This window comes from Oxyura jamaicensis, chromosome 9, assembly GCF_011077185.1.
Source record: "Oxyura jamaicensis isolate SHBP4307 breed ruddy duck chromosome 9, BPBGC_Ojam_1.0, whole genome shotgun sequence".
NCBI lineage: Eukaryota > Metazoa > Chordata > Aves > Anseriformes > Anatidae > Oxyura > Oxyura jamaicensis.
In genome coordinates, this window is record NC_048901.1 from 10890402 (window position 1) to 10956325 (window position 65924).

At 55.3% G+C, this 65924-nt stretch overlaps 7 protein-coding genes across 16 annotated transcripts in view; 3 read left to right on the plus strand and 4 right to left on the minus strand.

The window, feature by feature from the left end:
- Window positions 1-2611: 2611 nt before the first annotated feature.
- Window positions 2612-11022, minus strand: CRYGS (crystallin gamma S). Of its 2 annotated transcripts, XM_035335237.1 has the most exons (3): window positions 10567-11022; window positions 4655-4897; window positions 2619-3089 (listed from the first exon to the last, which is right to left on the minus strand). In XM_035335237.1, exons 1-3 carry the CDS (start codon window positions 10585-10587, stop codon window positions 2817-2819), a joined length of 537 nt encoding a protein of 178 aa, XP_035191128.1. In that variant the 5' UTR covers window positions 10588-11022; the 3' UTR covers window positions 2619-2816. The 2 variants fall into 2 exon arrangements, with proteins under 2 accessions (XP_035191127.1, XP_035191128.1); XM_035335236.1 differs by lacking the exon at window positions 10567-11022 and having other exon boundaries at window positions 2612-3089; window positions 4655-6452.
- Window positions 11023-14729: 3707 nt separating this feature from the next.
- On the minus strand, window positions 14730-42961 carry TBCCD1 (TBCC domain containing 1). 6 transcript variants are annotated; one of them, XM_035334639.1, is made up of 9 exons: window positions 42956-42961; window positions 24850-24857; window positions 22620-22780; window positions 21542-21601; window positions 20825-21191; window positions 19688-19874; window positions 19058-19555; window positions 15833-15996; window positions 14730-15256 (listed from the first exon to the last, which is right to left on the minus strand). In XM_035334639.1, exons 1-8 carry the CDS (start codon window positions 42958-42960, stop codon window positions 15867-15869), a joined length of 1416 nt encoding a protein of 471 aa, XP_035190530.1. In that variant the 5' UTR covers window position 42961; the 3' UTR covers window positions 14730-15256; window positions 15833-15866. The 6 variants fall into 6 exon arrangements, 4 of the variants coding, with proteins under 4 accessions (XP_035190530.1, XP_035190527.1, XP_035190528.1 ...); XR_004753234.1 differs by lacking the exons at window positions 24850-24857; window positions 42956-42961 and adding an exon at window positions 22858-23418 and having other exon boundaries at window positions 19102-19555; window positions 22620-22769; XM_035334636.1 differs by lacking the exons at window positions 24850-24857; window positions 42956-42961 and adding an exon at window positions 22858-23418 and having other exon boundaries at window positions 22620-22769.
- DNAJB11 (DnaJ heat shock protein family (Hsp40) member B11) lies at window positions 23344-35525 on the plus strand. Its single transcript, XM_035334641.1, has 10 exons — window positions 23344-23478; window positions 23589-23745; window positions 25978-26075; window positions 26903-27035; window positions 27929-28071; window positions 28624-28706; window positions 29333-29390; window positions 29954-30065; window positions 30457-30616; window positions 34603-35525. The coding sequence occupies exons 1-10, from the start codon at window positions 23402-23404 to the stop codon at window positions 34665-34667; spliced, it is 1086 nt and encodes a 361-aa protein (XP_035190532.1). The 5' UTR covers window positions 23344-23401; the 3' UTR covers window positions 34668-35525.
- PROCR (protein C receptor) lies at window positions 41088-42609 on the minus strand. Its single transcript, XM_035334642.1, has 4 exons — window positions 42473-42609; window positions 42125-42364; window positions 41736-42002; window positions 41088-41618 (listed from the first exon to the last, which is right to left on the minus strand). The coding sequence occupies exons 1-4, from the start codon at window positions 42525-42527 to the stop codon at window positions 41506-41508; spliced, it is 675 nt and encodes a 224-aa protein (XP_035190533.1). The 5' UTR covers window positions 42528-42609; the 3' UTR covers window positions 41088-41505.
- A 217-nt stretch (window positions 42962-43178) lies between the features above and the next one.
- PFKL (phosphofructokinase, liver type) lies at window positions 43179-49129 on the plus strand. 2 transcript variants are annotated; one of them, XM_035334260.1, is made up of 22 exons: window positions 43179-43343; window positions 43972-44045; window positions 44147-44224; window positions 44325-44514; window positions 44614-44779; window positions 44884-44928; window positions 45016-45124; window positions 45254-45349; window positions 45430-45522; window positions 45879-46004; window positions 46160-46224; window positions 46325-46388; window positions 46500-46646; window positions 46738-46808; window positions 46896-46983; window positions 47161-47313; window positions 47399-47563; window positions 47717-47778; window positions 47867-47978; window positions 48058-48157; window positions 48250-48355; window positions 48453-48600. In XM_035334260.1, exons 1-22 carry the CDS (start codon window positions 43259-43261, stop codon window positions 48598-48600), a joined length of 2343 nt encoding a protein of 780 aa, XP_035190151.1. In that variant the 5' UTR covers window positions 43179-43258. The 2 variants fall into 2 exon arrangements, with proteins under 2 accessions (XP_035190151.1, XP_035190150.1); XM_035334259.1 differs by lacking the exon at window positions 43179-43343 and having other exon boundaries at window positions 43954-44045; window positions 48453-49129.
- Window positions 49130-51003: 1874 nt separating this feature from the next.
- On the minus strand, window positions 51004-56440 carry CFAP410 (cilia and flagella associated protein 410). Its single transcript, XM_035334265.1, has 7 exons — window positions 56305-56440; window positions 56020-56038; window positions 55525-55571; window positions 54546-54775; window positions 53759-53930; window positions 53191-53284; window positions 51004-52076 (listed from the first exon to the last, which is right to left on the minus strand). The coding sequence occupies exons 1-7, from the start codon at window positions 56379-56381 to the stop codon at window positions 51951-51953; spliced, it is 765 nt and encodes a 254-aa protein (XP_035190156.1). The 5' UTR covers window positions 56382-56440; the 3' UTR covers window positions 51004-51950.
- Window positions 56441-59637: 3197 nt separating this feature from the next.
- TRA2B (transformer 2 beta homolog) overlaps window positions 59638-65924 on the plus strand; it is a 21029-nt gene continuing 14742 nt past the window's right edge. The window contains exon 1 of one of the 3 annotated variants that reach the window (XM_035334261.1): window positions 59638-59777. In XM_035334261.1, coding sequence (XP_035190152.1) covers window positions 59742-59777 — 36 coding nt within the window. In that variant the 5' untranslated portion in view covers window positions 59638-59741. The remainder of the gene's footprint in view (window positions 59778-65924) is intronic. The other 2 variants (XM_035334262.1, XM_035334264.1) reach the window with 2 other exon arrangements.

Below are 65924 nucleotides of genomic sequence, written 5' to 3' on the forward strand. Positions count from 1 at the left end.
TGTCCACACATCACATCCCCGTGCATGGCTCCGTTTGCACATCGCCTCCACTTGTACGTTGCTCCCCTTTGCACCTGGCTCTGCTTGCACATCGTCCTGCTTGCACGTTATTTTGCTTGCACGTCACCCCACTTGCGCATCGCTCTGTACATCATCCTGCTTGCACATTACTTCGCCTGCTTGCATGTCACAGGCTTGAAAACTGTTCCTCTTGCACATCACTTGCAGAGTCTTGGCTCTTCCATTTGCTTCTATTGCCCTCTGCTGGGGACTGCCAAAGGGACGGCTGATCCCTCGGGCACTGCCTTCACCTCTCTGTCTCCCTCTCAATTTCAGGGGAGCCCCAAGCTGGGGTGCCAGAGCGGTGGGGACACAGCCTCATGCAAGGCTCGGAGCAGCTTGGCTCTGCTGCTGCATCTACTTGTGCACGGCTTGGAAGCTGTCCATGCCCAGAGCTGTTCCCGTTGTCGGTGGAGGAAAGGTTTCTCATTGAGTTTGTAGATGTCCGGAGGATAAAGAGCATCACCAACTCCTCCAGGGGATGGAGGGCATGTAGGAGTCTAGTAGGTCATGGTGGGACCTCCAACTAAACCGTGCTGTGCCCCCAAGTTTATACCGTTAATGCCCAGCAGCAATTCTGGGGGGCAAAGCAGAGTCCAAGCATCCCACCGGGGCCACACCACGATCTCCCTGAGATTGCAGAAACCCCAAGGTGCATCACTCGGTCATGGAAATAACCCTGCCTCCCCAGTCAGCTTGGCAAGGGAACAAATGGGCAGCACTGGGAGGAACATTCTGCCTTTCCAACCATGTCATTGCTGTCCTCTGGCAGAAACGGGGAAAAGAGCAGGACAGACGGGCAGAGGAGGGGACAGGTGCCCACCCCACAGCTCCTGCTTCAAGTCCTCACACACCCGCTGGATTACAGATGATGGAGGAGAGGTACACCTTACAGCAATTAATTCCCAAAGTGTAATTAACATCTGGGCCAGCTCTGCGTGATCCCCAGCTGCTAATGAAGCATGGCACCGCTTTAATTCCTGCAATGCTGCACCATCTTCTTATTAAATCCAGGAGTAGGCTCCAGCACATTTCCCTTCAAGGGAAAAGGGGGAAAGAAATAGAGCAGGATTTGTCTCAATGCAATATGATAGATTAGAGTTTTCCGGATAAAGAAATTGGGGGGGGGTGGAAATTTCACATTTTGTACATGCACGCCCGCATATTCTCTTTCGCAATGACCTCCTTATGCCCCATCCATCAGCCTGGGGTTGGCTTATTCTAACTAGCAGAGTCTTTTCTCGTGTAGAACAGGCCCATCAGACACAATCTGCATGCCAATTACTGGAGCAGACCCCCTGATACCGAAAAATGGAAATTAGCTGTCAAGCAATGGCATCAGCAGGCTGGGTTGGATTGCCTGCGCTCCCCACTGCTCATATGCATACGAGCTCGGCTGTGCCGTGGCAAGGGAGCCCCCGACGGAAAAAGTAATCTACAATAATAATAAAATAAAATAAAAACCACACAACTAGCATATTTTATTGTTATTTGCCTTGGTTGCCAGCACTAGGGGCACAATGCAAAATTCACTGGAGGGCAAAAGCCAGCCGGAGGACGGGGAGGGGGAAGAGCTGGGATAATTGCATTCTGGCAGTGGGCACCTCGAGCGATGGACGGGAAGGACACGGGGAGGAAACGTGACCATAAGGGCAAAGAAGAGCCTGGTCTGACGCCCCACGCTGGAGGTGCCCCAGCACCCAAAGGCACCCGCAGCAGTGCAGGACAAATCCCACCACAGGGCACAGGGGTGGGGAAGAACCACGTGCGGGCAGAGTCCCCAAAGTCAGTGGGAGATGGGTGGAAAGGCAGCAGCCGGCACACACCTGCCTGCAGGAGTCCTCTCTGCAGAAATGGGGACGGCAACAGGCCTTCGCAGGGGGCTGCGCTCCCGGGGGGGGCACGGTGCCTGCGGCTTGACAAGCACCGCTTAACCTGCCTCCCCCTCCGTAATAACCTCATACATCAGCCGGGGGCAGACGGCTGGGGGGGCTCTGCTTCTGCCACCATCATTATCCCAGGGTCCCTCTGCTCCACCTGCAGACGGACTGGGGGTCCCCGGGAGGAGAGGGCCCCATGCAGCCAGCATCACTTATCCTGCATGGGCATGCATCCAGCCTGACATCTAGCGGCACTGGGCAAAACAGGGCCTTCCAAACTGGGCTGACTGGGAGCTCTGGCGAGCCTGACAGCCCCCTCGGCTGCACGTCTCAGGAGCCTGGGGACCAGCTCTGTGCCTTCCCCTACTGCTCTTTGGGGCCACCCAGCAGCAATCTCGTATCTCAGGGTAGTTTTGAGAGGTGCTCCCTATCTCGGTCCACATCCAGCCTCTTTTTCCTTTTCTAACTGCCCTGCTTTTTGTGGCTGTCCCCTCATCTCACACCTCCAGGGAGCATCCTGACACTCAGGGCTGCCAGGGCCCCCACAGAGGCTGTGGCTGCCACCCTCCTGCTCTGTCTCCACTGCCTCCCACCCTGGTCCCAGTGCCCTATGCACCACGAGAGGGACACGCTCCTCAAGACACAGGACAGCCACTGCCACCCGACCCAGGAGCAGAGGGATGGAGGGGATGGGGCCAGCGCAGAGGAGGAGGACAGCGGAGATGGAGGCTGTGCCTGGAGGAGGCTCAGCTCCACATCATCTCCACCAGGGCAGGGACAACTGGGAGGCAGGCTCACACGCAGGGAAGAAGCAGGACAGGCTGGACTGAGAGACTCAACTTCTTTATTGGGGTGCGGGGGACAGCTCCTCTCTGCTCACTCGGCGATGCTGCGGAAGGACTGGACGGCGGGGCTCACGGCTCCCCACTCCACGGGCTGGCGGTACTCCCCCTTGGGCAGCAGGTACTGCCTGCCCCGGTAGTTGGGGTGCTCGTAGAAAACCCAGACACCCTCCAGCACCCGGCAGGCGTGGACCTCACGGATGCGGCACTCGTCCATGATGGAAGGGCAGTCTTCGGTGGCTTCGAACATCTGCCCGCCAAAATCTCCCTTCTCAAACACCTGGATGTGACCCCGGCCTCCGCTCGGCTGCAAGAAAAGGGGAGAAAATTGCTGGGTGGTTGCTGAGGCACCGACGTATTCTCTGAGGGATGGGAGAGGAGCCGAGGCACAGCTTGGCTCCGATCAGGTACCAACCACCCCCAGCACACCAGAATGGCGCAGAACGGCTCCATCAGCCCCCCAAAGCACAGCACAGGGTAATGCCCAACCATGCATCCCATGCAAAGAGGGCTCTGAGCCCAAGCTGAGCAATTTCAGCTCAAATTCCTACCACAGCCCCGCTTCAGGACGGGTGTAGGGAGGACAAACAAGTGCCGGGCTCTGTCCCAGACAAGCCACCTGCGCAAACCCTTTAAGCCGCTCGGTGAGAGCCGAGTGGAGTGATGCACCGCCTCCGCTCCCCGCTCCTCCAGGCAATGAGGAGTTTAATGAGCTGGTGACCCCAGCTGGGTTGTATTACAGCAGAACGCAGCGCGGGTATTTTCCACTGTGATTTCAAGTGCTGCGTTGCCTGAAGGCACTGCGGCGGTTTTAATCTGCAGCTGCCTGGACACCGTCTTCCCCCCCCTCCCCTCCCGTCCGTCCCGGTTACCGGCCCCAGCCGAGCTCTGCGGGGTCTCGCAGATCCGTGACACTGCTCCAGGTCCTCTGACCCTACACCTGCGAGCGGCTGGTCCCCGTGCACGGCTGGGGAGGCCAGGCACCGGTGGACGTGCTGCATTTCATGCTGGCAGAGGGAGCTGCACTGCTGTTACACCTCCCATGTGCTCCTGCTCCATCCCTAGCACCAGACCGGAGCTCAGAGCTGGCTGGAAACCCTCCCTGCCCTGTGCCAAGGGACTTACACCCAGCTCAAACCCACAACAGCAAAAGTGGTGTTAGACCTCCAGACAAAAGCAAGGCCCCCTTGCTCCACGCAACGCCAAACCATGGCAGTGCTGATCACGTCGGTGATGCCCAGATCCCCACCAGAGTCTGCTCCACCGCTGGCAGACACAGCAGCACCAGCACTGGCGTCTCAGCCTCACACACCCACACTCCCATCCTGGCTGGTTTTAAGGCTGCTCCTCCAGGGGCTGCTCCCCCTGCATGCCCTGCAGGGACTCAGCACCACTCGGATTCAGTCCCCTGGGTCAGGAGGGAGCCGTGGCTTGCCAGAGGCAACAAGGTGCCCCTCGTCCCCAGGTGGTCCTGCAAAATCCACACCCCACTGCTCCCTGCCCTGTGCCTGCTGTCGGAGCCAGATCAGATGGCAGCAAGGCAGGGGGAGGCAAGAGGCAGACCTCAGAGGGACCCAGCCGGACAGCAAAGTCCCTGGAGGAAGACGCAGATAAAACTGCACTGCTGTTCCTATGGAAACCCCCCTGCAGAGCGGTCAGAGGGAGCTGCTTTCCGCCACTGCGCTTGGGAGCGGAGGAGATCTGCCTTCCCCGCTCCCCAAACTCTGTGCTGTCCCCAGAGCAGGGCTGTGGGAGCGAGCCCCCTCCCGCTGTCCTCTCCCCGGGCTCGCCAGGAGGACAGGGGCCACCTGCCAACGCGCCCAAGTGGCAGGCACAGAACCACAGCGGCCCGTCGGGCAGCACCACACTTACAATCTGGACAGCTCTGCAGGAACCGAGGCGGTCGTTCAGACCCATCCAGTGGTGGTAGTCGGGATACTCGCCCTGCGTCAGCACGTACATGTTCCCCGAGAAGTCGGGCCTCTCGTAGGCCACCCAGGTGCCTCCTTCCACACGGATGGAGTTGCAGCGGCTCAGGTAGGTGTGGAAGTCGGGGCAGTCGCTGTCGCACTCGTAGTGACGGCCCAGGAAATTCTTGTCTTCGTAGAAGGTGATCTGAAACACAAGGAATGGAGGGAAATGGGGTGGTTCCTCATCCTGCTGTGCAGGGGGAGGCACGAGCAGCCCGTGTGCAGGCACACCGGTGCAAGCAGCCATGAGCAGCGTCGGCATTGCTGCTGGAAGCATCGCTCCAAAGCTCACAGTCATACTCAGAGGTGGTCTGTATCCCCTCCTGCCTCTAACGTGAAGAGGAATAGGAAAAAGACAAACAATTTAGTCTCCAAACTTCACTCTTCCAGGGAAAAGTCAACCTTCCCAAGTCATTTTCCAGAGTCTGTATCCTATAAAATCACAGACTGGTTTTGGGTTGGAACACACCTTAAAAATCATCTTCCACCAGACCCAGTTCTAGCAACATCATGGTTTGAAATATTTTCAAACAGAGCCTTCAGGATGTCCGTAAGTCATCCAGCCCACCCACAGAGCAGGATCAGCTGCATCCAAACAGCCCCGGCAGCAGATCCACCAGTCTGGCCCCAACACCTCCAACCACCACCCTTCTCCAACTCCTCGCCCTCCCCAGCACCTAGCTCTGTCCCAGTCCAACCCCTGGTAAAGCCCCTGTTCTCTTTGCAGCAAGCGCTGTTCAGATGTTCCCCTCCCACCTTCCCTAGATCAATAGCAACTAAATTACGGCCAAGGGAGCCATAAGTAGTCAATGGACCATACCAGCCGGTTGGCTTATCGAGCGTTTGTAGTTAGACCTCTGTGACAAGGGAGTGGTGAGGTCTCTTCCCTCCTGGGCTGTGTTTTCAAGCCCTGCAATCATTCTCCTTGCCCCCCACCTGACCTGGTCCACAGTTTGCTTTTGAGAAAGTCAATGCCAACAACTGGACATCACTTGAGCTTTACCAATAAAAAAAATAAAAAATAAAAAATAAAAGTGCTTCAAGTATGTGGGTAGCTCAGTTTGTATCAATGATATCAATGATTGTGTTTGCAGTTGGCTTGTTCTGCTTTGGTGCTTTGCTGTTGTCACAAGTCTGGTATGGCCAACAAATTCCCGATTCATCATCGTGCTTCTTTCAAAAGATCTGCACTACAGCCGAGCAGCTGATGGCACAGCACTTTGCTTGGGGGTGCTTTTTCCCCTTGCTTCATCACAACCTGTTCCAACCTGATCTTGAGAGGTGGTGAGCAGATCCCATCCCTCTTGCCCAATGTGTCACCGACCCAGCCAGGCCTGGAGAAGTGATGTCCATGGACTTCAGAGGTCCTTCGATCGCCAAGTCCTGGAGCAGCCCTTTGTGCAGTCCTCATTTTCCGTCTTTCCAGATGACAATTACTTGTGAGCTGCTCTTTGGAATAAAGGTTCCCAAACCACAACGTCTATTTTTGACTATATCACTTGTTTGTTTATGGTACAGTGAAGTCAGACCATGCCAAAAGCATGCCTACTATGAAGTGCTGTCAAATGTCTCCTAGAGAAAATTACATTGGTTTGACATGAATCAGTCTCTTACTCCAGTGTCTTCTAGAGCCTTGCACTGAACCAACTGATGTGCAGGTCAATTGATCCAACACAGCACAAACTCAGACAGCATTTGACCTTTCCCAGCCTCCTTAGTACAGCATCAGCCCCATATGTGCTGCCCGGGTTATTTGGTAGCATCGGAGATGGCCTCAGCCAATTCCCCCAGCTGCTCCAAAAATAATTATTCTGCCCCCCTGTGATTTAAACACCTAATACACAGGGCTCCAAAATCCATTTTCCCCTGCATGCCAGCCTGACTTCTCACCCTCTGTCCTCAGAGACCTAGCTAAGACTGAGGCAGAGCAGACACTCCAGCAGTCTCAGTATCCCCTGTTCATTGCTTTTCCAGTCATTAAAAACCACTGGGTGGCTGATTCCTTAGTTTTTCCATAGCTGGAGTATTGAGATACACAATCACCTTTTGCTCCTAGCCAGGTGTACTTCACCCACAGTACTTTGCCTTCTTGTATTGATCTAACATCACTGCTGTTAAAAATGCTGTTCGCCGTCGCAGCCTCAGCCTTGGAGCTAGACCCAGATCTAGGACAACTTGCTCACTATGTTTTTGGTGTTTTTTTGTATTTACTTTATGAAAAAAAAAAAAAAAAAAAAAAAAAAAAAAGCCACTGTTTTCCTAGAGGTGGTTGGTTGGTCAGTGTGTCCCTTCACAGAATCACAGAATCACAAAATAGTCTAGGTTGGAAGAGACCTCCAAGATCACCGAGTCCAACCTTTGACCTAACACTAACAAGTCCTCCACTAAACCATATCCCTAAGCTCTACATCTAAACGTCTTTTAAAGACCTCCAGGGATGGTGACTCAATAACTTCCCTGGGCAGCCTATTCCAGTGACTAACAACCCTTTCAGTAAAGAAGTTCTTCATAATATCCAACCTAAACCTCCCCTGGCGCAACTTTAGCCCATTCCCCCTTGTCCTGTCACCAGGCACGTGGGAGAACAGACCAACCCCCACCTCGCTACAGCCTCCTTTCAGGTACCCGTAGAGTGCAATAAGGTCACCCCTGAGCCTCCTCTTCTCCAGGCTAAACAGTCCCAGCTCCCTCAGCTGCTCCTCATCAGACTTGTTCTCCAGACCCTTCACCAGCTTTGTTGCCCTTCTCTGGAGTCGCTCAAGCACCTCCATGTCCTTCTTGTAGCGAGGGGCCCAAAGCTGAACGCAGTACTCGAGGTGCGGCCTCACCAGAGCCGAGTACAGGGGGACAATCACTTCCCTGGACCTGCTGGCCACGCTGTTTCTTATGCAAGCCAGGATGCTGCTGGCCTTCTTGGCCACCTGAGCACACTGCTGGCTCATATTCAGCTGACTGTCAACCACTACTCCCAGGTCCTTCTCTGCCAGGCAGCTTTCTAACCACACATCTCCCAGCCTGTAGCTCTGCTTGGGGTTATTACGCCCCAGGTGCAGGACCCGGCACTTGGCCTTGTTGAACTTCATACCGTTGGCCTCGGCCCATCGGTCCAGCCTATCCAGATCCTCCTGCAGAGCCTTCCTACCCTTGAGCAGATTGACACACGCACCTAACTTGGTGTCGTCTGCAAACTGAGGGTGCACTCGATCCCCTCGTCCAGATCATCGATGAAGATGTTAAAGAGGACCGGCCCCAGTACCGAGCCCTGGGGGACTCCACTAGTGACCGGCCTCCAACTGGATTTGACTCCATTCACCACAACTCTCTGGGCCCGGCCATCCAGCCAGCTCTTCACCCAATGAAGTGTACGCCAGTCCAAGCGATGAGCAGCCAGTTTCCTGAGGAGAATGCTGTGGGGAACGGTGTCAAATGCCTTACTGAAGTCAAGGTAGACCACGTCCACAGCCTTTCCCTCATCCACTAAGCGTGTCACCTTGTCATAGAAGGAGATCAGGTTCGTCAAGCAGGACCTGCCCTTCATAAACCCATGCTGACTGGGCCTGATCGCCTGCTTGCCCTGCAACTGCCGCATGATGATACCCAAGATAATCTGCTTCATGAGCTTCCCTGGCACTGATGTTAAACTAACAGGCCTATAGTTCCCCGGGTCTACCCTCCAGCCCTTCTTGTAGATGGGTGTCATGTTTGCTAGCCGCCAGTCAGCTGGGACCTCCCCCGATAGCCAGGACTGCCGATAAATGATGGAAAGCGGCTTGGCCAGCTCCTCCACCAGTTCCCTCAGTACCCTCGGGTGAATCCCATCCGGCCCCATCGACTTGCGTGCATCCAAATGCTGTAGCAGGTCGCCAACCATTTCCTCGTGGATTGTGGGGGCGACATTCTGCTCCTCATCCTCATCCTTCAGCCCAACCCTAGTCTGAGGAGAGGATTTATGTCCTTGGTATTGTGCCCTGTCACAGCAACAACACTTTGTCTGCTGAATTGGTTAAGCTGGCCCTCTATTTCTAACAGAGAAGGAGAGCTCATTTGATGTTCCTTCCCCCCCTCAAGGAACACAAGGGAATTTCCATTTGGCAATGCTACCCACTGCTCCTTGGGAGATCTTCTCCCTGGACTTACAAAGCCACAAAGCCAAAAACTAATCTGAGAACGCATCAAGGAGCAGTGACCAACTAGAAGTGTGGTTTGTTGGTTTATTCTTCGACCACTTACGGAAAGATGTAAGGAGAGGGCTCCAGCCCACCCATTTCCCCACCATCACCCTTTGCACATCCCCTCAGCTCATTCCAGACCCTCAGACCCGGCACCCCTCAGCTTTCCTCCAGGGCTGTGGGCACAAGCAGAGCAGACCGATGGTTCTCACCAGCAGGATAACGACAGGTGAATTACAGATTTCAATTCCAGGTCAGTCAGTTCGCTTCAGTCGCACCTTACTGGGATGCAAATTACCACCGTCGAGCTGCCCTGCTTGCAGCACCGTCCTGTTAGCCGCTCGCTGCCCAAACATTGCTCTGGGGCAGATAACAGATTTGCCACGGCAGATCTTCCATACACAACTGCAAAACTCTCACTCCCTCAGCCACCTCATAGTAGTTATCACTTCTATTCCCAACAGCAGTTCTGTTAGAGGGAAACCTGTGAACAATACCCGTAAGCAATACCTGGCAGCACCCACTGCGTGCTACAAAGGCAGCATGGGGACGGTGATCCCTTTCTAGGGCAGACCACTTGCTTACGTTGTGGGAAATAGCACTTAATTCTTGCCTTTTTCTTCTCTCCCTGGAACGTGCTACATGAGAGCACGGCACAGAGAACAGATGAGATTTGGGCTCATTCGCTGACTTAACTCGTCCCAGCCATTTTGCTACACCACAGCACATAATCAGCCAGGGCAAAGCTCCCAAACAGAGGACAGGGCTTCCAGCAGGGACAGTACACATTTAAGTATCTTCATGAGGATGGCAGGCAGTTGCATTCTGCAGCACCTTCATGTACGGGGGTACATAAAGCCTGCACAGCTGCAGCCCCCAGGCTGGGAGGCAGGGGCACACCACGCTCAGTTTCTAAAGACTGCTCGGAAACAGCTCAATCACTTCGAACCAGACAAAAGGAGCAGGGAAGCAGAGAGCGAGCCCAGACCTTCCGCAGCACAGACCAGTGCCTGCAAAACCACTCTGCCTCCGAGCTCTCTGCCCGCTGGGCCCTACAGCCTCCGCAGGCTAAGAGGGACGTAACCCAACAAAGGAATACAAGGGGACAACGTTCAGCTGTCCACAGGCTCTTAGCAGTTGTTCAACACTTCCCAGCAGAAGCAGCCCACAAGCCCCAAGTTCTCGCCCTTACCCCTGCCCCAATCCCAAGCCTACAGCAAGGTCTGCGTGAACAGCCAGCAGGGCTTTGCCACCTCCACATCGAAGATCCCAGCATCCGAGCTGGAGCCCCACCTAACGCACGCCGCCCCAGCTGAAGGTGAGCTTTGTGACCTACCTCAGTTTAAGTCATCCCTCCTGGTCCCACCAGATCACAAATGGTTCTCCTCCCTCTGGGAATGCTATTGCCTGCGGTGCTACGGCCGTGATTCAGGCATCGGTCTGTCCCTTTGCTCCACCACGGAAGGAGGATGCAGCAGCAGCTGCTGGGACTCAGCTCATCCCAGGAAAGCTTTCCACGAGACCTTGTTCTGCAAATGTACCTCATCGCGCTCACCGCTGGCACCGCAGCCTCTGCTGCCAATTTACAGGGCATCAAACCTCGGTGCATTTGAAAATGTCATGTGTAGGTTGCAAATAAACTTACCTTGGTTCCAGCTCTGGACATTTTCTGTTCCAGCCAAACTTTCCGGTGCTGGAGGCACGTCAGGACCTCTTACAAACAGCCAGGATGCGAGGCACCCTTTTTATAGTGGGCTTGTTTTAAACCAGCCAGCCGCTTTGTCATGAGAATAGGATCCAAAAATTGAGTCAGTGATTCTGAGGCTATAGCCGGTTTCCAGAAAAATAAACGGGATTATGGAATAAAGGAAGGCTTCGCCGTCCTCCCTTTGTTACCATCTGCTGAGTCAGAACACCAAAACTCTGCCAAACGCACTCAAAGCACACAGCCCCCTGCCAAGCCCTGGAGGATGGGGTAGGGGGGAGGGCATTTTGGCTGCTCTCCCTTTTAAGCGTGTTAAACAAGAAGGCATCCTAGTCAGCTCTAAAAAGGCCCATCCCCGTTTGCAAGGAAGAATCACAAATATTTATTAGAGAACGTTCCCATTGTGCGAAAAATCTCAATTTTCTTCAGACAGGATCTTCTGTGAAGCTATTTTATTCGCGATTGCAATGGCGGGCGTCCTGTCAACCAGGAGCGCATTTTGGTAAACAAAGCATAACCTTTTATTCCCTACTACCCGACACCTGAGCACCTCCCATGTCCTCACTGGCTGAGTACTACAGGTTCACAAGCTACTCGTCGCTCCTCTATGCCATATACGTACATTTTTTCTTTTTTTCAACCCTTTAATTTCTCCTTTCGTATGTTTTGAGAACTTGTGATCGTTGTTTTACTGTTCTCACACTGCTCATCCTCTTTTTCTCAAGCTTCAGCCTTATTTTGGAACAGTGAGGCCTTCTGCTGTCCACTTACCTACTTAGCATTTTTCCTTACTATGACTACACAACTACCTTGGAATACAGAAAAGTAATTCTCTACTGCAAAAACACAACTTTGTTTCTCACAATTCCCCCCTCTTCTTTTCTTACTCCTAGTGTTGTTTTTGCACCTCTTCACATACCGCACTCTTGAGTTTTTCCAGCATTAAGGTGCAATATTCTTCTTCGGATGTCACGGGGGTTAAAGATGTACAATGCCATTACAATACCAACAAATAGTTGTTTGAGCCAATTCTATTCAGGTAACCATGAAGTTAGTTTCTCCCAAATGTTTCTAAATCCCCAGGAACTGTCATAATTTATTAATTAATAAAATATTAATAAAATATTAACAATAGATAATAGATTATAGATAATATTAATATATAATAGATAAGAAAGAGCAGTCAGGCACCGGAACGGGTTGCCCAGGGAGGTGGTGGAGTCACCGTCCCTGGGGGTATTCAAGGAAAGGTTGGACGTGGTGCTTGGGGACATGGGTTATTGGGTGACATTGGTGGTAGGGGGGTGGTTGGACCAGGTGATCCTGGAGGTGTTTTCCGACCTTAATGTTTCTGTGATTCTATGCTACACTGATGAGCTGGAAAACGTCATGTGGAACGCGGGAGGTGCAGGGCAGTCCCTGTGGTCAAGGGGCTGCCTTTTTCTCAGGCAAGCCAAATGGCCTGGGGGAGCCAGCCCCAGAAAAGGGGCCCTCAGCCCCCCCAACCCTCCTCCTTCCCCCACGTGACAAGGAAACGTGTCACAGGCAGAGAGAGAGCACCAGCAGCACCAGATACAGCAGTGCTCGAGAGACATCTGGTGCACAGCCCACAGTTACGTATAAGCAGTATCACTGGCACCGCAGGCATGAACATCAAGCCGACAGTGGCATGGGACCTCAGGGTGGAACAGGTCGACCCCCTGGTGCAGCACCCTGGCCAGAAAACATGCCGAATTGAAGGCATCCTGTTTGGGCAGTCCTGGGTAAAGACTGGCTCACCCTCCAGCCCATGGAGCTCCAACACCATGGAGCTGGATCCACCAGAAGATGCGGAGGAGGCAATGGAAGTGGATCCACTGCAGCCAGAACAGCTCGGGAACTACCCCGGCACGTCTTCACTCTGTGCCATGAGGAAGCACAAACTGCAGCACAGGAGTGCCCAGCCAGCTCCCTACTTGTTGCTCAGGCCCCATCCCAAGCATTAGCTTGGAGCCCCCAAATCTCACGGACATCCCACAGGCTCGCCTGCAAGATGTCCTGGCAATAAACAGCTCTTGCCAGTTCTCAGGGGTTGTGTGAGTGCTTCTTTCCCATCCCCGCCCTCGTGCGACAGGTGGCATCTCCTGCACAGACCCCCCGGAAGAGCACAAGAGAGGACACAGCTCCCTTCGGGCTGCCAGAGGAGTCCCCGAGACCACCGCGCACCTTTAACACTTGTGAAAATAGACTGAGGGGTGAAAATAGTAGTGTGTGAGCAATTATAGGTGGCTAATTTCTTATATTAGGAGTGAGTTTCTGTATCTGAGAATATAAGATCATCCACATATTGTAATAGTAACACCTCCTCTGGAGGTTGGAATTACTCCAAAATTTGTTCTAGAACTTGCCCAAATGAACTGGTGGCCCTGTAAACCCCTGAGATAAAATTGTCCATCTGCATTGCTGCTTCCACCCCATTTCAGAGTCTTTCCACTCAGAGGCAAATAAATCTTTGCTCTCAGGGTCTGAGAGCACCCCACTGTTATTCCAGCCTAACAATTTACTATGTGAATGCCCAATTTCATTATCAAATCCTTTCCCAACAAGTTAGTCCCTGCCTCGGGTGCATACAATAATTGCCCAGTGATCATTCTATCCCTAGTCTCAGCTTGGTGTCCCCAAAAAGTGGCATTGTTATCCCAGTCCCTTCTACCCCCATCACATTTAGGGTTTCATTAGTTAATTTAAGCCCTGATACTTTACAGGCCTGTAATGACCTAGCTGCCCCAGTGCATTGGGTTCACATGGCAAGGTTCTGGTAGCGGAGGGGCTGCAGAGGTAGCCCCTGTGAGAAGAATCCAGCAGCTGCCCCGTTAGATAAGGGCCAGTTTCAGCTGGCTCCAAAGGAGCCCACCGCTGCCCAGAGCCAAGCCATGAGCAATGCAGTTTAAATCTCTCTGAGAGCACATCCAAGAAAAGGAAAAGAAATGCTGCACAACAGCAGCTGGGAGAGTGAGGAGTGAGAAACCTTCCTGCAGACACCAAGGTCAGTGCAGAGGAGGGGGAGTGCAGTGCAGAGGTGCTCCAGGTGCTGGAGCCAAAGCCCCCCCGCAGCCCACAGAGAGGCCCCTGGTGGGGAAGGCAGACCCCCGGAGCCCGTGGTGTACCGTGGTGGAGCAGATCTCTACGCTGCAGCCTATGGAGAGGAGCCCACTCAGGAGCAGGAGATTGGGGGGGGTGGACCCAGGGGGTCCCAAGCCAGACCAACTCGCTCCTGACGAATAGATCCCACAGCACAGACCCACACCTGGAGCAGCTCCCAGAGAGCCCGTTTTTCATTGCCTGTGGAGAAACCCACACAGGACCAGCCCAGGAAGGTTGGCACCCCACAACAGAGCAGTGGGGGAGAGCAACCGTGAAGAAGCAGTGGAAATGAAGCAGCAAGGCTTGACTGCAGCCCCCACTCCTGGCACCCCATGCCACTCAGAGCATGGAAGAGGTGGAAGGGAGTGGATGGGGGAAGGTGCCCCCAGCTTGTTTCTCTGTTTCTCACCGCTCCAGCCCATCAATAGGTAATAAATTTTTTTAATCTTCCTATGCTGGCTGTTTTGCCTGTAACGATAATCAAAGAGTGATCCCCACTGAGGTACGCTTTTTCATTTACCAGGGAACTAGCTTTCTGAGAAGCCCTGACTCCCCTATCCTGAATTTATAACAGCAATCTCTTCTTCTTCCACTCCGGATACTCCTATTTGAAGTGGCCGGCCTGATCACACTTACATCTTCTCAAAGCCTGTCCCTGCTAGGATTTAGGCTGTAACACAGGTGCAAAACACTTATTTAGGTGCTCAACTATGAGCACATCTCCCTAGACAGGGTCCGCTAGCACAAAATGAGCACGGGACCCATTCAAGTTGATACTCTGTGCAAGAAATAAAGGCAGGAAACTGTGTTTCTATCAAAACGCTGCACTAAGACAACCTTCAAAGCCTTCAGCTCCTTTGCTGCTAAGAATTTGGTACTTTTCTCTCAGCTGACTGGTTCACCTTTCAAAGCCACGAAGATGCTGTGTCCCTCTAAAACCAGCTGTATAGGTAAAACTTGTTCCCTAGAGCATGTGCCAGGCTTTTCTGAGAACTCTATTTTATTGACACTTGTCAAAACAAAGCAAACGTACAAGAAAGGTAATTCCACAAAAATCACATTCCTTAAGTGTCATCTTCGTATTTAAAAAAATCTATAGAATTTCATTCATAAAAAATATCAAAACATTTGCTTTTCACATTTATAAAACCTGTTCAGCTGGCTTGTATCGTAAGGACGCGTGGGACGGCCAGGGCCCTACGTCCAGCGCCACACCAGGAGAGGCTCCTTTGGTGGATGCCTGCACACCGCAGGTGCTACCTGACACCAGCTGCCCCGCGACAAGGGGCAGGCACGCTTGCTCATCCTCCAGCAGCACGCACTTTCTCAGTTACCCACAGAATAGTTACAGCACATTCCTGGGAAAGTGGCAGCAACTGAAATCCTAAACCAGAGAGATGTCCAAATCCACACCGAGGCTGGGCATCAGATCCATGTGTTCAGCCAGGACAGCCGCAGAGTCATGATGAGAACTGCCTTCAGGGTATCGCTTTCTCTTCCCACAACTCTGTAACAAAGTACAGGAGCAAATTTTATGCCCAACACCAGCAAAGAGAAAGCAACATGAAGACTAGGGGGGGAAGACAGGAAAAAAAAGGTGGTTATGGTTTGAAATATGCAATAGCAGAAGAACAGGATAGGGGCCTGCCTCTGGCTTCTAAACCGCTTCTGCTTGGGAAGAAAAAGAGACTGCAAAATAATTGAAGTCTCGTCCAATTCTCTTAAACAAAAAGTGAGACAGGTGAGTACAGACATTAATACACAGCTTCTTTAAAAAGGCAGCTGTTCAAATAAGTTTTTACTTCAGATTATGTACAATAAGCCCATTTGTCTGCAAAGACACACACGGATGACCCCAGCAAATCAAACACCACCTGTGGAGAACAAGGGAGGTGCTGAGTACACACAGAACAGGCTCAAACTAAGAAGAGGTTTTGACTGAAAACTAAAACCAAATGCACAGCTCCTGGGAGAATCTCCACCAAGCAGCTTCCAGCTTCTTCCTCCTCTGCCTAGGCTGTAAACACACAAATACGGGACAAGTCTAGATACAGAAGAATCAAGAGAGAAGCCCTGTACTCACCCTTCCTTTCCTTTTGTTGCACAGGAACACGATGCTATCCTGCTGCCTGCTTGGAGCCCACAGCAGGAGGGACGAGGCTATCCAGCTGCTGACGGTTCCCTGTCTGAATCAGCCATTCATAGAACTTGCTTTCCACCAGCATCTGGAACTGCTTCCTCTGATCCCTGCAACCAAAAGACGACAATCAGCAAGGAAGCATGCAAAAGTCATACTTTTTTATAGTACTATTCTTCTAAACCTCACCTTCTCTACCGAAACATATCAGCTAAGAGCTGGGCTTGGTTCAAGAACTGCCTGTTCCAAGAAGGGAAGGTTTTTACCACGTGAATGTAACTAAAATTAACCCCAAAGGTAGAACTCAGCAGAGTCACATAAGTGACTCAAACTTTCCACTCCTTTAGCAGCCACCCTGCTCCATAAGGCTTCCTCTGCTTTAATCTTAGAGCACAGATTAAAAACCGTCTGAAAAGGTAGAAAAAGATCAGTAATGAGTGTTCAAGCAATGGCGACAGAAAATTTTGTCCTGACAGCATCTGGAAAAGAGAGAATGGAGATGGGGAAAAAACGTACGTGTAAGTACCACTCCTCAAATAATTCCCTTAATTAGTAAATAACTTTTTTTTTGGCAAGACCAACAGTAACAGGGTATATCACCTCTATCACTCTCTCTCTGGCAGTGATCAAATGTCCAAGAGCAGCACAGTCTCATGGCAGTACTCCCCAGAACTCTCCAGAACTCCCCAGCCATCTGGGATCACTTCAGCTCCTGACTTTCTTATGCCAAAGGTGGCGTTAGTGTTGAACAGCTCCTGACAGACCTCTTTTTCTATGAGCTTACACAATACATTTCTGAACCTAAGTAAAACATGAACATCTTCAATATCCTTTGGAGATTTTGTGTGGTTTTGCTTTGACTCGTTCCTAATTTGTTTTGATGCTCCTATCCTGTACTGGGAAAAGCAGCAAAGCATCCCTATTCATTTCTGTGCCACTCAGCTTCAGAGGGGCCCAGTTTACCCGCACCCTTTTTTCAATTTAAAGGCTCTTCTTTGTACTGTCACTTCCATTGGAGACATTCACTGACAAATTCCCCAGAAAGCAGGCTTCTAGGCTGGAAACTAACCTAAATTCCTCCCCAGTGAACGTGAACACAAAGGCAGTCACTCCTTTCTTCTCTCATGGTTTTATCTTCTCCAAGTGTTTATTATACACCTCGATCTGCTGCCCACCCTGAAAGACTTTGTCTGATGTGCTCGGAAAACAAGCAAGCAGGATTTTACGCTTTTGCAAGCCGTTCCTCAGGCTCTCTTACTGGTCCTGTCTTATGGGGTTTTTACCTTTAGCCTGGCAGGATTTACATTCCTTTTTTTTTTTTTTAGACCACTTTCCTCATTCAGACAACTTCAAGTTTCTGAAAGATGGCTTTTGCTGATAACAGTTTGTTTCACCTCCCTGTTCAAGCACCAGCAGCTTTTTTTCTTTCTGCACACCTGATAACCCACTTGCTCCAAAATGTCTGTCTCCTTGTCTCCCTGCCTGCAGGGGACAGACACACATTACACCGTCAACTGCCCAGCTTCTTTTCAGCAACCTTCTAAACCTGGCCCCATTTTTCCCCTCTTATGAAATAAAACAATAAAACAATCCAGTACCAAGCTCCCACCTCCTGTGAGTGCCGTAGAGGACACTAAAACTACGTGCATCATCCGTATTATCTAACATTTCTTCAGCTGTAAGATTTTGATGGGCAAAATACCTCTGTAAAACCCTGGGGGAAGAGAAACAGTGCTGGGAGGGCAACTGCTGCAGAGACAAGAAGCACCTCAGATGAGGCTGATAAACACAAGGATGACTCCAGCACAACAGTCGAGGTTCAGATTTTCCTCTCTGCTGCTCTTCAAGATTCAAGAGCTTAAAGTTGTGAAGATTTTTATACCTTTGTCACCGCTGCTGGGTCACTTCTGCTCAACCATCCTCCATTTGTAGCAAAACCCCACCCAAGAATCCCTTCTCCCCCCCATTCTGGAGCTCTTGAAAACTGCAGGCTCCTGAGCTCTCTCAATCACACAAAGGGACAGGGAAAGCTGAGCGAGCTGCTCCAGAACAATGAATGATCAAACAGACTTGAATTCCTCAGCTTGGTATGAAAGACATTGTTGACTGTTTGACCCAACAGGAGGTTTTCATATTCTCTGTGTCCCACAGACCAAATCGCTCTGAGATCCCTGCTTCTCAGCACCCAGTTACAAGCCCATTGCAACTCATCAGCTGAGCACAGAATAGGAAGCAAATATTTACAGTGCAAGCACAGCTTAGGGATCAAAAGTTGTTTTCATCTCTTCAGGTCTTTAAAATTGACTATCTGCACTTCTGCCCCCGTTCTCTGTTTGTCCTGAAGCCAAGTCCTTCGGGCTGCTGCATCAAAATGGTTCACAGAAGATAAAAGCAGCAAAACTGGAGGTGACAGCTTTTTACACCTGCCCCATCTGTCTGGCTGCTCAGGAAAGCACTTAAAGGAAGGAAGGTGAACTCTTTCAGACCTCCCCAACAGGTGCAGAGAAAGCAAACGGATGTGTATCAGTACACAAGATGGGCTAGGCTGGGCCTAGTTAGAACAGTAAAAGCTGGGCAGAGGATTTTAAAGAGAACTTTAAAAGCTACTGTCCGTGAGGTGATCTACGGTAATGGTCCACATGCATATTGTTAGCTCACCTCAACAACAGGTGGGACAGTAATTTAAAGCTTCAATCTCAATGTAAAGGTTGGGGCTAAGAATGATCACCAATCAGCTGCAGACCAATAATTTGTGGAGCTGTTGTTCAGGGTGCGTGCCCAGATCTCACCCACGTCAGCATGCGGCACTGGAAGCAGAACAGAGACAGCAAAGAGACAGTACCCAGCATGAGGCAAGCTGTAAACTCGTGCCACCAGGGCAGATCCCTTGCCTCGGCCCTCAGCAGCATCTAGGCATGCTTCCCCTTGAGCTTCGCAAGCGAGGAAAATGCAATCAGGAGAAAGCACCTCCCGCAGAGTTAACTGGACACATTATTCCCCTCGCTATAATACCGAAGATCAGGATCTCAAGATTGCTAAGTACTCGTATTTAGGGCTGGCATGCAAAACATAGCTCACACAAACCGAGCCATTACTAAAGCATTATTGCAGAACCACACCAAACGAAACTTGTTTGTATGACCCACACACCCGTCGGGACGCGGCACTCACTTGCTCAGGCACGCCTCCTTCACCATTTTCTGCCAGATCTGTACCTTCTGCTCCCGCTGACTCAGTGCCTTCTGATAGGCATGGGGAAGCCCCCCCGGAGTCTCCGTGGTGTCTCCTTCCATCTCAAAGGGAATCACGAAGGTGTAGAAGTCTGAGGGCGGCAGGAGGCGGAAGACGCTCGTGTCGCTGCTCTCCTTGCCCAGCAGCATGGGGCTGTCCCAGTAGTTGGGCAGAGTGGCCAGGCCCACCTGAGCCATGTGGTCTTCCAGCATGGGATAGTGCGTGTGGAACGGGGCGAGGCTGACCGCTTGGTTACCCGCGAGGATAAGGGGCTGGGTGGGCGTCAGAACGTGGAAAGTACAGCCGGTGGTGGAAGAAAGGGACAAGCTATAGCAAACCGCGATGACCTTGACGTTGTCACAGCTGTGGACGTGAACGGACACCTCTACAGGGCCAAGCACGAAAGTGCTGTTCCGGCACTTCTCGATGGTCACAGAGCTGCAAAAGAGCAACAGAACGAAGACACAGTGAGCAGGAAGGACTACACACAGAACTTTCTCGCTACTTAATCCATCGAACAAGAGCTTAGCACTTGAACAAACGCTGGGCCTCAAGGGAACAAGAACTCACCGAAGAGGAGAGAGGAGATAAATGAAGGACTCGTTGCAGCGATGAATTCTTACGTGAGCCCCCACCAAGGTGTCCGAGCTCTTGGCCAGCGTCTGTTTGTACACCTGGCTCATTATCACCATGGGGAATACCTCTGGCACCACACGAGTGTTGCAGGCAATCTTTGCTCTCCTGGTTGTTCCCTCAACTGCAAAATAAAGTTAACCGACACATTTCAAACGAAGAAAAACAAAGAGGCTATACATGCCTCCTACAGAGACACAGACACGATGGTTCACTATCCATGTCACCTGGCAATCCCTCACCAAAGTAATCAGCCCAAAACATGACAGTAGCACAGTGACACCATGTCACCACGCAGTCAAACCACCCACAGGTGCCTACTGGGCAGGACACAGCAGTCAGAAGCTCCAGGGCACACTGAAAGGGCAAAAAACCTTCAAAACTATTCAGTGCAACCAAAGCCTCCCATAAGCCAGGGCATGGGCATTTCCTTTTCCAGTTCCCAGACACAAATCTGAGCTTGGCAGGAAGGTCTTTAGGGCAAGTGTTCAGCGTTGTGTTGAAAGTATGGACAGTGCACTTTAAGACATACTAAACCAACAAAATGCTCCCTCTACAGCACAATCCTTGAGCAACCTCACTGTTGTTCCTAACGCACTGCCACTCTTGCTATTGTGCAGTCAAATGGAAAATATATATATATCTTCTTTTTTTCTTCCTAAGGGGGAAGATGCCTTGGCTCCCCGCAACGCCCTTGTGGGTGAAGGGCTGGAATTCAAGGCATGAAAAAGCACAGTCAGTTCTCGGCTTTGCCACAAACACATCACGTTATCTATTTTCTGTGTTTGGCTGCACTTGAATAACGAAGGTAGCAATCCTGACCTTCTTCAGGGGGGGCCTTTGAAAACCAAGTCATTAATATTTGCTTACAAAAGTGATCCGAGGACTAGAAAAACACACACAGGTGTCACACAGCACCCTCTACTCCTGCAGACTCACCCCTAAACTCTCACTTTCCCAATCTTCACTATCAGCTGGAGGAAACAGCAGCAAGCCCCTGCCAGATCCTTGCTAAGTAAGAGGAATCGAGGCTGGGAAGTTATTTCTAAAAGTAAAGGCAAGGCCTGCAGATACCTTGCTGTGCCCAGGCAAGCTTCTTCCCAGACCTGAGGCAGGCAGTCATTCCAAAAGGGTTTGTCGTCAAGCAGGAGCGCAGCCAGCTCTCTAGCTTGGGGAAGGAGAAGGCGTTGTTGCTCTTTGAGTAGCCGTTCTTCCCTTGACAGGGCTGCCAGAGGGCAAGTTCGTGCAGAGGATGGACGGTCCCAGAGCCTTCCACAGTCCCTTCGATGAGAAAGCTGAGGGCACAGACAGCTTCATAAGACACCAAGCTGTTGCTGGTGGCGTGGGAGGAGGCGCTGAGCTGCTCCGGCTCCAGCAGCAGTTCCAGCATGTCCGAGAGGTGGGCGAGCAAGAAGGCATGGTGGTCCTGGTCGTTCCAGTTCTTAGGGGGCAGAAAAACAAACGAGAGTGAGGCAAGTTCTCAGAGAGACGACAAGCTCCACCAGTACTGTACAAACAGCCTTGCCTAAGCTCGTTCTAAAGGAGGAGAAGCTGGTCAAACATGGTGCCTGGTCCCACTGCTCTGCCCTTCCCAAACACAGAAAGGAAACCAGACTCATCAGCAAGCTCCCCCAAGAAAGAAAAGCGTTCTTATTCTAACTCCAAATACCAGCTGTTTCATTCTAGAAGGCAGAAACGGATTCCCCTACAATCCCTCCCACACGAACTCAGCCAGCTGCTGCTAGCACTGAAGGTAGGAAACAAATCAATAGCTGACAGCCAAGGTCTTGCAACTGCTCTGCTGGAAAATCGCTCCATCTGCTCCAGACCTTCAGCTATGATTAAGTGCTTCTGATGAGGAGCCGCAGAAAAAAAAGCAGGGGGTCATTTCTTCACAGGCAAGCGGACCAATAAAGCAACCAACCTCTGAAAGAAGTACTAGTTCAAATTCTAAAGGGCTCCATACCACAAAGAGTGAAGATTGGAGCCGTGGCAGACGTTAATAAAGACAACCTTTGCTGGCCTGCGAGCTGCAGAATTAACACCCAGCTGCGGTTACACGTTGTCCTCACCACGTGCGAGGGCACAACACGCAGCCACAAGCGTCTCGTCTGCGGCTGGAGAGCCCAGCGCTGTGACAGAGACCCTCTCGTGCACAGAACAGCCCTCATTCCTGTCCAGTGTTTTGTGTAAAAGTGACACCTGAGCGGCAGTTTGAAGAAAACGTCAACTTTTCAATTCCACTGGGTGCTCCGGTGCCACCTGTCTCACAGCCATCGATCAGGTCCTCTCATTTCCTTCCTCGTTTGTTAAGTCTTCCTGTTAAATCTAATGGGACTACCCATCTTCAGTCACTTCGACTTGCCCCTGCCCATGCCCGTACAGCTCAGAACGGCCCAGCCACAACGAACCTGCTGTTTGCAGCCGGCCTGTATCACCATGCTTGTACCTCAGAGCGCTGCCCGCAGGCTGCACCTGATGCACCCCCCTCACGTCTCCTTTCAGAACGCTTTGCAGGAGGTGTTAGCGTTCCCAGGCGGCTGACCGACTGCCCCTCCGCCTCCCCGAAGCACAACCTCAGGTAACTTGGTTAGGGAGCGCCCTGGGACCCCCTCGCTCTGTGACAGGAGATGGGACAGCAGCCTCCAAGGAAGGAAGAGCTTCCTGCACGTCCAGGAGGCTGCTGCTGCTTCAGCGGAGAGCCGGGAGGGCTCAGAGCGAGCTCCCCCAACCAGCCACGGCGCGGGGAGCACCTGGGGGACTCCCAGCCCCCCTCGGACCGCTCACCGCGGCGCTCCCGGCTCAGCGCTACCACCGCGCGCGGCCCAAAACCGCCGCTTTTCCCCCCAAAACCCCTCAGCGCCGGCACCTTGCTCTGCCCGGCGGCCTTCCCCGCCGGGCCGGGGGCTGCGGCCGCGGGGCTGGGCCACTGCTCGCCGCGGAGCGCCGTGCGCAGGGACACGCGGCTCAGCTGCTGCAGGTAGAGGAAGAGCAGGAACTGCAGCGTGTCCACGGAGAGCTGCGGGGGGACGGAGGGGACACACACACGGGCGTTAGGAAGGCGCCGCCGGGCCCCGACCCCCGCCCGGCCCCGGCCCCGGCCCTGCCTTGCTCCGCTCCCGCTCCAGCTCCTCGGCGCTGCCGCACGCCGCCTCCGCCTCCGCTCTCCGCAGGCTGCTGGGCGGCCGGGCCGGGCGGAGGCGGAGGAAGCGCTGGAAGTAGAGCCAGGCCAGGCCGCGGCCCAGCCGCAGCTTGCCGCAGGCGATGTGCCTCCAGCGCGGCCACCGCAGCCGCGGGAAGCAGCCCTCGGCCGCCCGCCGCCGCGCGTACGCCGCCATCTTGCGCAGGTAGGGGCGGCCCAGCCGGGCGGGCGGCGGCACCGGCAGCGCGCCCAGCAGCGGCGGCTCCGTACGGACCCACAGCGCCACGGCGGCCGCCATGACGGCCGGCCCCGCCGTACGGCGCCCCTCCTCGGAGCACGCTTCCCATTGGCCGCCGGCGAGGCGCCGGTGAAGTGTGCGCCGGGGATTGGCCGGCGGCCGGCGGCGAAAGCGGCCGGGGCGCGCTGCTATTGGCTGGAGGCCTGAGGCGGGCGGCCGGGGCGGCGGCGGCGCCTCCTCCTCGTCGCCCCGCTGCCGGCCCGCCGCCGCCATGGCCCCCGGGCGGCTCGGCCGCCTCAGCCTGCTGCTGCCGCTGCTGCTGTGCCTCTGCGGGGAGGCCGCCGCCGGGTGAGTGCCCGCCGCTCCCCCTCAGCCCCCCCTCAGCCCCCCCCAGCCCCCTCAGGCGCTGACGGGGCCCCGCCGCCCCCCTCTCCCCTCCCCGTGTCTCCCCGCTGCAGGAGGGATTTCTACAAGATCCTGGGGGTGTCCCGCGGCGCCTCGGTGAAGGACATCAAGAAGGCGTACCGCAAGCTGGCGCTGCAGCTGCACCCCGACAGGAACCCCGACGACCCCCGGGCGCAGGAGAAGTTCCAGGACCTGGGAGCCGCCTACGAGGTGAGGGCCGGCGCCGAGCTGCGCCGGGAGCCTGCGGGGGGGAAATCGGCCTCACGCCCCTAGGAGCGCTTCAGGGAGGCGTAAACCCCTCTCTGTAAGGGTCTGGGGAGACCCGGCCTCCCCTGCTCCTGAGCTGGATCTCAGGCGTTCTACCTCATGAAAGCAGGTAGGCAGAGAGGCTGCCGGGCTGTCTAGAAAAAGTCGTTTTATAACTGTTAGTCCCATAAACATAAGGCGTTCTGTTCCATGACAATAGAGCACCATACAAATAATAACCAATAGCGTAATATACTACGTGAATTGTATTCGCCGAGTGTTTTAAGTCAAAGCCTGCTTTCTCCTCTGCCACGTGCACGAGCATGGGCACGACTCACGCAGGGTGGCTGCTTCTGTTTCTTTCCTTTTGCTCCCCTCTGCCACTGCCGGCCCCCTCCTGCTCCTGCCACCCCCCTGGAGCAGAGGGCTCCTGAGGAAGAGCACTGACCAGCAGGGAGCCAGGTGGTGGCTTGGCGTTCACTCGGAGGAGTCGGGCTGTACGAGGAGCTGGAACCAAGAGCTGTGGTCAGAAGGAAAGGGGCTGTCCCCCCCATGCAGCCTGGTGGTGCAGCTAAGCCTCTGGGTGCTGCAGGGTTCCTGCTGCTGCCCCAATACTGCTCTGTTGTTCCGACATGCAAATATAAAATGAATGAGGAAGTAAGGTGAGAAATAGCACATCAGAGTCCTAAGTGGTTCAGCATAACTTTGGGAGTTCTGGTGCCAGCACAGACAAAACAAACGCAGCGTGCTCTCAGATAAACCAGGGTGGTTTATACCATAAAACACCAGCCTCTATACGGCTGCTCAAGGTTTGTCTCACTGAGTATCTAGAGCAAAGTCTTCAGGAAAGAAATGTGGGGGAAGTAGGTTAATTAAACTGCTCGGTGTCCTTCCTTCAAACAGCCTGAGTGATTTTTAACATGCCAGCTGAGTGGTGCAGACACAGATGCTTCAGTTAAAGGAGACTCCTACATGTAACAGCAGCTGTTAGTCTCAGGATGGACTGGGGATGAAGTTCTTGCTGTCTTTTCTTTTTCTAAGCTTGCCCACTGTAGCTGCTTTGCTTTTGAGGCAACCTAGCATAACAAACAAGAGCTCTCCTTGTGATGTTTGGAGTGGTGTGGTCCATTGAAGCCTGCAGAAAGAAGCAAAATGAATGCAAAGGCAATGTTTTGTTCCTTATTTCTTTCTTACTGCTTGTGATACTGTCAGTAGTCCACCAGAAGAATTCTGTTCCTTTGCCAACAGATCACAGAAGGGAAATTTTATCCCACTTCTATGAAACAGGTGCTTTAATGCAAATCTTAGGTGGCAGATGGAGAACTGAGCTCTTATCTCCAGTCCTGGAAAGATGAAGCTGATAGTTAAAGTCACTGTTTGGTGTGTTTTTCTTTTTCCTCTCCTTCCCCTTTGTTGCTGACATTTATCACTAGCTACAATTTCAGACTGTTTATCATCATTGAACCAGCTTCTCCACCTGTTTCCGCTCCTGGAAGCTAACCTGGCAATCGTGACCTTCCAAAACATCATCAACTGGTCAGGAAGGGGAAGAGAGGCGAAGTCTGACTGGAAATTTGCAGGTCTCTGGGTGAGGAGCAAGAGCAAAGGTCAACACCTAGGAATTGAAGCTTTACAGCCTTGAGTACTGTGTGTTGGGATGTGTTACTGTGCCTTAGTACTGAGGTTGCTCCTTTTGAATTTGGCTGCTCTTAGAAGTGAGGGTCAGTGTTCGAGCTGGTGCAGAGTTAGGGTACCTGGCAGATTAAGCTGGGTAGACAAATGTGCATTCATTGTTAATCATTAGGAAACACTTGTCAGAGGAATACGTCTTCCACGTGCTTAAAGAACAAGCAGAGAAACGAGGGGGGACACTGAGTGTTGTTTTGCTTTCATTGAGAAGCAGTTCCTGCTTTGTAAGAGCTGGTTTTGAATTATTATTCCCTTCTGAGTCTTTCTCAGCTCATTAAGATAAACTCAGTATTGTTTGTATCTTCTGCGTTGCTTCTGCTGTTTTAGTAAACTAATTTTAACTTAGGGGCTTAGCCAACAAACATTTAACTTCGCAGCGCAGCCAACAAGTTGTAGCAATGCTTCCGTACCCTGGTAAGAGCCCAGTACGGCTCTTCTCCGCCCCTTGTTTAAATAGCCTGGTTCAGTTGTGGGCAAAAGCCTTGTCCCTCTGTGTCCCCCTGCCAGGTGCTGTCGGACGAGGAGAAGAGGAAGCAGTACGACGCCTATGGTGAGGAGGGGTTGAAGGACGGGCACCAGAGTTCCCATGGAGACATCTTCTCGCAGTAAGACTTTGCCACTTCGCGTTACTCTGTAGTCGGAGCTCTAATTCTGTGATGCTCGTGCATACGTTTGACATAGGCAAACTCTGTGTTAAGGGCTTTCACATGGTCAGGTAAAAGCTAATCTGAGGGTTTGAAGAAACACATTTACAGTGGATATCCTGCATGCCGTTATCGTTTATCTGTCTTGTGTTGCTCCTTTCTCCAAGAGCAGTGAGAGGGAACCAGCGATGCCTGTCCACACGGACGGCTGTCGTTTACGTGGTGACTTGTGAGGTGCTGCAGCTGCATTAAACACGTAGCATCTTTCCTGCATTCTCTGCTACGTGATCGTTTAACCTTTTATCACAGACTGTGTGTGCACTTGGGGGTTCTTTTCTTCCTTTTGCAAGGTGATGCTGTAGTGATTTCCAGACAGCAACCTGATCTCGTGGTTGTTTCAAGCCCCTTTTGGTTCTGCTAGGAACAAATTTGCTAAAATAATTCCTTAAGCGTCCTTCCTGTGTAATCCTTCTGGGTGAGGACTCTGACTGTCTGCTGGTCTGTTTGGGGAAGAACATTCAGATTTGTCAGTTTTTTGGTTTTTGTTTTTTTTTTCCTCATGCTGCTTGTCCTTAAACTTGTGAAAACCAACCTGCTAGCGCTGACTTGAAGTGCTCAGAGCTTGTGCCTCGGGGTGAGGGTAGCTGAGCAGCAGAGCTGAGCAGAGAGGACTCCCGTTAGGCAGCTGTCAGGTTCTGAGGCATTGCTGCTGCCTGGGGTGGCTCTCTTCAGCAAAACCACCTTTCAGGAAGGAATTCTGATCAACTAACCCATGTCCTTCACCCTAGCTTTTTTGGGGACTTCGGGTTCATGTTTGGAGGTAACCCTCGCCAGCAGGACAGGAACATCCCGCGGGGCAGCGACATCATTGTGGACCTGGAGGTTACGCTGGAGGAGGTGTATTCAGGAAACTTTGTAGAGGTAAGTCTGCGGGCCTGTCGGGCTCTCCAGCATGTTCCCAGCTCAGATGTCTGGCCAGGCCACTCTCTCTTCTCCAGAACTAAAATAGATGCTTGTTTTCTTGGTGTCTGTCAGTGGACGATGTTATGATGCTGTTTGGTAGCAGATAAACAACTACATTGTTCCGTCAGTTATCTTTGCCATCTGGCAACTTGCCTATATGATGCTTCATGTGATAGTAACTTACTGCCTGTCAGGGCCTAGCTGTGGCCAGTCTGCAGTAGCACGGCTGGAAAATGTGTTAGTGCTTTCTCTCCAGACTTTATTGTAGTTTGAGGCTAAAACACTTAATTTACTTCTCTGGTTTTCAGCAATCCTTAGAGAACCATGCTGTGGATTTTTCGTCACTTTTTTAATGTGGCCAAGCACATCATTATGAATCTCTGGATTGCATACTGAAATGTATAGTGGCATTTTAATTATTATTTTTAAGCAAGCTGTATTTCTGGTGCTCACAATCTCTGCTGTACTGTGTTAGAATTCAAAACGCTCAAATTTGTGCTGCGAGTGTCTGGGTAAATGAGAAACGCGGAATAATTTCGCCCAGTGTGCGGAACGAGGAAGCTATCGTAACCAAAGGCGTCAGGTTTCAGCCGAGGTTTCAGCCGGGTGTTACCTTTCCCAGTTAGGAAGGTGGCAGTGGGGCCTCGGGGGTGGTTTTCTGGTACTTGGGAATTTAATCTGTGATCAGCGGGAGGCATAAGGTGAAAACCACTTAGAGAAATGTTTTGCCAAGATCTGCAGCTACTGTGGAGGCAGCAGAGTGTACAAAAAACAAGTTACATTCAGACTGTTCGGGGAATCAAGGCCCGGGGGTGCTGGTTTGTCTGCTTACGTCAGCCTCTTTCGTGCAGGTGGTTAGGAACAAGCCAGTGGCAAGGCAGGCACCTGGCAAACGGAAATGCAACTGCCGGCAGGAGATGAGGACCACGCAGTTGGGCCCTGGACGTTTCCAGATGACTCAAGAAGTTGTTTGTGATGAATGTCCCAATGTCAAGTGAGTTTTGTGCTCTGCAGTGCTATGTGCATGTTTATTCAAAACCTGCCACTAGATGGAGAAAAGCGCCTGTACAACCGGGAAGACGTGGGCAATCTGGGAGCATGCAACCCAGGTTTCTCGTGGCTAAGGAGAGTCTTTATTTTTAGAGTAGAAAGGGCCAGCTCTATTAGATGAAGAGCTTACCAATTTGCTCTTTCAGTTCTTTATTCCTTGAACGATCAGTCGTTGCAGCAGAAGTTCCATATTGATATCTGCAACCTGCAGAAGCAATGTCAGAGAAGCCCACAGTTTCCAGCTGGGGACAGCTGTTTGTGAAATACCGTGTTGTAGTCGCGTATCCAGATGCTGGCTGTGTGTTTAGGAGCTTAACTTTGCCCTCGCTTCTAGACGGGTATTAGTGTGTGAGAAAGGCAGCACTTGGCCTCCAGTTCTAGATGTGAGCAAGGAACATGTTAACATGTGGGGGTGTTCTCATTCTCCCAGAAACATAAGTAGCTGCTACCACCTGATGCTGGAAACTCAGCACTTGCTTGTTCTTCCCCTTTGCAGGCTCGTGAACGAAGAGCGAACACTAGAAGTGGAGATAGAGCCAGGCGTGAGGGATGGCATGGAGTATCCCTTCATTGGGGAAGGTCTGTATACGGGCGCTGCCCAGCTGCAGCTTGCTCCTTTTCCTTGATGCAAGGCTGGCCATCGTGACAGTGAAAGTGTCCGAGCCCTGCTTTGGGCAACTGATCAGCACGTGTTATTTGAAGCGCTCCGTCCAGTGCGTGCTGCTGAAATCCAGGAGCACAGAGTGTTATCCACACAGAAAAGACTGAGATCCACTCCCTTGTCTGGTACTGAGTAGACACACAAAAAAAAAAAACCTAAATCTGAAGTTTCAGATAGTAACTTGAACAGGAACATCTGCTTCTGACTTGAATTCCCTGGACAGAGGGGATTCCCTCACACACTCGAGTCCTTTAACAAGAAAAGGATGGGTATCATTAGTGTGTGGGCAAGTCTTTATAACAGCAGACGGGTATGAATTCATTGAGGGATAGCTCTGAAAATCCTGGGTTGTTTAACAAAAAATACCTGTTATCAGGGTTGTAGTCATAAGAATCAACTAGTTGCTTTTTTCCCTTGAACATCTGAGCTGCAAATCTCTATTGTGTATAGGTATTTGCTGTTTGTTGTAAAGAAACAATGCGCTGCGTGTTTCTTCAGTTGTACTAACTAGATCCTTTAAACAGAGCTCTTCTTTCTTTCACAGGTGAACCCCATGTGGATGGGGAGCCAGGGGATCTGCGTTTCCGAATAAAAGTTCTTAAGTAAGTGGCTGGCCCTGTTAGACCACTCTTTCTGGTTACTGCAAAGGAAGTTTGCAAGCAATTTTCTGGCTGGTGTTGCCTGCTTGGCTGGTGTGTAGCTTACCCTTTCACAGAGCTGGTACAGCCAGGGGTCCGGTAGTCAGGGCTGCGCAGGATGTTCAGCCCCATGGATGCTAGAGGGTTCACCGCTGCTAGGATGCTGCAGTAGTATTCTGCTTTTGTTGTGTTTGGCCCGAGTTCTGGCGTGAGTTAGCTCCTGCCTGAAGTATCTCCTTTTTCCATAAACATGCGATCTCCCTATTGTAGGAGCATGTCCTACTAAGAAAGATTGCCGAGTGAGTCACAACTTCTTGACACGCCTCGCCACTCATTGCCCTAGAAATAGAAAGGCTATTAGTAGTATGCATCTCACACAGGAAAACAAAGCTAAATTTCATTCATTCTTCACTTCCTCTCTGACTTCTGTGAAATCTCTACACCCTTTCACAAAGAGAGGGGAGGAAGCTAGAGGACCCACTTTTCCTGTGGAAAAGAAGGGATGTTCCAGTCTCTTATTTCCACAGGCACCCGGTCTTTGAAAGAAGAGGAGATGACTTGTATACAAACGTGACAATCTCGCTGGTCGAGGCACTTACAGGCTTTGAAATGGATATCACCCACTTGGATGGGCACAAGGTGAGGAGTTTGCTTTCCTGCTCTGTGTAAATAAAATTTAGCTCCCAGGCCTCTTGTGCTGAGGGCTAGTTTGCACAGGGGCTGCGCAGCTGCTGGCTGTGCCCAACGTCCCCTCGGCTAGAGACTTCCACACCAGTTCCTCCAGAGCCGAAGCGCCTTGGTGCATGGTGAGGACCTGGGTTCCAGGCTGCCAGAGCAGTATTGCACGCGCTGTCTTTGGTGTTAGTACTGTCACATGTCCTGGCAGTAGTGCTGCCTGGACCCCTTGCATGTCGCTAACTTTGGCAAGGAATCAATAGCAGTTGAAGTTTGTCAGTGGGCTGCAAAGGGCATTTGGGGGGTTGGGGGTCCATACACAGAACACTAGTTATAAAACTTCTTTTGTCTCTAGGTCCATGTTGCTCGGGATAAAATTACAAAACCTGGGGCCAAACTGTGGAAGAAAGGAGAAGGTCTTCCAAATTTTGATAACAATAACATCAAAGGCTCACTAATAATCACATTTGATGTGGAGTTCCCCAAAGAGCAGCTGACAAACGAACAGCGAGAAGGTGGGTGTCTGACAGCTGTCATGGCTTTGGGCTGCGCAGTTCTCTTGCAAAAGCTGATTAGAAGTTGGCATAACTGAACCAGGGGCCTGTGGTGGTCAGGAGGGGCTTTCCTTTCCACAGACCCCTTGTACAACACAATGTGCCTGGCCCAGTGCCCTGTGAATAACTTTCATTTTCTTCTGAAGCATGTGAGCTTGGCTGCTGCAGTTGTAGGGAGCAGGACTGGGTTGGGATGTGCCACTACTGGAATGTTGCACTTGGCAAACCTGCCAGCGCTTTGTTTTGTAGCTGGCCATCTGTCTGAAGCGAAGGACTTACTGGGCTTAGCCCGTCTGCTTTGCCTTTCCTGGAGCAGGATCAGAAGCTGCTTTCCAGCCACTGCTTCTACCTGGGGGCAGTGCTTGTGAAAATCCCTCTGCAGTCAAGGGTAAACAGTGCCATGGGGTGTTAAGGGGGGGGTTGTTCCTCCGTACATCTCCCCGTACCCTCAGTGCTTCGGGCGCGCACAGGGAAGATGTGTGCAGTGCAGACCTGCGTGGTTGGAGAGATCAGCTACTCAGCTCTCAGTGCTGGAATGGAAGCTCGTGGGTGAGGTGTGTAGGAATCCTAAAACTGATGGGAGGGCAGACGCTGTACTCCTAGCTGGAAATTCATCTCTGCTGCAGCAGCTTCTGCAATAGGATCTGCTCAAGGCACCACAGCAGACATCAAGATAAGATGTCTTTGCCCTATCCTCTGCTGGGGGGCAAAGAAATTCCTGGCCCATAGCAGTGCAGCTCTCCTGCAGAAAACCCTGCTCCCCAGCACTTCTTCCTGCCGGTCAGGGCTATCGTACCTCCTTCTGAATGGGCCATTTTAGTGGACTCTGGCAGCTGTCCTGATGGAGAGAAGCAAATGTGCAGCTTTCCTGAACTCCTAGAGTTTGTAGAGGGCAGCCAAGCCCTGTGTGGTCTCTTCTCAGCCCTTCCTGCTGTGTCAACACCGCTGTGTGAGCTACCAGCGGGAGTGCAGCTGGTGGCTGCACTCCCGCGCTGGCCCATCTTCTGCGGCTCTTCCTGCTGCAGTCAGGTCTGCAGCTGCTTGGGCTGTGAGGTCTGTGTCCGCATCAGTGCGAGGTGTCCTCCTTCCAGGCTCTGCTCTCCTCAGCCTGCACAAGGCAGCAGCGCCTCTTGCGTGGACGTGAGGTTCTTCTGGCTGCTGCTGGTGGCAGTTTGAGGAGAGGCTGAGGGCAAGAAACGGAGACCGAGCCCTGTGTGTTTGTCAGAACCGCTAGCTGGTGTGCCCAGGAACTGGGAGGTGATGGTGCTGGCATGAGTGTGTTCAGGCACAGGGTCTTTGGGTGTTTCATACCCTCCTAAAGCAATTCCACCCTTCTGAGGGGAAGGGGACTGGGTAAGCAGTCAGATGCATTCCTGAACGCTAGAGTATCTCCAAACATCCAGAGATTTCAGGGGTTTTATGAGGGAATAGGTCTGCTCATGTTGTGGGGCAGCAGTTCAGTGTACACACTCAAAGGAAGACTGTAGGCCTCAGAATTCAAAACATCCCTTTTCTTGTTGTTGGCGCTGTTCCTAAATTCTTATCTCCTAACCATATGGATGGCTCCTGGGGCAGCCAGAAGACACTGAGACTGAGAGCACTGCTCTGGTCCATCTAAGCTCTGGGGTCAGAAACAATCTCTCCTTCCTGTCTGCGTAGTGTCAGGGAACTTACTGCCTGCTGATCAGAACTGACCTTCTTGTTTCTTACACATCTCTACCCACATTTGTTTGCTGTCTTTGGGGACCCTTAAATCTCCCTCCAGAGTGCTCGGAGAGCACCAGCAGGCAGCAAAGTGCCTGTGTTGTAACCTGTCACCAGCCAGTGGTGTCAGGACAACTTTAAGCTGGCTCTGAGGGTGCAGTGGCACCAAACGTCAGGCTTCCTGGCTGCCAGGACCAGATCCCCAACGTTGGGGTTGGGGCATCAGATAAGTGTTAAAACTTCCTGTGCACTAATGAGGCTATCTTTGGGGCCAGCATGCATCTGCCTAAGAGCTAGTCAGCAGGAAACAAGGTACAAGAGTTGTGCAAATCCCACTTTTTTCAGGGTTGCTGGAGCTCACCTTTCTTCAGCTACGTCCTTCCGTTTGAAAGGCTGCATGGCCAGAAGGTACATCCGCTTACAGATGGGCCAGGAAGTAGCCTCGAGCCTTCTATTTCCAGTTCTTTCCAGGATGGTTTTTCAGTATTTTAACAGAACTTCTGTGACCTTGTGTGCATCAAATAACCAGTCCTGAAGGGCAGTAGTGTCTGCAGCCAGAATGTGTTAAGGGTAGGTGAGCAGGGCAAGGTTTGCAGGGAGATGTACTGTCTTCTAGCTAGTCCTCCTAACAAAGGACTTGCATGCCTGGAAGCTTGGTTTGGTTTGTTTGTCTGTTTCATTTCTTAGTTTTTTTTATGAGTATGTTGGTTGATCCTTAATAACTGGTCTGCCTCTCCCTGCATATGCACCCTGCTTGAAGGTGGCAACCACTGCAGAATTTCCAGGCAGCCGAATGTGCTCTGTTTTGCAGACAGGCCCAGCGCCCAGCCCCCTCCAGCAGGACTCTGGCTGCAGCTCAGCAGGCTGATCTGAGGCAGGACAGCAGTCCTCTCTTCTTGTCACAAGCCAGTGTGCTTGTTTTGAGGCTGATGCTGGTTTGGGGATATCTAACATCAGAACTAAAGCAATTTAGCTTTTATTTATTTATTTATCTGAATGTTTGCTCTCAGTCTTGGACCCAGCACAATGCTTTCTGGTGCTGGTCAGAGCAGAGATGCTGCTGTGCCCCGAGGGGCCCCACGGCCAGGGCTGGGAGTGCTGGCACTGTGGGTGACCAGGCTGACTCTGAAGAGGGAGTCCCCTCTGATTTATCCCTGGAAAAAGTGTGGCATGTATGTTCTCACCAGCCTGCTTCCTCTGGTCAGTGCAAATATGACCCTTAACAGCAGTAAAGCCCTGCCAGTCTTTTCCTGAACGTGCTGACCCCGGTAGATTAGCTGCTGTGGTTTCAGTGCTGACTCACCCTCCCGTTCTCTTATCTTGCTCTGGATGCTGACAGGACACCAGGGCATGAATTCTTTCGGGTGTTTTATGAATGGGTTTTCAGGGGTGGGGAGGATGGCATTTGTAAAGGCTGACTCCAGCCCAGCGATGCTCATCCAGTTAAACACTGGCTTTCAAAACAGAAACGCGAGCTTTCTGTAGAGCGCTCAACTCCGCGGATGCGAGTAGGAGAACAAACTTGCTCTCTAGGGACCACTTTCAGTGAACAGTACTGTCCCCAGGCACCATGCGCCGGTGTGAAAACCCCTGCTCTGTAATTATTCACCTGGCTTTCTGTAGCTGGCAGTTCCAGGAGGAGCCAGACGTTGCCTTCCCAAACGTGCTGCCAGAGGGTTTCTGTTGGGCTGTAGAGGGAGCCTGGGGAGACGAGCTAGACGACTGGAATTAAACTCTGGAAATGCTCTCAAAGCCGTTTCTTGGTGCAGTTATACTTAAGATGGCAAACTTGTTCTTGACTTCAATAGCAAAATGGCTCTGGGGATCGGGGCTTTATCTCTAGCTTTATCCCTCAGAGAGCTGTGAGGATCTCAAGGTGGTGCTCTCGCCTTTGAAGTGATAGCAGAGATTTTCTCCCTGGAATCACTGCCTTTTTGTGGTCCAGAGAGCGTATGAAAGCATTGTTCTGGCACTAATAACTTCGCTCCTATTTCTCCTTGTAGAAATGCTGAAGGAGCACGGGTAAAGCTGTCGCACCTCTGGGTTTGGGGCGGGGTTTTGGTGTTGTTTTAAATCATGCTCAGTGTCAGTGTTTGACTGCGTTACTCAGATATGTGGGCTCAGCCTCGAGAGGCTGATGCCAGGGGGCCTACAAGTCGATGTAAATGTAGCAGGGACTGCTAAATGCAGCAGCTGCAGCGTCCGGCTTGTGCTGTGCAGTAACGCCTTCGTTTCTTTTGCAGGTCTCAAACAGCTGTTGAAACAAGGATCTGTGCAGAAGGTGTACAACGGATTGCAGGGATATTGATGTGGGGGGAAAAAAAGGACTTAAATCAAAAGTCAGATTTGTTTGCAGTTTTTTTCTCCTGCCCGTTGTAGAATGGAAAAGAGGGAGGGTGGGGTGATTGTTGAGGTATATGTGTCTTTTTTTTAAATGGTGGAAGCATTCAGATGAGCTGGGGGGCATACTGCCCTGTTCAGGACACAATTGGTGCTGCCTATCCTGTTCCACGTCCTGGAACAACAAAGACTCCTTGAGCAGGAAAAAAAAAAAGGGGGGGAAAGGAGTTTTAAATTCCACACAGATTGGAATTCCTGTTTTTTAAATATATTTTGATGTGAATTTTCTTCACCATCTCAGCATATTTTCATAGCTTCTCTTGTTTTTGATGTCCTTTGTGTCAGTCTCTTCTGAGTTTCTTTTGTATTTTTTCTAATCCCAGTCCTTCCCCTCTGAGTCCAGAGTGTGGTGTTGCTTCAGAGTATGCGTTTCTGGGGCAGGAGTACAGCTGCTGTTGGGAGTGGACTGGCAGGAGGGCCTTTACAGAACGTGTTAGACCCACACGTCACTGGGAAAGCTGGGGAAAACGCTTTCTGAAAGATCCTGTGGGCCTCATCACTACCAAGCAGTCCTCTTGTCCCAGAAGTCAGTGCTCATTTTTAGACTGAAAGTCACAACGGTTTAGCAAAGTTTCTTTGGACCTTTGGCATGAAATTGCACGGAAAATAATGGGAATGGCTCCTCGTGGTCTTGGTTCCTCCCTGCCCCCAAACGTAACCAGTGGCTTGTCTGGGAAGGTTCACTCACCTCCTGCACTCTGTCCTCCGTGAGGACAGGGAAGCCAACGGCGCAGAAATAAAGATGTTTGAGTTGGAATGGCAAAAACTACCTGCTTCTGTGTCTCAGCAGCCCTTGCCCTCGTACAGCTGCAAGTCATTGGACTAACGAGGTAGGGTCCCTTTAGAGATCTAAGCCCTGAGCTGCCAGAAAGGGGGACAGTACCGCTGCTAACACCAGCAGCAGCTCCGTAGCTGCTTTATTTGGATCAAGGGATGGGTGGCAGGGACGTACTTGTGCTGCTCTGGTGAAGCAGCTTCACCCTCGAGTCCCTGCTCCTTTAAGCATCCCTATCAGAAACGCTCATCTCTGCGTGTTATTCGTAAGCAATTTTGGGAGTGGTAGCAAAGAAAGTTCCCCGAGGTGCCTGCGTCAGTCAGCCTCTGCTGCTGCGCCGTGACAGGGATGTAGGAGCGAGATGAGTCAGCTGCTGTGGGATGGTGCTCTGCTCCTTTATCCCGTGCTCCACGGGGCTGTGCAGCGGGATCCCTCCAGCTGCTGCTCGATGCCGCATCCCCCGAGCTGGGAAACGGATGGGATCTGCCTTTTCCACGTGGAAATGCTTGCTGGGGAAAAGCAGCAGGAGACACAAGGCTGCTTTTTGGGTTTTCCTTTTGTTTTCAAGTTGGAGCAGCACGGATCGGAGCTTGGGGAGGTGGGGAGCGGTGGCCCAGCCATTGTGTGCCGCAGTGGTCCAGCCGTGTCCCACCCAGCCCTTGAAGTCCAGCAGCAGCAGGAGCTGACGCAGCGGAAGCAGCAGCACCGGGAAGGTTTCCTGTTGGATCCTTTGTGCGTTTGCTTTGGCAGAGCAAGGCTGGGGCTTCGGGAACAGCCGGGAGAGGGGCGAGGTGAACGCAGGTTGCCAGACCCTCGGTCTCCATGCTCATCTTCCTCGAAATCCTCACTCAAGCCTAAGGCATTCCTCCTGGCTGAGGCTGCTAGAAGAGCATCCGCCCCTTTGGCCAGGTGTTTCCAGGTCTCTGTAGGCAGCTCTGTGCCCCCCTTCCCCACTCAGATTATGCTTTGAAACCTCTGCACAGAAATGCACCTGATGGCCCTGCGCATGGGGCTGCTTCATGCTGTCAGCCCCGTGCGGGTCCGTTTGCTGACTGCTCCATGGCCCTTGTCTTTCTACCCTACCAACGTGCCCCACGCTGCCAGCACAGCAAGAAAACCAAAAGCCTTACAGCAAGGTCTCGGCTTCTGCACAAGACTTTGGCTGCGACGTGACCCTTCCTACCCCTGCCCCCAGCAGCAGGCTATGCACTTATTCTGAGCACAAGTACTTGTGCTTGCCGCTGCTTTTCCTTTCCAAGCTAATTCTTTTCCTTCCTGTAGGGTTTTATTTTTTTTCCTTTCCATTGTGGATTTGTGCTGCTCCGAGAGGCCCGTGCTGTGCTAACAGTAACAGGAGCTGCAAAGCCACGGTTTTGAGCGAAACACAAGGCAGCAGAGGCTGGAGGCCGGCTCCATTGTTGTTGTGGTGCAGGTAATTCATTGAGACGTGAAAGACAAAAAGCCCGAAGCTCTGCCAGGCAGCCCTGCTTCCTTCCAGCCTCCCTGCCCTGCTGCGTGGTGTGGTCCCTGCCTTCAGGCCGGGCACCCAGGGCTCCCGCGCTCCCTTCCCGAGCAGCAGCTCACGTTGGTGCTTGCTGCGTCTCGTGCGGACGCTCCGCTTGTTGCACTTCGATCCACTCGCTTCAGGAGAGCTGGGCACCTTCTGCGACGGGGCGAGGTGGTGTTTGTCCCACGTGGTGGGGCCGCTGGGATGCGGGTCGGTGGCCGTGACCTCCTGTGCCCTCTGCTTCGGTAAAGCTTTGCCAGCGTGGGTGAGTCCTGGCGCGTGGGGACTCCGCTATCTCGCAGGGCCTTGGCGCATGACCCAAGGATTGTTGACCCTTCAGACACGGGCACGTTGTTCTACTCCTTCAGCAAGATGCTTGACCTCCAAATGTGTTTCTAGAAGTTCTCGCCCCTTTGAGAAGGGCTTGTTCAATAAAGCGAGTGGCTACTGCCTGGCTAACATGGGATCCTGCTCTACAAAGTGATGGCTTCCGATCATCTCCTGAAGATGTTTCTTCCCCGTTGCGCTGTCAGCGCGTTGTTGCCCTCCTTGGGCTGGATCCCTGCTGCCTCTGGATGGGGTGAGGACCCCCCAGCCGTGTCAGACCCCGCTGTCCCAGCCATCGCCTGGGAGGGGATGCTCTGGCAGAGGCCGGGAGCAGGTAACTGCGGCTCTCCTCACCAAGCAAGCGAGCCCCTGCCTCCGGCTCGCTGTTTTCCATGAGCTAACTGGGCAAAGGGCCCCTTCGGTTCTTTGTAGGACAAATAACCCCTTGCAGAGCACGGGGAGGGAGAGGAGGCTTCCCGGTAACTGCTCCGTGACGTCTAAGCCTCGTCAGGGTCTGTCCCTCCACGCTCTGGGCTTGCTGCCTGCAAAGCCACGTCACCTGTCCCGGAGCAGCTGCTGTGGTTTTGAGGCCACACGCAGGAGCAGCAGCGTTGTGTACGTGGGTCCCAAGGAGCCGTCTGGCCCCAGGGGTTTTTCCCCATGTCCTCGGCCCCGCGGAGCTCCTGCTGCTCCCCCGTTTCTCACCCCGACGAGCCAAACTGCTGCCCGGAGCATTCCCTCCTCCCTGATCCGGGCAGGGGCTGAACGCGCTCCCAAACAGCAGTTTCTCTGCCATGGAAACTTCTGGAAGCGTGGTGCAGGCTTGTTTTTTCCTAAGAGCTTGTTATTTCAAAGCACTTATCTGTACCGAAACTCGTCTGAGGGACAGGCGGCGGAGATAGGAGGGGAGCGACCGCTGCCAGGGGAACATCGCGGTCCTGAAGGCGCAGACCTGCAGCGCTCCCCGCGTGCAGCTGTGCAAACAGGGCCGGGGACCTCAGGAAGGTGAAGTGGTGGTTCCTCGCCGGCCTCTCTCACGCCGTTTTAGGTGGTTTTTAGGTGACCAGCCGCCAGGCTGAGCTGCTCGCTGCAGTCGGGCAGAGCCTGGCTTGCTCAGACCGGAGCTTTCCCCGGCGCGGGGCAGCAGCAGGGATGTCAGCAGGGATGTCAGCACTGTGGGTGCTGCTCCTGCCCCAAAAACCTCCGCTTGCCCGCCTGCCACATCACCGCCCGGTGTTGACTGTGGCCGGGGTCCAGCTTTCCCCTCCTGTTTCCGCAGGCCGGGTCAGGCACGCTGACCTGGGCGGCGAGAGGAAAGGGAAGAGGGCAGCGGTGGGTCCTGGGCACCCCCATGCCCGGCGGGGGGACGCGTCAGCTCTGCCCCTTCGGCCGCTGAAGCTTTCCGTGGGTGCTGCCCGCTCTCCGCTCGGGGCAGGAGGCACCGCTGGGCAGTGGCAGTGCGGTGGGAGAGGGCCTGGGTGCTTCCCGGTATCCCAAAGGAGGCAAAAACACGTTACAAAAAAAAAAACAACACCAGACCACCCTCTCCCTTGGGGCACTGGCTAACAGCAAACGCGCTCGCCCTGGTGCAGGAGCAGGGTTAACAGGGCTGTCTGGGAACTGGAAACCGCACGCACGAAACCAGCTGGGGCCGCGGGGTGAGCTCTGAGGCCAGCTCGGAGCACGGGGCTTGCTGGGGCCGGAGCGGCGCTGATGACACCAGCGCAGGCTCTGCGTGCGTGGGGTGTGTTTGTGCGGATAAGCCCTTCTTCCTGCCCCGGTGACGAGCTGAAGGTGCTGTGGCGAGGGGGACCTGAATCTGGGGATGGGGGAGAGAGGGGCACGGTGTGCAGGGGGAGTGGGGGTGATGGTGTGCTGTCACTGGCCCTGAAGGCAGCCAGGCGGCATCTCCACCGGCGCGGTGAGCGCTGGTCCCTCTTGTTCCACCAAGCTGCCCCTTGTCCCAGGGCTGGGGACGGGCAGGATGCGGCCACCAGCCGGGGCAGGGGGCTGATGCCTCTCGGCTGGGAGGCGAGGGGGAAACCTGCCCCTACCCCGCGGGCATCGCCTTGTTCCCCGGAACACCACGCGGAGCTGGGGGCTGGGCGCCTTATCTCATCCTGCACCCCGAGCAGCGATAGCAGCCTGAGTGGGAGGCTGGCCGTGCTTGCTTTTAGTGTTTGCTTTCAGGGGCTGGGGAAAGCCTCCCCAGGGCTGTGGAGAAAATAAAACAAGGAGCAAACAGCGCTCGCCCCTCAGATGCATGCGGCTGAGTGCTGGCACCCGTCCCGCGGGGGGAGCACGGCCAGATTTTGGAAAGGACGGGCCCTGGACGCAGCTACCAGCTCCCAGAGAGATGGTAAATATTTAAGCGGTGTCTGGGAGCTGGCTGCCGTCAGCCCTTCCCCGCGTGTGACCCGGCATGCCACATGTCCCCGGCGTGCTGGTGCAGGGGCAAGCAGCGGTGACCCCGTGATGAGGCAGTTTGGGGGTGGAAAGAGGAATTTTGGGGCTGGGAGGGGCGCAGATGCCGCTGTGATAACCTTTCCCTCCGCTCTGTGTCATGCGTTGGGCGCGGGTGCTGGTCACCGCCGGGGAGGTGGCTCTGGGACGGAGGGGTGGTGGCTTTGGGTGCCCAGGGATGGCCAGGAGCCCTCCTGGGGACACGGCAGGGTGGCAGCAGCAGCCACCACAGCTCGCTTTCCCTGTGCTGGCAGCGCGGCCGCTTTCTGGAGCGCCTGGCTGTGCGCGGTGCACCAGGGGGCCAGTAGATGGGAAAAGGCTTCCCCAGAGCTGCTTCAAGTGGAGACTTCCCCAGCCGTCCCAAAGCTGACACGTTTCAGAAGCAAACCAAGCCCTGTCCTTCCACCCCCGGCCCCAGATCCGGGTGTCCCCTGGCCGGGGACCTGGCAGGAGCCCCGGGACCGCTTGGGAGAAACGTGTTGCTCGAGGCAGCGCAGTGCACAACGCGCCGTGCCGCGCGATGCCCCGTGTGCCAAAGCGCAGCCCGCAGGGACATGGACACGGCCATCGCGCCCTGCTGGAGGCTGTTCTCCGAGCGCTGACGCTCGCCTGCCGTGGTGTCAGCCTTGGATGCTCGGGCCTCTTGCGCTCTGGCCGAGGAGCCCCCTAAAGGGTGGGGAGCAGCGGGGCGGGCGAGCGCTCTGTTTGGGGTGGAGGGTGGCTGGCAGCTCCAGCGGATCAGATGAGGTTTTTGGAGACCTCCTTCAGCCCTCGCTGTGGACACGGCCGTGTCATCTCCCCATCTCATTCCCATTTCTTTTTCCATCTCCCCCTTCCCCTGCCCGACCCCCTGCTCCCACGAGGAGCTTAGTGTTTGCAGCTGTGCTGTCACACGAGGACATGCTTCACCAACAATCCTTTTCTTTATCCCCCCAGAGCCCCTTCTGTCCCCGCTCCCCATTTCTTCCCTCGGCCACTGGGCAGCCAGTGTCTGTAGGTGACAGCGGTGAACGCTTCAGTCAGCCCAGGAAAACTGCCCGCCCGCCTCCAGCCCCCCTTGGTGTGCCAGAGGGAGATCAGGGAAAGAAAAACAAATTGAGCCGGCTGGCCCCGGGGAAAAATCCCTGCTGCAGTGGCAACAAAGCGGCGCGGGGGTCACGACGAGTTCAGGCGGCGCGAGTCCCGCGAGCCTCCCCCAGGGCCGAGCGAACTCGGGGCGCGTGGTCCGGCCCCGAAGCAAGGCAAGGCAGCAGGAGGCGGTGGGCAGGAGGGGTTTTATTGCACCGAAACCGAAGCAGGGCTGTCGTGCGTGGAGGTGGACGGCCACCGGTGGGTCCTTGCCCAGGTGTGCCACCTTTCCTCCCCCATTCTCCCCCCACCGGAATGGGGACCACTGATGGTTTGAGTGCCAGACTTTTAATGCTTTCTTGGCTTTCTTCTCTGATTTTTCACCGCTCCCCTGCCCCGTTTTTTCCATCCCGGCCAAGCGTGGTGTTGCGTTAAGCCTCGGCACACAGCGTGGGGACTGTCCCCGGGGCAGGGGAGGGACATCCCAGCCGGGGGACCCGCCAGCGAGGTGCTTGCAGCGCGCAGGATCTGTCCCCTGCCTCCGTGGGGTGACGCTGGGTCGGTCCCCTGCCTCCGTGGGGTGACGTGGGTCGGCCGTGGCCTCCGCTAGCAGCTGCCACCTGTGCACAAGAAGATGCCTCCGGCCATGCCCACCACCGCCAAGACCCCCAGGGTCAGACCCAGCACCAGCGGGGCGTGCGACCGGCTGCTCTGCTTTCCTGCAAGAGGTGAGAGGAGGTGACAAGGACAAGCCACCCCGGCCCCCTGCTCTCAAGGGACAAGCGCCGGGAGCAGGGGGACGATCCCCGGCCACCCCCATCGTCCCCGGCACGGACCTGTCTCGGTGCTCTGAGCCCGCAGGATGTCCACGCAGGTGGTGTTGAGGAAATGCTGCAGGTCCCGGGTGGTCTCCGGGTACTTCATCAGCTCCCGCTGGGCGAAGGAGGCCACCGGGTCCCTGCCGGGCCAGCGGCGCTCCCAGGTGGCGGTGGGGACGTGGAAGGTGAGGAAGGCCGTCCCGTTGAGGGTGACCTCGTAGAAGCTGCGGGCTGTGCCGTTGGGGAAGAGGCAGCAGCCCAGGCGGCAGCACAGGCTCTGCGTGTCTGCGGGAGGCAGGGAGGCCGTGAGGACGGGCAGGGGCTCGCACCCACCCTCGCCACCCCCAGCACCGAGTTTGCACGGCACCGTCTGCAGCCCCCCGGCACCCTGTCGCCCCGCCGCTCACAGTTGATGGGCCTCTCCTTGCTGAAGACCCGCACCAGCTCGCCGAAGTAGGTCAGGTAGTTGCCCACCGCGTCCCGCCGCCGCTCCCAGGCGGCCGGGGGCTCCAGCGGCAGCACCTGGGTGACGTTGTGGCCCTCCAGGAGGTGGCTGAGCCGCCCGCCCAGCGTGGCGTTGCCCCAGAAGACGGAGCTGCCCTGGGACACCCGCGTCCGCTGCAGCATGGTGAAGGCGAGCGGGGCTGCCGGGAGACGTCGGTGTCACCGCGGCCGGCGGCGGCTGGGTGACGCCAAGCCCGACGCTCGCCCGCCAGCCCGGTGCTGGCCTGCGTGGCCCCGTGCGGCCTTACCCATGCCCTGCGCCCCGCAGCCCAGGGCCCCGCAGAGCAGCAGCAGCAGCCGCAGCATGGCGGCACGGCACGGCACGGCACGGGATGCGCGGGGACGGCGGCGGCGGCGGGGGAATTTAGCGGGGCCGGGGAGGTGTGGCTGGAGGAGGAGGACGATGGTGGGAGTCCGGCCAAGGCGCTCCCATTTCCTTAGCCCGGGACAGCCGCACCCCTTCCCTGCCGGGCGCGATGGGGGGCTCGGGGGGGTTGGAGGGAACTGGGAGGGACTGGGGGGAACTGGGGGAAACTGGAGGGGGAACCGGGCTAGTGGCACGGGTGCTTCTTGTAACAGCTGCAGAGTGGCCCGGTACAGGCACGGGAACTGCATGGTGGGCCGGTGCTGGCACGGCATGGCTCGGTACGGCTCAGTACAACACGGCACGGCTCGGCACGGCACGGCACGGCCCGGACCGGCTCGGCACGGCACGGCTCGGCACTGCTCGGCACGGCATGACACGGCTCGGTAGGGCTCGGCACGGCTCGGTAGGGCCCGGCACGGCTCGGTAGGGCCCGGCACGGCTCGGCAAGGCACGCCTCAGCTCGGTAGGGCTCGGCACGGCTCAGCCCAGCCCAGCGGGCTCCCGAGGGCCTCGGCCTAGCTCGGCTCAACCCGGCCCGGTTCGGCTCGGCACAGCGCCAGGAGGGGGCGTGGCCGCCGAGGGGGCGTGGCCACCCACGGGCGTGTCCCGAGCGGGGGCGTGGCCACGCGGGGGCGGGGCGGCGGCGGCGCCGGTGCCGGGGAGCGCAGCGATGGCGGCGGCGGAGCTGGAGCGGCTGCGGATGGCGGGGGCCGGCATGGCCATCGCCGTGCTCACCAGCGGCGGCGACGCGCAAGGTGGGGGCCCGGGGGTGGCCGGGGGCCGCTGCCGAGCTCCCCGTGGGCCGCGGGGATGCGGCGGGTCCAGAGTCCTCGGTGCCGCGGGGGCCTCTGGGACGCGCCACGGGGACACGGGACACGGGGACACGGGATGTGGGGACACGGGACGTGGGGGACACGGGATGTGGGGACATGGAACACGGGGGACAAGGGATATGGGGCCAGGGGACATGGGGGACACGAGATGTGGGGACGTGGGACATGAGATACAAGGGATATGGGGACATGAGACATGGGGGAGAAGGGATATGGGAGACACAGGGACATGGGGGACACGGGACATGGGGTACGGAGGACACAGGATACGGGAGACATGGGGACATGGGATACAGGGACACAGGATATGGGGGACACGGGATATGGGGACATGGGACATGTGGGATATGGGACACATGGGACATGGGATGTGGGGACACGAGGGACACGGGACACATGGGGACAGCCATGCCCCAGCATGATGGAACTGTCGGGGGTCCCCTCCTGGCTCGGGGGGGGTTGGCCTGTGGAGCCCTGCCGCCACGCATCACTTGTGGGGGTCCCCTGTGGAGCCCCCCCATACTACTCGCCGTCACATCCCGCTTGGCAGGCATGAACGCTGCCGTCCGCGCCGTCACCCGCATGGGCATCTACGTGGGAGCCAAGGTCTTCCTCATCTATGAGGTTTGCCCACCCCCCGCTCCCCCCAAAAGCCGCTTGGCCCCGTTTTCATTCATTTACCTGTTTGTTCTGCGCTCGGGGACCTCACCTCCACATCCCCGCAGGGCTACGAGGGGCTGGTGGAAGGAGGTGACAACATCAAGCAAGCCACCTGGCTCAGCGTCTCCAACATCATCCAGCTGGTGAGCCTCCCCCGGCGCCCCTAACCCTAAACTCTAACCCGCGAGAGGAGCCGGGGGCCGTCACCCCCTCCCGTGTCCCCCCCCTCCCCGTCCCCGGCAGGGCGGCACGGTCATCGGCAGCGCCCGCTGCAAGGCCTTCACCACCCGGGAGGGCCGCCTGCGGGCCGCCCGCAACCTGGTGGAGCACGGCATCACCAACCTGTGCGTCATCGGCGGCGACGGCAGCCTGACGGGCGCCGACATCTTCCGCGCCGAGTGGGGCGGGCTGCTGGACGAGCTGCTGCGGGACGGTGCGTGGCCCCGGGGGGGGGCGAGGGGGGGTCCCCTGGGACGGGAGGTCGGAAGGGCTCCGGAGCTGAAAGCCCGGCTCTGTGGGAATCGGGGAGCAGGGCAGATCAGCGAGGAGGTGGCGAAGGCGAACGGGCGGCTGAACATCGTGGGGCTGGTGGGCTCCATCGACAACGACTTCTGCGGCACCGACATGACCATCGGCACCGACTCGGCGCTGCACCGCATCATGGAGGTGATCGACGCCATCACCACCACAGCGCAGAGGTGAGCGGGACGGGCTGCCCCTCGTCCCCGGCTGCTGGCACCCATGGGCGCACGACCCAGCCTCCCTCCTCCTCCTCCTCTTCCTCCCTTCGTTCTCCTTGCAGCCACCAGCGGACGTTCGTGCTGGAGGTGATGGGCCGGCACTGCGGGTGAGGACCACCGCCGGGGGCAGCTCCGGCACTGCTGCGTTTTGGGACCCTGGGGACATGCGGGTGCCAACGCCGCTCCCCCTGCAGGTACCTGGCGCTGGTGTCCGGGCTGGCCTCGGGGGCCGACTGGCTCTTCATCCCCGAATCCCCTCCGGAGGACGGCTGGGAGGACATGATGTGCGAGAGGCTCGGGGAGGTGAGAGGGGACCCGTCCCCTGCGACCCCCACTGGGGACCACGGGCAGGGTGCTCGGGGCAGGGACGGACCCAGGTAAGGCTGATTTTGCCCACGTGTTTTTTCCTTCCCCCTCCCCACGCCACGCCAGACGCGCAGCCGAGGGTCGCGGCTCAACATCATCATCATCGCGGAGGGCGCCATCGACCGCAACGGCAAGCCCATCTCCTCCAACTACGTGAAGGACGTAAGGCCCTGCTCCACCAGCACCCGCTCCCCCGGCCGCGGCCGGATCCTGCCCGGCCTGACGGCCTCTCCGCTCCGCAGCTGGTGGTGCAGCGCCTGGGCTTCGACACGCGGGTCACCGTCCTGGGCCACGTGCAGCGCGGGGGGACGCCCTCAGCCTTCGACCGCGTGCTGGTGGGTCCTGGGCAGGGGGGGGGCTGCCGCGGGAGGGGGCCAGGAGCTCGGAAAAGGGCTGGGAGCACGGCAGGGGGGGGGACCTGGGGGAACCCAGCTTGATGACAAGGATGTGCCAGCTTGGATCAAGCTCACACAGTCCCCCCAGGCGCAGCCCCATTTTCCTTAATTTGCTGTGAAATCACCACTTTTAAATAATGTAGTGGTTTTCCGGCCGTAAATAGGAAATGATCAAGCAAACCCCAATGCTTCATTTCTAAGCGCGCGCACCCATAGCGAGGTGCAGGCATCGGCGAGGGTGGCACTGGAGTGATGCCCCGATGGGTGTCCCCCCCCTGCCCCAAAACCATTTCCAGAGCAGCAAGATGGGGATGGAGGCGGTGATGGCGCTGCTGGAGGCCACCCCGGACACCCCTGCCTGCGTGGTGAGCCTGTCGGGGAACCAGTCGGTGCGGCTGCCCCTGATGGAGTGCGTCCAGGTGGTGAGTACGCGGTGGCACCGGGGGTCCCCGGGGGCATGGAGCCGGTGGCGGCCCCGGTTTTGCCTCCTGGCCCCGGAAGGTTGGGGTGGGCGGTGGGGTTGTCCTGCTCCCCTCACCCCAGGCACGGGCGTCACGGCGCTCATCTCTCCCCCAAGACGAAGGACGTGCAGAAGGCCATGGACGAGAAGAGGTTTGAGGAGGCAATCCAGCTCCGTGGGAGGTGAGGAGCAGGGTGGTGGCCACCACAGGGGACTGGGAGGTGTCCCCAGAGGTCCCGCTGGAGTGGGAGCTCTCCACTCGAGCCATCGTTGTCCTCGCAGGAGCTTTGAAAACAACTGGAACATCTACAAGATGTTGGCACACCAGAAGCCAGCGCAGGAGAAGGTAAGGGACAGTGGCGGGACGTCCCCTCCATCATCACCTCTGCTTTCAAGGGGAACGGGCACGTGCAGTGGCCAAGCCACCGTCCCCATTGTGCCACCTCCGTCCCCGCAGAGCCCCTTCAGCTTGGCCATCCTGAACGTGGGTGCCCCCGCCGCCGGCATGAATGCGGCCGTCCGGTCGGCCGTGCGCATCAGCATCTGCCAGGGCCACACCGTCTACACGGTGAACGACGGCTTCGAGGGTTTGGCCAAGGGACAGGTCAGCGCGCCGGCTCCAAAAACCCCAGAGGGCTTGTGAGAGGGGTGGCCGGGCTGTCCCCAGCCCCAAAAACGGGCGCTGCTTCTTGCAGATCCGCGAGGTGGGCTGGCACGACGTGGCGGGCTGGCTGGGACGCGGCGGGTCCATGCTGGGCACCAAGCGGTAAGTGGTCTGTGCCGGGGGACGCCGCTGTCACCCGGCCTCTCGAGGACCTCGTGGTCCTCACCCCGCCGTCCTTCCCCTCCGCAGCACTCTGCCCAAGACCTGCATGGAGAAGATCGTGGAGAACGTGCGGAAATTCAACATCCATGCTCTGCTGGTCATCGGGGGGTTCGAGGTGCGGGGAGAGCCTTTTCCACGGGCTGGGGAGGGCAGGGCTTTGAAAGCGCCCCGTGGCATCACCGGAGGGAGGTGGCAGCTCCTGCACCTCTGCGTGGGGACACGGAGGAGGGACGGGACCGGCCCCGTGCAACGGGGCAGTTTGGGACCCTGCTGACGGCCGTGCCCGTGGCAGGCGTACGAGGGGGTGCTGCAGCTGGTGGAAGCCCGCGGGCAGTACGAGGAGCTGTGCATCATCATGTGCGTCATCCCCGCCACCATCAGCAACAACGTGCCCGGCACCGACTTCAGCCTGGGCTCGGACACGGCCGTCAACGCAGCCATGGAGGTGAGGGGCAGCGGTGAGGGGTCCCCCGCTCGCCCCCAGGGGGCTTTGCCCGTGCGACCCCATCCCCGACTTTGTCCCGGCGCAGAGCTGCGACCGCATCAAGCAGTCGGCGTCGGGCACCAAGCGCCGCGTCTTCATCGTGGAGACCATGGGAGGCTACTGCGGGTACCTGTCCACTGTCACCGGCATCGCGGTGGGCGCCGACGCCGCCTACGTGTACGAAGACCCCTTCACCATCCACGACCTGAAGGTGAGCAGCCCCCGGGCTCCTGCCGGCATCGCTGGGGTGAAAAAAAAGGAAGGAAAACGAGGACGGGGCGGGCTCCGGAGGAGGTCTGGTGGGATCAGGGGAACGTGGGGTGGACGCAGGAGGCCTGGGACGTGCCGGTGGTTTGTCTCGCAGGCCAACGTGGAGCACTTGACTGACAAAATGAAGACGGACATCCAGAGAGGGCTGGTGCTGCGGTGAGTCGGGGGTCCCCCGGGGCGCAGGGACACCTTGGGGGCGCCAAGTGAAGGAGCGCCCCCCCCCCCCTTCCCTCTGCTCCCCCAGCAATGAGAAGTGTCACGAGCACTACACCACCGAGTTCCTCTACAACCTCTACTCCTCCGAGGGCAAAGGGATCTTCGACTGCAGGATCAACGTCCTGGGCCACCTCCAGCAGGTACTGCGGGGGACGGGAGGGCCACCAGCACCGTGCCACGTGCCGCGGGGGCTTGACATCAGCGTTTCTTTGCACCCAGGGCGGGGCCCCGACCCCCTTTGACCGCAACTACGGGACCAAGCTGGGGGTGAAGGCCGTGCTGTGGATGTCGGAGAAGCTGCAGGAGGTCTACCGCAAGGGTGAGCCAAGGGTCGGGGGGACACCGGTGGCACCAGGCAGCTGGGCCGCTGTCCCCACTGCGAGGTGACCGCAGCCGGCCGCGTCCCCGCAGGGCGCGTGTTTGCCAACTCGGCCGACTCCGCCTGCGTGATCGGGCTGAGGAAGAAGGTGGTGGCCTTCAGCCCCGTGACGGAGCTCAAGAAAGTCACGGATTTTGAGTAAGTCCCCGTCCCCTGTCCGTGGGGACCTTCCTGATGCTGGTGGTGGGGGCCACCGTCCCCAGGGGCCAATGGAGAGCCGTGTCCCCCCTCGTAGGCACCGGCTGCCCCAGGAGCAGTGGTGGCTGAACCTGCGGCTGATGCTGAAGATGCTGGCCAACTACCAGATCAGCCTGACCGAGTACATCTCGGGGACGATGGAGCACGTCACCCGGCGCACGCTCAGCATCGAGAAGGGCTTCTAGGGGCTGTCCCCGAGTGCATCCTCCCCAAACCCTGCCCGAAATCACTGGTTCAAGGGCTGGGCCCTGCGCGGATGGGGACAAGGAGGCTTCCTCGAGCCCAGCCGTGCAGCCCAGCCCCGTAATCATCCTCTTCTAGTTTATTCCTGTTATTTAATGATGGGGTTATCCTGATTCCTTCTTTTGTGGCTTGACCGCCCCAACCAAGTGCTGCTTTTAGCTGAGCGCGCTCGGCGCAGGAGGGGAGCGGAGGAGCAGGCGCCGCTGTGCCGGAGCGGGCAGGGGATGGCCCCGGGGGCTTCCTCTGCCCGGTGAAGCCCCCGGCTCCATCCCCCCGAGTTGTTTCGGCACAGAGGTCCTGGCAAGCCCCTGTCCCCGGCCACCTTGCATGACGCTTGGCTGTGACCACCACCACCAACTCGTGGCCCTGGGGCTGTTGCCCGTCATCTCACCACCGCTCCGTGACCCCCCCCACGTCTCGTACCATCGCGGCGTCTCTCGCGTCTTAGAGATAAAACCCGCTGGAGCCAAAGCTGCCTCGCCGGCGTGGTCACTGGGCGCCGTGTCCCCGCGGGGAGGACCGGGGCCAATTGTCCCCATGGGGTGGGCATTGGGATCGGGGGACAGTCCTGCACTGAGGCTGGTTTCTGGGGAGCGGGCGTGAGAAAGCTGAGCTGCAGACCATGTGCCAGAGCCGGATTAACGCCGGGACGGGAGGTTTCCCTGGTGTGTGCATCCCAAGCAGGGGTCCTGGGAGAGCAGGACCATGGGCGGCCTCTCCCATGCATGGGTCTCTCCAGTGGGTGCAAATTCAGCGTCCCTCTGCGGGGCGACCTGGCAACCCTGGAGGAAAATCGCTTCTCCCTTGGTTTGGTTCCCACCTCCAAGAGAAGTTCAAAGCTGACTTCCCGGGGCGACACGCGTGGCTTTCACGCAGTTTCTCAGGGTGGCTGCCAAGTGCCACGGCCCCAGCTCGCAGCACTGGGGCTCGGCCGATGCCAGACATCAAATTTCCCAGGACTTGTCCCTCCCGGGGCCAGGCCGATGGGACCTCACCAGCACGGGGATGTGTCACAGTGCTGGGGTTTGGACACAGAGTTGTTTTCTTTCCCGTGGAGTTGTCCCCAGTGGCGAGCCCCCTTTGATTTTAAGGGCAACAGAGCTTTTCCCCCAGCTGGCCATGGTACTTATTTTAAGCTCTGGACAAAGACGATAATTAGCGCATTGTCCCTGCCAGAGCTGAGCGTGCAGAGAAGCAGCAGAACTTGCTGATGAAGGAAACATCGCGGCTTTTCCCGGGCGGTACCTGCTCCGGGGACCCCAGGCAGAGCCTGCAGGTCCCCCGGGGGACAGGACGGCGGGCTCGGGAGCAGCAGGGGCACTTGGCGGCCGGAGCAGCGGCACCAGCCAAGTATGACAAGCGGGGCACGTAGGCGGGGAGCTGTGCACAGGGACAGTGGTGCTGGCGGGGATTAGCAGCACAGCTTCTCTGAGCTGGGAGAGGAGGAGCTGCGTTGGAGCAGCCCCAGGCCATGGCAAACCATCGCTCCATCAGCCACCCAACCCCCCTGGCAAACCACGATGCCTGCTCTGGCCGCTCTCCTCCTGGCAAAGCGGGGGGCACCTGGCCAGGGGGTGTCTACCAGCGCGCCCCGTGGTCCCCAGCGCAGACAGGCGCGATTTCTGCCGCCGAGCAGTCTGCGGAGGCAGCCTGGGAGAAGACTTTTAACCTCGGCCCAAGGGCAAGATGCACATGAGATGACGGGTAAGCCTCTGGGGCCTTGGCTGTCAAGGGAATTCTGGTATATTATAAAATCACCCTGAGCGGTTAAATACAGCTGGGTTTAACGCAGCAGGCAAGAACTAGGTCAGCCGAGGAGTTGAAAGCATCAGCAGTCCTCACCCGAAGGACACACTGTGCCCCCTCACACCAAGGCCACGTAGCTGTGCTTGCGTGCACAGGGCAGTCGACGTCCCCGAGGAGCGCTCCCTCCCGCCAGCGTGACGCAGCGTGGGGGACTCGGAGCCCTGTGCTGACACCAGGAATAGAGACACGAGAGGCCACCAAGGGCCACGTCCCCACCGCTCGGGTCTTGCCCCGGCAGGCTTTGCACCTCTGCACAGAGCGCACCGAGCATTGCTCGGTCTCTTTTCCTTCCTGCAGCCACTGAGAGTGAAGCACCCTCAGACAGCAGCTCGGCGGCAGGGAGGTGCAGCAGTTATTCTGGTCTCGAGCAGCGCTGTGGTTGCATGAAGCATTTCATGTCCAGTGGAGCGGGAGGGAGCAGGGGCCAACAGCCGCCCCGCAGCTAACAATGCGAGCCGTGACCCAGACGTAACAGAGCAATGCCCAGAGTCAGTTGTTCTCACGATGGTTGCTGAGCCCCAGCCACAACTCACGCATCCTAGAGGGAAAATAGCTTTTATTCGGTACGTCACAACGTTTCAGTCAGTATTTAACAGCTCTGTAAAATTTTAGTAAACTCATCTTTCAGTTTAACACCGCCCTGGATACCTGTGCAGTCAGATCACAACGCCTGGCTTTTCTCCCAGACCACAAAACACACAGGGGCATCTCGCTCCGAGGTTAAGTTTCCTTAAGCTGCTCTAATGCCTGCAGGGGCACGCAGAGGTGAAACTAAGCTGAGCATTCAGGATTTGCTGTTTCACCCAGGCTGCACCCAGGTTTTCTCTGGGCCACCTCTCATTGCCGAGTCAGATGCTGGCTGTGCTAACAGGGGCCAGAAAAAGCCAGGAGTTTAAGATAAATTAAGAATTTGATGTTGACCTTCACCATCTGCACCAGACAGTTCTTGACGATTCTTTTAGGCAGCTTCTTCCCACCAGATTCAAACAAATCTTTGTGGCAGAAGCTGCCTTCAGAGCCCGCTACACACAGAGCTGGTGCCGTGACTGGCTGCGTGTTAGTCCAACAGGGAACGGCCTAAAAGCAGCGATTTTCCTGGCTGCTGGCAGGCTTTGCCAACGCCTTCGGTCACAGAGCGCAGCAGCACCTCTGTCCGCAGCCCTGCTGGCTTTTGCTTGCTGATCCCCCTGCAGCTCCCACAACATGGCCCCAGCCACACGAGATGTGATTTAATGGAGCCCGCTATGCAAAGAGGAAAGCTCCCGAGAGCCGGATCCTGCCAGCGCGACGTGCACAGCCAGGGGCAATGTCAGGAGAGCTAAAGGGGCAGTTTCCTCGCAGCCTGCATCACCCTGTCCGTGGGGGAAGCGCAGCAGGATGCGCTGAGGCTTTGGCTGTAGCCAGGCATGTGTGGGCAGAGCGGTGCTGCTGGGCTGGGGCAGGCTCCCCGGCTCAGAGCGCTCCGGGAGATTTGTAACAGGCACCGTCACTCCTCCTGCAGCTCCTTCTTCCGAAAGGCCTGCAGCCTTCTCCCCACGGTCTGCTGGACAATCTCCAGACCCTCCACATCCAGTTCCTTCATGAGAAGCAGGATGGCATTCAGCACGTTGTTCTGTTGGGAGGAGACAGACACTGCTTTATACAAGCATGTTAACGCCAGCCTGGAGAACGGGGTGCTTGATTTTCCAAGAGCTGCTCCTTCTAGGAACTCCCCCACCACCGCTGCCAGCTGCGTGCAACAGGCACACGCACCTACGGGGACAAACCAACCCACCCTGAGGCCGAGAGGGGCAGAGGCTGCCTGGGAGGAAGCTAACAGGAACACAGGACAGACTCGTCCACCCAGTCCTGCGCCAGCTGCCCACATGCCTCTGCCTCCTGGGCACCCTGCAAGCTGCCTCCTGTAAGGAAAAGCACGTTGAGCTGAGCAGTTGCCCTCCCTCTCCAGTGTGACCGTGTGTAGAGTGGGAAGGGATGTGCCCCTTCTGCTCTGAGGCAGAGAGTCCCGACAGCAGCAGCTGGAGGGAACCTTTGAAGGTCCCCAGCCCAACCTCCCACCAACGCGGGACCGCTGCCAGCGCCACACAGCAGCTCTGTCAACCCACGTCTTGAAAACCTCCAGAGGGAGATTCCACAGCCTCCCTACATACCTTTTAGGGAAAATATTTTTCCTAATGTCCAACCTGAACATCCCCAGCTGCAATCTGTGGCCAAGTCCCCTTGTTTAATGTTTTCTTTCCAAGAAAAAGAGGAAAAAAAGAGGAAAAAGGCCAAGGCCTGCAGTACTCATAATACTGCAAAGGAAGCTTAAAGCATGAATGAACGAGAGACTGCGGGCAGCAGCGAGCGGAACGAGGCAGAACATGGTCCAGATCTGGCTCTGGCCTTCCCATGCCAATTGAAGCGATGGCACCGAGCCCAGCATGCAGCAATTCCCAGCTGGGCAGCCAAGATCCACGAGGTTCATCTGGAGCTACGCCACTGAGAGGGCTGAGGAGCCACCTAAGCACTGGATTCAGCAGCCTCCTGTCCCCCAGCTGCATTTCGGTTGCTGCCCAGCTTGTACGTGCTTATAGCACATCCCTGGTGTAAGGACGCGTGTGTTTATGTGCAGACAGATGGAGAGTACAAACCCCACCAGGCTTCCTCCGCACTTGGTGGAAAAAAGAAACACACTGCATGGCGTCTTAAAGATGACAAGCCCTTGGGTCTTCAAAGATACTCACTCTCTTCTTCCGGCTGCAGTCCGTCTCTCGAGGTGAAAAGGAGGAAAATTTGTCCCTGGGAACAGGCTTCATACCAAGCTGCTCTCGAATTTTGCTGAAGAAAAAGGGAGGAAGAAGAAACGTTACCAGGACCAGATGGCAAAACCTTACTCTGCCGGGCCAGTCCCCTACAGTCACGGGCAGCCATGCAAGAAGCATCCAGCCGAAAAAGCTGCTCCCTCCTCATGCCTGAGGCTGGCTGGGACTGACCACGCCGCGCCTCAACGGCACGTGCCACAGGCGGACGTGCGCCAAAGCACGCTGCAGAGGAGCTGAGCAGGAACGGACAGGAGCTCACACGTCAGTGAGGATCCGCGCGGCCGACAGTAAGTAGCCAGCTACAGAAGAGCCTGTTTTGCAGATGGAGAACCAGAGCCACAAGCGCCATTGCCCCAGCCCGGCTCCACCACGCTAACTGGAACAACAGGAACCTGCGCCAGCTGCGGGCCTGGCCGCAGAGCATCGGGCTCGGCTGGCAGGGTCCTTTCACCTCACCCATGAGGTCAGCCCGGGAAGCCCAGCAGCTCACTTGGTCTCCTCCAGACTGAAGTTCAGCAGCTCGCTCTCGGTCTCCGTTGCGGATTCAGCAGCACTGGGCTCAGTGGACTCGGGGCAGCCGTTCTCCACGCTCCTCCTGACCGGCGGGGCTGTGATCTCCTCCCCGTCAACCAGGGCCTGGGACAGTTCTTCCTCTGTCACAGCTGCAAAAGCCAAAACAACAGCCTAGAGCCTGCTGCAACGAGCTCCAGCAGCCCAGGAAGACGGCATCCGTGACCAGGAATGTGCTGCTGCTGCAGAGCTGCACGATGGGGGCTTCACCTAACACCTCTCCTTTGTGCTAGCCCTTTGCTTTCATCCTCCTCCTGCAGTAAAACCCACACAGGAGAACACTGGCGGCTGTCAGCAGCCTCTCTCACAAGGAGAAAGATATCAGGAAGGGATGCAAAGATGCTTCACAGGCTCCAAAAGCCACCAAATTACTGCTAGCAGGTGGAAAAGCTCTTTTTCTATAACCGCAGATCCAATTACAGAATCCGTGTTTGGCCAGAGCGAAGGAGAGAGCTGTGGAAAACCACTAATTAGTAGTACAGTCTCAGCTGTAATGAGCCTCTTTCAGTCCCACGAGTGCTAACTCCGGCACTGCAGGGCACAGAAGGGAGAAAACAGCTCAGGAGCGATGGCTCTCAGAGAGCCTCCGGCAGATCCCGCCTGGCTGAGCATCGCCAGCACGCCGCCCCGCCAGGGAAGGGCCAAAGGACGCCTAACACGAGGAAGCAGCACGTCACTGGTTTCCAGCTTTGCTTCCCAACACCCACCTTGATTATCGAGCTTCTGCAGGCTGGGGAGGTTGCGCAGCACCGTCATCCTGTAGCGGTGGGGGTCCGGCCCGCAGCAGGGATTTTCAGACAGCCACAGGACCCTCAGCCGGGGCAGGTTTTTGAGGTAGAAGAGCTCGTTTAGGCTTCCGATGTTGTTCTTCCTCAGGTAGAGCTCGCTCAGGTTCTGGCACTGGTTGAGCGGCTCGAGGTCCGAGATGCCGTTCACGCTGAAGAGAGAGCAGGGCATGAGCGAGCGGGGAGCCCCCTCACCACGTCCCCCGCAGCATGGCAGCTTTTCAGCCCCTTTTCCTGCACCAGCTTCTCTGAGAAGCCTGATGCCAGCACAAGAAGGGCACTGTTAAGGAGCCTACGGCTTTGCAGGGAACAGAAAGCATTTCCTCTTGGTAATCAGAGGAAAGAATTAGGCAAGTGGGCACTGCTCTCTGCTCAAAATGACAAACAGCTTTTGGTTCCCCCAGCCACCCGTCCCACCGACACCCTTTGCTCCAGCAGCTCCTCAGGCAAGGAGAACATGCCGAAGATTCCCAAGCCAAAAAACTTAAATTTAAAGACCGCAGAGGTTCTGTGCGATCCCCAGGACAGATGAAGGACAGGAGAAATGAGCTTTGTGAGATCCAGGAAAGATTTCAACCAGCCTTCTGCAAACTGGCCCCACACGGGAGCCCTGAAAACCCCATCTAAACCCTGTAGCATGACTTAGGGAGCAAAAATCCTGAGACATTTTAACCGCTCTCGAAACCGGGACTGTTTTCTCAAGTAGCAAGGGGAAAGGTGCAGAGGAGTGAGCTGAAAGATCAGCATTTCCACGTCTCTGCCACTTGAGGAATCGGGCAAGGAGGGCCCAGCAGCTCAGGGACGCAGGCTCAGAGGCAGTAAGGAACCAAAGGCCAGGACGCGGCCCCACGAGACACGTGAGCTCCTCCGCCCTCTCCAAGGCCGGCAGTTTGGCATTCACCTGAATGAGATCACCTCGACGTTGGGCAAATCCCGGCATATCGATATCTAGGCAGGAAGAGAGAGAAATGATAAGCTGCGCTCCCAGGGAGAAGAAGAAAACAAAACAGGACAACACAGCAACTTTAATTGCACACAAGCGAGATAAAAGCAGAAGTAGGAATTCAGGTTTGCTTCAATCCAACCCGGGCTCAGCACCACCAGAGGGATTTGCTGCCAGAGCCAGCGCAGAGCCAGCAGCTCCTCCACCCTCTCAGCATCCCGCTGCTCTCCTGCGCTGGCACCTCCGTGCTGGTTCCCGGAGGGATCCGTCCCTCTTACCGGAGCAGCCCTTTCCTACGGAGGGTACGTGCCTACGAGCCAAACTCCCGAGCAGCCAGGTGAGGACTCGGCTCCCCCCGTCCCCTCCCGGTGCCGGCTCCCTCCAGGCACAGGCGGGGGCTCGCTGGGGCGGGCGCCAGCCCCGAAGGACGGAGGACAGCAGCGCGGTACTTACATCGGTGAGGTGGCTGCCCCTGCGGGAGGAGAGGGGTGTCACGGGAGGACAGGGTGCCACCGCACTGCCCCGGCCTCAGCATCCCCCCACCCGCCATCCCCCTCAACTGGGCGACAGCCCCGGGCCCGTGCTGTGCCCCCACCACGTCCCTGCTGTCCCCACAGCCGGGGGACAGCCCCGTGCCCCCCCAAGGGCCCCCCCCGAGGGGTGTGTGTCACCCACCAGCCCTGCCCGTCCCCATCCCAGGCCTGTCCCCACCCCACCCCTCCCTTCCCCCCCCCCCACCAGCAGTTCAGCCGCCGGACACCGTCGAGCGCCGCGGCCTTGGCGCGGGCCAGCACGGCGCCGCGGGTCAGCCTCATGGCCGCGCCGCGCCGCGTCACGGGGGCGGGGCCGGGGGCGGGGCCACGCGGGGAGGGGGCGGGGCATGGGGGGGCGGGCGCGCAGGCTGCGGGTCCCGCTGCTCCCTGGGGAGCGCCGGCAGCGGTCCCCGTGTCGCTAAGTCCCAGGATGGCACGTCCCAGGGGAGGAAAAAGGGGCACAAGGGGGTGTGGGGCTCGAGGAGGGCCTGGAAGCGTCCTGTCGCCTTCCTCCTCTCTGAGGAAAAAATGGCAGGCGGGGAAAGGGGGAGCCGCAACGCAGCAGGAGCCGTGGGGAGCCCACTGCAGGCAGCAAGGAGGTGAATAAAGCGGCGGGGCAAAGGGAAAAGGGGAAAAGCAGAGAAATCCTCCAAAAGATACCAGCGATCGTCGCCGACAGCGCTACAGCCACACGTAACGCTCCGGGTGCTGAAATAATGACCAGGTGGCAAATCTGGTAGTTCTGTGAGTTACGTTTTAAAACAGTTCAACAGGTGACAGAGGAAGGGAAAAGTGGAGGCAAAAAAGTGGAATTTCCCTCAATTCCTGATTTCAGATGTGTTTGGGTATGTAATAATACATCCACCAGCATAGTTTATTTTCAGGAATGATAGAATGAAGACTACTTGGTGTACCTCGTGTGTTTTATCTGTATTTTTTTCAATTCCCGATTACCAAGTTAGAGAATCGCTTGCTAATGACATCTGTACGTGCTGGCACAACACAAGAGCAATAGGTCTTGTCACACACGTCCAACATGTGCCATTGCAGACCTCTGAGCAAGAACGATGACCTGTCTGTGGCTGATCAGCTCTGCTTGGCTAACAGATAGTCATATGCAACTGGAGAGGAAAAATCCGCTCCCACAAATAATACAAGAGGAGAAAAAATAATTACTTTGACATGTAGATCCTTATGATGTAAAGGGCAAGGCGGTGATGCTCATTCGGGGGTTGATAATAACTTTGGCACTAACTAAGTGAGTAATAAGCAGTAATAACTAAGTGAAATGTGGCCGATATTCCTAACCTACCACTATTTAAAGCAAAATTTGATGTGGGGAGTCAAATCTGGCATACACAGATACACCTAGAGGGGTGAATTTGACACAGAGAGTAGAATTGAGGCATTTTTTCCCCATGAATTTCACCTGCTCCATCTCTTTCCTTTTTACCGAGGCAGCAAAATACTTGAAATCCAAGTAAGGTGGAAATATTCCCCGCATGCAGAATTTTTCTCAGATAGCATCCCTGTGAACATGCATCAGAGACTGCACACATTCGAGTCCCACGTCATCGACATGCAGATTCCCCCTCAAATTCAGATGCTTTCAGCCAAAACCCTCTGTTGCGCATTTTGGGTGAGTATTACGGTTTCTCAACACAGCCCAGAGTTTCCAGGTCATGCTCCTGAATGCTAACCGGCTATGACAGCTCGTGTCAGATGCCTCTCTCTGCCCGCTCAGTACAGGATGTTCCTTCTTCCCTTTGTTACAAGCAGCGCACAGAGAAAACCGTTTTTGGTGAGCTTTTCAGTGATTCAGTAAACTCTGGGGGGGCTTTCTGTGACCGCAGCCCTCCAGGCCCGCTCATGTACAGCACGGCGTATCACTGACTGTGCCGCAAGGCCAGACGACTGCAACGCATTGTGATCAACCATTAAGAAGCAGCATTAAAAAAGATCTGTGGTATCTTTAAACCAGCGAAAGCTGAGGAAATATCGCTCATCTTCCTCTTCGGTTGATATATTCATCTTCATGTTCTGGGGCTGGGAGGGAGAGGGAAGGCAGCCGAGCGGCCTCCAGCTTGTCTCTTCTCATGAGCGTCAAAGGCAATAAAAAGGGAGCTGAATCAAAAAACAGCCCCTGGGCGTTTCAGGAGCCATCACCTGGAAATCCGCAGAGCCGGAGCTGCTCTCCGCCCAGCAGAGCTCGCCGTCAGCCAAATCGCTGTCTTCACTCTGCTGCCTAGCATTTCACTGCTGGAGCCCCCGGCTGCCGCCTTTTAAATCCGTGTGGTGAATAACCGCGGAAGCAAAAAGCCCACCCGTGGAAGACACCAGGCCGTCCAGCTTCCTGCCTTGCGGCCCGTTTAATGGCAGGCTGCACAGCGTTATCCCTACTCTCACTACACAGAAAACGCGTTTAAGTGAAAAAAGAGGTTGTTGTTTTTGTGCCAGGTGGAAGCGGCAGCAGAGGGGGGTCTCAGCCTTCATGGGCAGGGTGTGGAGCTGCGGGTGCCGCTCTAGGTGCCAGCCGGGACCCACCCCTTCGTACCGAACACCTCCACCCTCGCACAGCCCCTCTGCTTCCCGGAGCGCTGGGTACGTCAGTGAACTGGGGCAGCGTTTTAAGTGGTGGCAGTTCCCTCAGTTGCCCGATTTGGGGCTCCCTGTCTGATAGACGCACAGGCAGAGCCACGTTGTCCCTGTAGGGATGGGTGATGGTGCTTTACAACCGCCTGTTGCTCGTTTGGTGGAGGCCGAATAAAAGAGGTTCGTGTGGCCTCCTGAGGGAGGACGAGGCTTGTGTTTCCCCGCAGACGCACCCCTACGTGTTTAATGCAGAAACGGCTCAAGGGCTGAGCAAAGGTGCGGTGATGCTGTGCTGCCCTCGCGTGGGTGTTTGAGAAATATCCCGGTTCCCGTCCCAAACCTGCACTAAACAAGCGCTTTTCAGTGCTTTTCCTCCACGAACCCCCCTGCAACCACAGCGATTTTTGAACCGTTCCCGCAACAAACACCCTGTCTGGAAAGGCGGGTTTATTTTAAAGGCAGCAGGCTGCCAGGGGACCCCTGAGCGTGTGCCACCTCTGGTCCCTGGTCACGCTTCGGCATCCCGGCCGTGCCTGGGACCAGAGGGGGCCGGGCAGCCGGGGGGGCGGGCAGGGGGCAGGGGGCAGCCCCGCTCTCAGCCGCCGGCCACGACCCCCCAGGAGCAGCGAGCCCCGGAGCCGGGCCGTGCTGCGGGACAGGGCTGTCTCTGGAGGCTGCCCGCTGCACGTCTGGCTGGCTGAGGGTGCTGGGGAAGGAGCGGGAGGGGACGAACGCCATGGCCGGGGGCCGGGGGGCACACGGGGGGGGAACCTCGCCTCAGGGCGGGCGGGGAGGGGCGGGGCTTCTCCTCAGGGCGGGCGGGGAGGGGGCGGAGCTTCATTCGGGGCGGGAACTGAGGGGGCGTGGCTTCTAATCAAGGCGGGCGCCGAGGGGGCGGGGCTTCTCCGAGCGGCCGCCGGGGTGGGCGGGGCGTGGCGCGCGCGCGCGCGTCGCACGTCACTTCCTCTGCGGAGAGCGCTGGCGCCGGGGACGGTCGGGTGGTGTCGGCGCGGCGGCGGCGGCGGCGTTGGGGAGCGGCGCGGCGGGACCATGAGCGACAGCGGCGAGCAGAACTACGGCGAGCGGGTAATACACGGAGCCGCGCCGCACGGCCGGCCCCGCGCGCGCACCCACAGCCCCGCACACACCGCTCCGAGCCGCCGTCCCGCCGCCTGGGCGGGGCCGCGCGGGGAGGCAGCGGCCGCGGGGAGCGCCCCGCTGGGGGCCGGGGCCCGGCGCGGGAAGATGGCGGCCGGCGGGAGGAGGGGGGAAGGGAGGGAAGGAGGGAGGAAGGGGGGCGCGCGGCGGGGCCGCCCGGCGCCATCTTGGGCTGGTGACCGGGCGCGCCGAGAGGGACAAAATGGCCGAGGGCGGGCGGGCCCCGCCGCGGCGCCTCTGCCCCGCCGCCAGCGTGGCGCGGCCGGCCCCCTGCGGCACGGCGGGCTCGGGAGCCCGGGTCCTGCGGGATCCTCCGGGATCCTCCGGGATCCTCGTCCTCCAGTCGCCCCGTGATCCGCTCCTGGGCAGACGGCCTTCCAGCGCTGCCCCCCAGCCTGCTCGTAACCCGCCGCCTTCGCCTCCCGGTGGCCGGGTCTCTCGTTAAACGCAGGCTGTCGGAGCCGCGGTGTGAAGCCGGAGGCGCTCGGTGCTCGGGCGGCGTGCAGGCGGTGTGCGGCCTGCAGCGGGGGGCCTCGGGGAGCTGCCTGGCCGCTAATACCGCAGGCCTGCTGAGCTGCAGGTGTACCTGCCTATAGCCGTTCCTTCTTAGTGAATTTGTTGATGTATTTATTTTTTTTTAATTCCTACCACAACACACGAGTGCAGCGCAGGCAGGGGTCATTCCTGTGCTTTGTCCTTCTCAGCATCAGCCTGTAGTCCTTTAGCTTGTTGCAGCATCAGAGGGAGGTGTGGAGGTGACAGGAAGTTGAGAATCCCAACCTTCACGAGGGTGCTCAAAAATATTAAATACTAATTTACTAAAATATCAAATAATACTCCTTTAGAGAAATCGCTATGCCTTGTAGCGCTTTTCTTTGGTGAACGTGGCACTTTCTTCTTCAGATTCACTCTGCTAAGCCTCAGAATGTGAGTGGTACTGCTTCAAGGAAGCTAGGCTAGAAAAACTTAGTCTCCTGGAAGCTGAAAACGCTAGGTGGAATTGAACACTGAAAGACTGCCATTGAACAACTACGGGCCTGTTCTGCCCCGGTGAATCTCATTTTCGGTGATACCGCTTTTAAGAGTGACGTGAAGATTCCTTTTCAGTGAAGGGAGCATTCCTTCTCATGTGCTCAAGATGGATTCCTGCATGTTAATTTAAAAAGTTGATCTAATTTGTGTCGTGTGAGTCAGGCTGAAAACCTGCTTAAAATGCTAGCCTAACTTTGGTAAAGCTTCTCAGGCTAACCCGCGTTGTATTTGCAATTAGGATGAATGCAAAAGCCCGTATGGTAAAGTTTTAGAAACATCATTTTGTAGGGGATGATAGGACAGCCGTTGTTCCCATATTCTTCTGTATTTTTGATCTCTTGTGCACTTTTTTTTACAATCACGGGTGGACAATTTTCACCATGAACAAGGCTTAAAATAAGCTGCATCTGCTTGTTTAGAAGAATGTTATTTCTCTGTAACTGACCTTTTGTGATTCATGACTAGGTAAGTTGTATACAGCATCCTTGTGTTTGTAAAGCTAAAAGGTAGGACTGTTTAGCTACAGGCTTTCTATTTCAGCCCAGTCAGGAGTGGCTTTTTGAATATTATCACCAGTGTTGCATATGGTTACTTTTTGCCTAGTTAAGGCTTATATTTTACTGAGTCAATGGCTTTCTACTTCAAGCTGGAAGCACTAAAGTCTCCGCTTCGCAGAGTAGAAACACTGCTTGGGTAAATCATCTAGGAGATGACTTTACAACTGCCTGTTAAGCTGCTCCAGGTCCATGCTGCCAACAAGAATTGTGCTCCTGAAAGTGTGTTCCTGCTTCCTCCCTTGTACTGCTGTTTGTGTGGTCAGTCAGATCTGGGAACTGAATCAGCTGAATTTTTTTTTCTGATTCCCTTTCCAGCTGCGTTGGTTTGCAGACTTGACTTGATGATGTAGCCACAAGTCCTAATGTCAGCACTGGGGATGAAGAAGAAATACCAGGTGCTATCCCAAGTAATGGGATGTCCCATTTTGGAGGCAATGTAACGTTAAACCAACTTTATGGCATAGGCTTAAAAAAAAATCCCAGTCAAATTATTTTTCACCTTACACATCATGGTGAGATGAAACTCTGGAAACTTCTTTAAAAGTGGAAAACCATAAATTAGCCAATGCTGCCAATACTTCAAATAATGGATTTTTGACAGTGCACTGAAGGAAATGGCCACTTTTTAAAGACAGTTCTGTTTTTATTCATCATACTTGGGCTCACTGAAACGTCTGTAGTTCAGGCATGGGCAGGTTGGAAAGAAGGGTGGCTGAAGGAAAGTCTTCCTTCTCCGAGTATTTGCTAGCTGCAGCTACCCAGTGTCACCCTGTGAATGCGTTAGTAATAGCGGGCATGGTTTGGTATCTGCCTGACCAGAAAGGATTTAATACAGTAGTCATTTTTCTTCTTGGTCAGAAGCACTTGAATGTTACAAATACTCATTTTGTAGATCTACTTCAAGTACTTGGTCAGCATTTTTGACAGTACAGCCTCTAGCACTAAATTGTGGCCTAAGGAAGCAGCGTGGGCAGGTTTGGAAACAGCCTGATTGATAGCTCGGTGCCACCAAAAGGGGAGGTTCTTCTCCATGCACCTCCTTCATCAGCTGACACTGGATCTCACCTCTTGGTGGCCGGTTCAGTGCCCTGAGCAGTCAGAAAACGGCGTGCTTTTTGCAGAGGGGTGGTTCTCCTGGCAGCTCAGCATACCCAGCCGCTCACCGGGTTGGCGTGGGAGGAGGCCGGGCTTGGCGCCGAGGGTCTATTAGATCAGCTCTGTTTTCCAGAACACCCTCCCATCTTTTTTTGGTGGAGCTTGGAAACCGTTCACTAAATCAAAACATTTAGGCATTGCTTAGAGTCTTTTGGGGGTAGATAATAGTTACTGAATGGCACATCCCTGAAGTTACCTTGCATTAGTACTGCTTCTTGTTTATACGTTGGCTTTAACAGGGGCCTCGGCAGAACACTGGTGTGTTTCTTGTTCTGCGGGCTGCTGCCAAAAGGGCTTGCTCTGCTTTCCATCCGTGACACGGATCCCCAGCCCCCAGCAGCGATCTGGTGATCGTGTGCTTCATGGTGAGAGGCAGAAGCTGTTATTTTTTGTTGGATCAGCTGCTAGATTCAGTACTAGCAAGGTCGAACGAGTGTCAAGTTAGCCCCCTAGCATGTGGGATAAATCTGCAGTCACGTTAGATAATGCATAATGGGGGGCTCTGCCTTGTGGAAAACAAGTGGGAATTGCTCAGTCCCTATAAACTTAGCTTAAATCATACTAATACTTGTATTTGACTGTATCTTAAGTTGTGAAATAGCTGAAATCTGTAACTTGCATTCCCATGAGGTTAAGTTAGATTGCAGAAGTACCCAAAAAAAACCAAACCCGTGGACCTCATTTACGTACCTTACAGCTCCTCCTGCCCATGGAAACTTCTGTCTCCTGTCCCCAAAGTCTTTCTGCTGTTGTGGCTTTCCATGCTTAGAGGTTACTGTAGCCTGTCTTTCCGAATGTGCTCAGAGGTGTTAAAATATCTTCCGTGCAGCATTACAGACTGTTTTTAATATGCCTGAAGTATGGAAAGAATCATTTGGAAACCACAACCCTGGGCTTCAGGGCTTCCCCCTGAATTCCAGTAACGCCTGATGAGTGGGAAGAGCTGCAGGTGAAGATCAAGGGGTCTGGTGGCTGTTAAAATCTGCACTTCAAATAGTCAAGCTTAGAAACACCGGCTACTTAATGGTGAGCACCAGCCTTGATCCGCTTCCAGAAGTGTTTGCATATAGGTGGGACAAAAGTTCTTCATCTCTCTTCTTCCACGTGTCATGACATGAATTTTTTTGTCTTTTTTTAAAGCTTAAAATTCACAAAGAGCAAAAAGTAGAGAAGGAAAACACGGTATTCAGAACGAAAGCAAATGGTAGCTGCTCTCTGCTTCAAGCCAAGTGTGGGAGAGGCTGGTGAGAACCCTCAGCAGGCATCAGTGTAGTGGGGCACACACCAGGCCCAGGGTTTGCAGGCTCCTGGTGTTACAAAATTTGGGTGGGTGAGGTTTGCTTGGGGGCAGGGTGGGGAGGGTAATGGCTTTGAAACTTCAGGAGCTATTACCAGTCTCTGTAATATCCAGAAAAGATCAGGTGCGGCAGATCCCTTTGAGGCTGGAGGTGAGGAGGAAGTGATGTAAGCCTGTAAAATGGGACAGAAGGTAAAGGTTTTGGAGAAGGATGGTCCGGAAACAAAATGTGAAAGCTGAAAACCTGGAAGAATTTGTAAAGTTTGAAGTTGGTAGAGGAAAATAAGCCAGCTGTTTAATTTTCTGTTTTAACACACAGGTGTCTTCAAGTTTTTCCTAAATTCCTTCCTCTGATGCTAGGCATCCAGTTTCCGCACACATGCCAACGTAACATAACAAAGGTTATCCTTTTTTAAAAAAAACTATCAGCGAGGTGAAGACTTCAGTCATTTGCTCATGCAAATACCACTTCACTGTATTTCTTCAAAGCTTTTTGATTTCTAAAAGCTCTGAAAAGGGTCCGCAGCACGCTCATGGGCAAGGTGCTTCCTGCTGCTTCCCTCCCGCAGCACCAGGTGTTCCTCGTGTCCTTCCCAGCCTTAGAGCTTCTGTCTTTGGGCATTGCTCCTTCTGCCTAACTTGAATCTGCCAAGAGTTACGCCTAGTGAGTGGAAGTAGTTTTCCTCTAAAGAACAACAGCTTAGTTCTGGTTTTTATCCGTTCTTCAAATCTTGCTTTATCTAACTCTTAGGAGTGCTAAAGGCTTCTTACGGCTAACTTAATGCGTTTGCTCAGAACTCATCTCCAGGGATTTTTTTTTTTTTCCTTTTGAAGGTAGTAATGGATTTAGGGTAAACTTGTTACTTGTAACTTAGTTCTCAATACTTGCACTGCCCTCTGCAGGGTTTCTGAGTGTGCTGGCTGTCGTTTAAAACACTTCCGTACACGTTTTGATAAAGAACGCGGCCTTGACCGACTTTGCTTTATTTCTGTTGCTCTCGGTATTGATTCAAAATCTGCTCCATCCTGCAAGTTCCTCCACCCCAAGTAGTGTGGTAGGCAACTGTGAATAGCTAAACGTGATTGCATGTCATATGGAAGTGGTTTAAGCACAATTAAATATCGGTTTAGCTAATGAATTTCTGAATTGCTAGTCTGAAATGCCTGTGATGTTGAGTGTTCAGATTTAAGAGATGTTGCAGAGATAAAAACAAGTGGTTTGGAAGAAATTGTGGTAGTCCGATGTTGTTGGTAAGCGCTCCTGCTCAGACTTGTCACAGAATTTGGAATTGTTCGTTCTTAGAAAAAAGACCAAGTACGTTTTTGCTGCTGAATTTTAAATTTCCTCTAAGCTCTTGAAAGAATACCTCCTAGTGCGTTCGCGCCAAGCGTTTAAGCCACGTGACTGAAGCTGAGCATTATACTGCTTCAAAAAATAAAAATAAAAGCTGAAAGCGCTAAGTTAGGCCACCACCAAAGGCGTTAGAAGTACATAATAGAGCAGAAGGGCTGCTGTTCCAGCTCAGCGCGCGAGCGCTTTGCACAGAAGTCTGGTTTCGCTCTTGGAAGCGCGAGCCCTGCGCCTGTAAGCAGATGTGCCCGGGCAGCGGAGACGTGAGCGTGCTCATCAGCGTCCGCACCGGGCTTCCAGCCTGGAAGGCTGCCCCCAGGATAACACCAAATGAAGTCGCGGAAAGACCGAGCATGCTGTGCTTTCTGCATTCCAAATCCTCGCAGTTCGAGGCGTCTCTGGCCGCAGCAGGGACTTAGCTTGGCTTACGGCACTTCTTGTTGATTTTGTTTAAGTGTGTGGTTGACAAAGTATTTGAGTTTCCGAATGCTAGAATCGATCAGTAGACCTTCAGTTGATCTGTTGTGCACTTGCTATTAAATGTAGGCATAAATAGCAAATCCAGTTGCTTAGTGCTTAAAGTTAAACTGAACTGACTGAACCTGTTTATAAAATAGGGAATTTGGTAGATTCGATTCTTGAACTGCATATGTAGTAAAAGTCCGCAGAACATTTTTTTTCTA

Bases quoted from the DNA above. Each gene is read 5' to 3' on its own strand.
- CRYGS (XM_035335236.1), bottom strand. From the start codon at position 5,050: ATGACTGTGAGCTTTGGAGCGATGCTTCCAGCAGCAATGCCGACGCTG. The intron at 3,090-4,654 runs GTAAGTGTGGTG...CTTTTCTTGCAG, and splicing joins CCTGCAGAGCTGTCCAGATT to CCGAGCGGAGGCCGGGGTCA.
- DNAJB11 (XM_035334641.1), top strand. From the start codon at position 23,402: ATGGCCCCCGGGCGGCTCGGCCGCCTCAGCCTGCTGCTGCCGCTGCTG. The intron at 23,479-23,588 runs GTGAGTGCCCGC...TCCCCGCTGCAG, and splicing joins TGCGGGGAGGCCGCCGCCGG to GAGGGATTTCTACAAGATCC. The intron at 28,072-28,623 runs GTGAGTTTTGTG...TCCCCTTTGCAG, and splicing joins GATGAATGTCCCAATGTCAA to GCTCGTGAACGAAGAGCGAA.
- TBCCD1 (XM_035334636.1), bottom strand. From the start codon at position 23,403: ATGGCGGCGGCGGGCCGGCAGCGGGGCGACGAGGAGGAGGCGCCGCCG. The intron at 22,770-22,857 runs GCAGGGCCGGGG...GTCCCCCCGCAG, and splicing joins TGGAGCGGGAGCGGAGCAAG to CTCTCCGTGGACACGCTGCA. The intron at 19,556-19,687 runs GTGAGTTCTTGT...GCTCTTTTGCAG, and splicing joins TATCTCCTCTCTCCTCTTCG to CTCTGTGACCATCGAGAAGT.
- PROCR (XM_035334642.1), bottom strand. From the start codon at position 42,527: ATGCTGCGGCTGCTGCTGCTGCTCTGCGGGGCCCTGGGCTGCGGGGCG. The intron at 42,003-42,124 runs GTGAGCGGCGGG...TGCCTCCCGCAG, and splicing joins CAAGGAGAGGCCCATCAACT to ACACGCAGAGCCTGTGCTGC. The intron at 41,619-41,735 runs GTCCGTGCCGGG...CACCTCTTGCAG, and splicing joins GGCTCAGAGCACCGAGACAG to GAAAGCAGAGCAGCCGGTCG.
- PFKL (XM_035334260.1), top strand. From the start codon at position 43,259: ATGGCGGCGGCGGAGCTGGAGCGGCTGCGGATGGCGGGGGCCGGCATG. The intron at 45,125-45,253 runs GTGAGAGGGGAC...ACGCCACGCCAG, and splicing joins TGTGCGAGAGGCTCGGGGAG to ACGCGCAGCCGAGGGTCGCG. The intron at 47,564-47,716 runs GTGAGCAGCCCC...TTTGTCTCGCAG, and splicing joins TCACCATCCACGACCTGAAG to GCCAACGTGGAGCACTTGAC.
- CFAP410 (XM_035334265.1), bottom strand. From the start codon at position 56,381: ATGAGGCTGACCCGCGGCGCCGTGCTGGCCCGCGCCAAGGCCGCGGCG. The intron at 54,776-55,524 runs GTGAATGCCAAA...CTCTCTCTTCAG, and splicing joins GTCGAGGTGATCTCATTCAG to CGTGAACGGCATCTCGGACC. The intron at 53,285-53,758 runs GTGAGCTGCTGG...CTTTTTCTTCAG, and splicing joins TTCAGTCTGGAGGAGACCAA to CAAAATTCGAGAGCAGCTTG.